We start from the raw sequence: 72089 nt of genomic DNA on the forward strand, positions 1-72089 counted from the left end.
AACACATCTGTTAAACTGTCACTTGAACAAACTTGTTGGTCATTTATTTCACCATTCTTTTGAAGATCATGAGTAAAAACGAATTTCGATGAAATATATTTTTTTCTATCTCCTTTGATGTATCCTCCCTTCAGTTGAGCTATAGATGCAGGATTGTCTTTATACAATATTGTTGGAATGTTTCTTTTCAAAGAAAGGCCACATGTTTTTTGAATGCGTTGAGTTATTGATCTTAACCAAGTGCATTCTCGACTTGCTTCATAAATGGCTATTATCTCTGCATGATTTGAAGAAGTGAAAATCATAGTTTATTTTGTTGAACGCCATGATATAATTGTACCACCACATGTAAATAAATAGCATGCCTGCAATCGACCTTTATGGGGATAAGACAAATATCCTGCATCTGCATAACCAATCAATTGTGATGTGGATTCATTTGAGTAAAAAAATCCCATATCAATGGTCCCTCGGAGGTATATGAATATATGTTTAATTCTATTCCAGTGTCTTTGCGTTGGAGAAGAACTAAATCTTGCTAACAAGCTTATAGAGAAAGCTATATATGGTCTAAAATTATTGGCAAGATACATTAATGTATCAATTGCACTAAGATATGATATTTCAACACCAACAAGCTCTTCATCATTTTCATGAGGTTGAAACGGATCTTTATTAATATCAAGAGATCTAACAATCATTGGAGTACTTAATGGATGTACTTTATTCATATAAAACCTCTTTAAAATATTTTCAGTATATATTGACTGATAGATAAATATCTCATTTGCAAAATGTTCAATTTGTTAACCAAGACAAAATTTTGTCTTTCTGAGGGCTTTCATTTTAAACTCCTTTTTCAGATATTTTATTGCCTTTGAAAGTTCTTTAGGGGTTCCAATAATATTCAAATCATCAACATATACTGCTATTATGACAAATTCAGATCCAGACCTTTTCATAAACACACAAGGGAAAATTGGATCATTTCTAAATCCTTCTTATAGCAAGTATTTTTCTAAGACGATTATACCACACTCTCCCTGATTGTTTCAACCCGTATAAGGATTTCTGAAGCTTCATTGAATAAGTTTCTCAAGAATCCTTGTATGCTTCAGGCATTTTGAATTCTTCAGTAATTTTCACAAAAATGTCGTGGTCCAATGAGCCATATAAATAGGTAGTGACCATGTCCATTAGGTGTATTTGAAGCTTTTCATGAACTGCCAACTTCATTAGATACCTGAAGTTAATTGCATCCACCACAAAAGAATATGTTTCAATATAGTCAATGTCAGGCCTTTGAGAAAATTCTTAGGCTACAAGTCGTGCTTTATATCTTACGACTTCACCTTTTTCATTTTGTTTAAGCACAAAAACCCATTTGTACCCTACTGGCTCGACACCTTCAGGTGTTCGGATTATTGATCTGAAAACTTCACATTTTTTAAGTGAAGTTAACTCTGCTTGAATTGCATCGTTTCATTTTGACCAATTATTTCTCTGTCTACATTGATCGACAGATTTTCATTCAAGATCCTCATCTTGTTGCAATATTTCAATGACAACATTATAAGCAAAAATATTAACGACCACAACATCATTTCGATTCCATATTTTTCCTGTCGAGACATAACTTATTGAGATTTCTTTATTTTCATTATTTTCAAGTACTTGGACTTCCTCGGTAGTATCACCATTTGTTATGTCTCTGAACTCTTCTTGAGCAATTTTCTCCAAATTATGATCAATTATTCCATTCCTTTTTCGATGATTTTTATCTTTGAAACCAATGGTCTTCCATATTTTAAGCGTGACCTACACTCATTTGCCTGAACAGGTTGTCCTATCGGGACATCAACTCGAACTTGAGCATTAGCAGCTAAGATATGTGATTTAGTAACCTATGGAAGGTTAGTAAATGCATTTGGCAGTCGATTTGTAATATTTTGCAAATAAATCAACTTTTGAACTTCGGGCTCACATTAATTTGTTCGAGAATCTAAATGAGATAATGAAAATGAATTCCAATCTATCTTATTTTCCAATTACTTGTGTTCTCCCCTTAATGTTGAGTATATTGATTCATCAAAATGACAATTAGCGAATCTTGCAGTAAATAAATCTCCAATTATAGGTTCCAAATATTTTATAATAGAAGGAGATTCATACCCAACATATATTACAACCTTCTTTGGAGACCCATCTTTAGGCAATGTGGTGGAGCAATTGGAACATAACAGCAAGAGAAAGAGAGAGTAGATAGAATCTATATGTGTTAAATTGCATAACAGCAATGACTATTTATAGCCACTGCAAAGGAAGAAAAATGAAAAAGTTGAGGACAAAATTGGGTGAAAAAGTTGGGTTGGGTGGAGGAAAATAAAGTAGACATAGACAGCCACCAACAATTGTTGTACAACACTTCCATAATTTTAATCCAATTATCATATGCCATAGTGTAACACCCCCTAAAACGTTGTATGTGGTGTTTTAATTCTCGATGAAAATGATACTGCTTTTGTATTTTGGGTATAACTTTTCAAAAATAGTCCAAATTAGGTGATTCAAATTTTTAAATAACCTCAACGGTATTACCTACAACTTTTATGAAGACTATATTTTAATATTCGAAGGATACGTAGGTCAAATAAATTAATTTTTATAAGATATGGTGTTGTGATAAAATAGAGTATTTGTAGAAGAAAAATCATATCTCATGGTAGGTTACTCCAAATCAGTTAATTCTTGAACGACATGAAAGTATACTTCTAGATCTACAATTCATACGAAGATATCAAATCCTAATTAGGAAGCTATCTTGTTCAAACGCAGCTCCGAAAATGGGTATTTCGTTAAAAGAAGGTTCATCTCACCAAACCATGAAAAGATCTAGATCCATTTGACATCACCCATGACATCAATAGTCCTTCATTTGACATCATCCATGAGATCACAATCCTCTATTGAATTTTTAAGATCATCTTTTGTAATTATTTTTATTTATTGTTATGTCCCTCCTCCACACCTATAAATACCACCTTATTTTCTCATTTTATTCATCAAGCTTTCAGGCAACTCTTCTCTCTATACACTTCTTTACTCATTCTCAAATATAGTTTTAATTTTTAGTAGTATAGAAATACTATTCTGATGATTCTTATACTCCAGATAGTACACAAAACGCTCCGGTGGGGTAAAAAGGCTAAGGGCTCAAGAGTGGTCATTGAGTTCTTCAATTTGGAGTAAAGCTTCGAATTCCAGGTATGTAAGGCTATTCTTTGCATTGAATTGAGTTCGTCCATGCACCCAATAATTAAATTTATCATAATTGAGTTATAGTTGAGTTTTACCATAATTCTTGAATTCTAAATAAGCTAATTCTTCTTCTATTAAGTTAGATATATTTATGCATTGAGATTATTATTATTTTTATCTCTCATATTATTGGAATTATTGTTCGTATCTACTTTCTCATGAACCCTAATTGATTTGATATTCATGAATATTTTTACACGTGTTTTGAGTAAAGATGTTGGCTTTTAATATTTATTGACAAAAAGAGTGATTTGAATTAATACTATATATGTATTTTATTGAGTTTTGAAAGAGCAAAAGAATTGAGTTTAAATGAATTTGAGTGAATGATGTTTTGAGCAAGATATTTTTATGAGATGTAAATAATGTTTTAAAGTGTAATGATTGATGAAGAGGTAATAAGATGAGTTTGATATTTTTCCAATAAGACTAGATGATGATGTTAATATGAGCACATATTTTGGGAGTAGTATTGAGCACCGAGTTGGGTAAGAGTTTAATTGACTCAAACCCCAGAACTACATAGCCAGCGTAGGATGGAGGTTATACCTTTTAAGTCCCAAAAAAGAGACTTTGATGATTGGATCCAAAATGGTGATGTCCTTTACCCTGGCAAGGTATTGGATGGATGTGGCAACGACATCGCTTTGTTATATCATCAGTAGCTCATAAGTGATGATTGTCGGTCAGAGAAACTCCCAACTAAGTAAGCATTGCTTATTATTATTATTTTTAAATTTGCATTACATATTGATGTTGAGATAATGTAGAGTTCTGAGCTGAGTCTTCCTGAGAGGAGTTTCTTGATATTTGTCATTACTTTCCTGTCATTTTACATACTCGTACATTCCATGTACTGACATCATTCGACCTGTATCATAAAATGATGCAGATACAGGTGTTAGAGATCCTCAACAGGCGCATCTTTGAAGATCATTACATTCCAGCTATTTGGTGAGTCCTTCTTGTATACGACCTTCTCTTCTCGAATCCAATAATCTTGAAAATGATGGACATTATATATATATATATATATATATATATATATATACATATATTTCTTCTAAAAAAATAGAAATATTTTAATATGAGATATTGGAGGTTGTATGATCTCTTTGATTAGATGTGAAGAGTAATGATATTTGTGTTGTGTATGATAGGTGAAGAAATCATTTGCTTATATATAGGTAAGAGTCAAGCGTGGACTCTTTTGGACACGTAAGGAAGTGTGTTATGTTACATGAGGAATGTGCATGTCTCAAAAATTCAATTTACATGTCATTAAAAGACTTTGAAAGAACAACTTTGGAGAAGAGGGTATATTTGTAATTTGATTGTTTTTATGTTTTATTCCAGAATAACTAATCACAGTACTAAATAAAAAATTCCAATCAAATAAAAAAAAAAATTACCTTATATTCCGAGATTATTATTTTTATTCCTGATATCAAAACAAATTTTAGTTAATGTGGAAAAGTGTGCATGGCACGTGGAAGTGTGTACTATCTATGTGGATGCTTAGTTGGCATGCCACCTAGACAATGTAACACTATTGGAGAACAAATATATTGACTATATACATATACCAAATATATAGTGATGTCGATATGTACTTTACATCTCATATATCCACATATATATTTCCTCTGTTCAGATATTTTATAACCACATAAATGATGTGACATATTTAAAATCATTATTTCACCTCTTAAAATTTTCATTTCTTAAATTATTTTGACGATTCAAACGATATCAAATAAATTTAAATGGGGAAAATATAAAACAAAAGGGCTGGGATTAGGGTGGAAGAGTGGTGATACAACTAAATTAGAAACAGATTAAGCACTCTAGTTTGATGGATTTGTTTTTAGGGAAAATTGTAGTCACATAGCACTCGTTTATCTAGTTTACAAAATATGTATATAGTGCATAGGTAAAGTATATTTTATATTAAATATACATATGCTATACATATAATATACATATCTATACTCAATATACACAACCAAAATGTATAGTTAATATATACTTTGACCATTTGATAATTTAACTAATTTACCGAAGGGTATTTTAAAGTAAGTTTTCATTATTTTTCATAAGGATTTTACTACTAAAATTATTAAGTTCGATTGAACCATAACTTGTTAACTTCATCTTCCACTATATATATAGTTTATGATTTTTTTGTAAGTTTGATTTCTAGTTTGAAATAAACTTTAAACTTGCATCTCTGTAGTTTCAATTAGGACTTCAAACATACAAGTATTAAGTTAGGTTACTTCAAAATCAACAAAATGAAAGTTAAATGACTATTTATGAAATCAGATATATCGAATATATAAATTTCAATTAGGACTTCAAACATACAAGTATTAAGTTAGGTTACTTCAAAATCAACAAAATGAAAGTTAAATGACTATTTATGAAATCAGATATATCAAATATACAAATCTATAATTATAATAATCTCGTGAGCAATTGTGAAATATGAATACGACTACATTATTAGTACTTGAGATTTTATATGACTCATGTTTGACTACCATCACATCACTAGTACTGTTCTGTCATGACTCAATTCCTCAACCTACTGATTGATAATGGAGGTGTAAGCCTCAGTACTTGTCAAATCTCTAACCTGCAAATGATTTCATCTAACATATAAACCTAAATATATTCTTATTAATATGATACCGATGCTTAACATATATCTTAGGGTCTTTAGGTACTTAGAACAACTATATATAGTAGTTAGGATTTTCTTACAAAGACGAAACATTTCTCTGATTAAGCAGCAGGAGCATAATCATAATCAGCATCAGCATCATCGTCATCATCATCTCCATCATCCTTCGACCATGTAGATGTAGCCGGAACATAGCCACACCCGATGACATGGCGGTCCTTCATAGACATAGACTCATAAACATGACCATCAATGTCATAGTGGCCCCTTTTAACATGGTAAGAAAAGAATGCCAAATTACAAATTAAGTTCATCAATATTGTTGAAATTTGAGACATATTGTTGGAACCTTTTTGTTTCAAGATTGAATCAAAAGATGATGATAGTTAATTAAGGGGAAATTGTAATTGAGATATAGAGTATAGTGACTAGTGAGTTAAGAAGAAAAGGTGATGTTCTAATGTATATTTATAGTAGAGAAATGGAAAGAAAAGGGGAATATGTAAGGATGCCTCGTGAGTCGTGACATAATTATGTGCTCAAAATGGCTCCACAAATGTGTAGTAATTAAGTGATAGAGCTAACCCTAGTCCAAAGGTTTCGGGCTCGAACTCTAAGTATGAAAAAAAATTATATTTGGAGCACCACCTTCGAATGGGCCCTGCAACACGCGATTTGAATTTAGTCGGAGTTTCGATGTAGGCTCCGAACACCGAGTGGAAAACTAAAAAATAAGAAGAGCTAACCCTAGTCTATATCATGGTAGGATACTATTCTATATCTATCATCAAATTATTGGTGTTTGTTGATTTATGACATTATATGTGATTTGAGGAGAATATAGTGTATCCAGATGTTACTCAAAGATTGTTTTCTGATAGAACCAAATATTCATCGAATAAACGATTCGAATATAGTTCAATACGTCCTTGACGATAAATGCAAGAAAATGTCGACATTCTTTTATGCATGAATTCTCAAGAACATTCTTAAGAGTTATTCAAATGCTGAGCTTTATGTGAAAAGTAAAAACAAACTATTTATTCTTATAATGTTAGTTAACTCTGTACACCGAAAACACATAATAGTACTAAGATGAAAAAGAAAAAGTAAACTATTTATTCTTATAATGTTAGTTAACTCTGTACATCGAAAACACGTAATAATACTAAGATGGCGATACATTTCAACATGAAAATCGATTGGTCACGAATTTTAATTTTATCACCCCCTTATTATTTAAAAGAATCTTACATTTTGTCCATACGAAGGGGGAAAAAACTTTGCATATGAGTGAATGCGTTGAAGATATAATTAAGCAATAAAATTGTCTTTTCTCAGCTAATATATTTAGTTTAAGTTTTTGGATAAAAGAGTTAATTTTTAAGATACATCTAAACAATCATTTTTTGCGAGTTTCATATCTCAACTATTCATTATTTCATTTACTAACTTGAACTAGTATAATCTCTTTGTATTAAAATACATCTCGGTATTGAATTGACCTGCACACATCTATTATCAATTGGGAACAAATACTTGGCATACTTATCATTAATGAGGTGTACATGTTTTAATACAAATGAGTTTAGGTAGATAAAGGGATTAATAATGGATAGTTAAAACATGAAACTCATGAAAAGATAATAGTTTAGGTGTGTTTTTCGCTATTAACTCTAGATTAAATGATTACACATTTTTAAATGTCTTCATGTCTTCTCTCTGCTGATTGCAGTAGTTTAACACTCATGTGCTCACTTTTGGTTCACCAATTTCATTGGGATACATCTATTGTCACTGCTTTCCCATATATATAAAAGTTCTTCAAATGTTATTTAAAAAAAAATACATGTAATAAGATAGTGATATTTCAAAGTCCCTAATCCCTTGATGTGACTTCAACCACAAATGGTTTCAGCTAAGATATATAAACCTAGATATTCCTAAATAAATAAAAAAGACTTAAGACTAAGTAAAACCAAGATTCTTAATTACTTCTTCATGAGTGAATTAGAGATAGTATGTTTATTGTGTCTATTCTAAATCCGCCATGATCAAGAATATCAAATGAATTAATTCATGCAGCTGGAGCGTAATCATAGTCTCCATCATCGTCATCACCATCCAAGGATGCAGCAGGAGCATAGTCATAATCTGCATCATTTTCATCATCGTCTCCTTCTAAGCATGTTGCTGGAGCATAATCATACCCTTCATCATCTTCATGTGAACACAACCTTCTCTTCTGGAATCCAATGATCTTGAAAATGCCTGACATTGTATGTATATTAATTCTTAAAAAATGATATTGTATATTTCTCTTTGATATAAGATATGAAGAATGGTTTTTGTGGTTTGAATAGGTGAAGAAACCATATGCTTATATAAGGGAAAGAGCCAAAGTGTGTACTCATTTGGGCACGTTTGGAAGTGTGTTATGTGACATGAAGAATGTGCGGAGCCATATGGTTGGTTGCATTGAGCTATATACTTTTGTGGCTGCCATGTACATTGGGAATTCACTTTACATGTCATATTATATGAGGATTCTCATGAAAATGTTAAAAATTGAGTGTCAGAATCGACGGATGATTTGAATATTTTGCGAAAATCTATTCAAAATCAATTTACTCGACTATGTAAGAAAGGGTGAGCCGGTACTGCATCGATTTTCTTAAATAAAAAATAGATATAATTTAAATAAATAAAAAATTGATGGATTGCGTAGGTTTTGTCTGTCGAGTTTTCATAAACATATACTATATAAAAATTGTAGCAGCTTGGAATTGAACCCATATATTTGATATGACATTGAATAATTCTACTTCTAGACCATACATACTATTTGATGAAATACTTTAATTGTTTTTAATTTATACGTCTCAATCGTAATTTACACTTAAAAAGTCGACAGAGTCCCTCAATTTTCGTTAAAAAAAATCTGAGAGACTCCTCAGTTTTCTATAAAAAGACCTTTTTATATAAAATATAATCGTTGATCGAATGATTTATAACCACACAAACATCTTTTTTCTTACTGTATATAACAATTTTCAAAAAAATCATTTTTCTTAAACTACGTATAAATTAAATTATATCGTATAAATTGACAGGGGGTTGGGCTTTTTTTTTGTTGTTGTTGGTTAAACCCCCTCACTCCCTTAAAAAGAGAAAAAGTTTCTCTCAGTTCAAACATCAAACACCTAATAGGCGCTAAAATGGAGAACCCAAATTCCTCTTCTTCTTCATCTTCATTGGAGAATTTGCTTCAAACCCTAAATACCAGAGGCTGGTGTTTCCGAGATATCAATCTTGTAAATTCACTCATTGTAGCTCAATTGCCGTCATCATACACCGTTGATTCAATCGAATCGGAGCTCTTAAACATGGACTTACGATCTATCGGCGGGAAATCGTTGCCGGACTTTTCTTTTCTCCGTAAATCCTCTCATCTACAAGGCCCTAAAGTCCTTCAAGTAATTTTCCTTTTTTTAATTTCTCTTATATGACTTTTTAATTTCTCTTATATGAAGACTATGTGTATATAGGTATTATTTTGCATCATTTTGTGTATAAAATGATAGCAGCTAAATGATTATTGCTATGAGTTAGATTCAGTATTTAGAGGAAGTCACTTCTAGAGGCGGAGCTGGTATTTATATACTGTTTCAGTAAAAACTATTGAGTTTTGTCGAACCTGTATCTGTGCTTCTAGCTCCACTCTGAGTGGGTTTGGGACGGACTATTATATATACACATTTTTAAATCTCTTATATATGCAATTACAAATGTTTGAGCTGAAAGACTGCCTTTACATATTTTTTTTGCATAAGGAATTTCTATGAAGAAATTATATGTATATATATGTAAAGGACAGCCCGATGCACTTAGCATCTCGAATTCTGACAAAGAAATTGACTTCAACCCCAAAAGTTAGCTCATGAGATGATGCTTTCTCAAGACCATATAACTCTATTAGGAGACCTAGAATCCATTCCACAAACGATGTGGAACTCCAACACCTCCGCACGCCCAGGACTAGACATCTAGAGCGTGGACAATATAAGATGTGGGGCCCAACATTGAAAGCAATGAATTGAGATGGGTTTGTGTCACGAACTGGCCCACCGTGATTGACACCCACTCTCTCCCTCTGGTGGGAGAATCATTACTACAACTCAACTAAGCACTATTAACAAGAGACATGCATTTAAAGATGTGGAAACAGATTTAAATAAAGATAAAGTGTTGAGTTCCCATAAATTCAAACAATGAAACTAAAACAGGCGGAAATACCCTAGAACCTGTAAGTCATTGTAACAAAACTTCTAACCAACAAGTCTAAGATGAGGGGATGCAACCCCGAAACCATAAATATGAACAAGAGTCTAAAAGTCTGAGTCCGAAAAAATGGACTGAGAAATAGGATAGATCCATGGCAGCATGAAGGTACTGGCTCACCCTTAAATCCGATGATCAATGATCTCTTATCCGATGTCTCTCATTAGCAGACTGAAGATGCCATGTACTCAATAAAAAAGAGCAATTGTAGTATCAGTGCACAAAACAACGGTGTACTGGTAGGATCACAGGACTATTCCAACCAGCGAAATATAAACAGGTAACCACAACACAGTAAACATACATTTATATAGACTACTTTTCCACTTATCATCTCATAAAACAGTATATATACATTTACATAGGGTTACAGTCTCAATTTCAATGCCACAGTCAAAGAATGGTTCTTTCATGGAACCCACACTAAAACTGTTAGTGTGTCGAAATGTGACACCCGATCCAATAATGTGTTGGAACGTGACACCTGGTCCAATGTTATGTCCGAATGTGACACCCGATTCAATTATGTGTCGGAACATGACACCTGATCCAATCAACCACAACACAATCACAATCACAACGAATAGTCTCATATAGTTACAACCATCAAGTAACAGGTTCATTGCATGCAATTGATCATAAACAATCATTCCATTTGGTTCATTTCATCTTTCCCTATTCACATACATGCATGCATACAATGGAGCAGTTAACAGGCATATATGATACAGACGGAAAAACAAACCATCACCTACCTCAAAACCAAGACTTGGAAACTCTACACAGCTAGAGCTTTCCCTTTCCAAAGTCTTTCCGCTTGTTCTTGGTCTAAAAACAATTACGCATATGCAAAGGATCAATAACATGACCTAATTTACCCTGATTACATCATAATACTAACCCTTAGCCAAGTTCATGATCCTAATGCCCAACTAGAGCTTTTCCCACCATTAATTTCAAGCCAAAACCCTTCTCCAAGGATAATTAATCACGATTCTAGGTTCTAAGAATCAAATTGCGGATTAGGGGAGTAATTAACTTACCTTTGGCGCGAGAATTCGTGGAAAAATGATGAGAAACTGCCCTAGGTCGCCCTTAGCCCTCAAGATCAAAGTTTCGCAGAAAATAACCTTTTGGGGACTTTTCCCATTTTTAATCCCGACTGGCCCGCCACAGCGGCCCCACCCTGGTGGGAATAATCTTGCTCTGGCGGGTTGCACGGAGGCAGAACATCGGGATTTGAGTCCCAAGCTCCCATTTTGCAACACACCCTCAACCCATGGCATTCTAAATTCAATACTTCACGCCAAGATCAATTACGGAAGTTCTACTCGCCTGAATTGATTGCGTAAAGACGTACACTTATCGTCTTGGCTATCAACTCAAAAGATCAAACTCATAATTCAATTCCCCATCCATTACCGGATTACCCTTTACCTCACCTGACTCAGATTTCGTCCAAGTCTGGCCTAGGCTCAAAATTCCCAAGTCACTATTCAGAAGTTTTCTGGCCCAATTTTCTTCCCCATTGGCTTATCCATAATGATGGGAATAGGTCGTTACAGTCTGATTCTAATATAGTGATAAAGAAATAGATTTTCGGTCTAACTCAAATCCAAAAGTTAGCTCATGAGAGGAAGGTTGTCCAAGACCACATAAGGAGACTTAGAACCCATCTAACAAACAATGTGCAACTCCCAACACATTCACGCAAGGTCTATGGAAGGATTGCACCCCTAAGGGGTGTGATGTAAGCATCCATAATTTTGTGTACTCCTTCGTCAGGAAATTACACTGTGCAAATAGAGTAAAAATGATCTTTTTTGGTTATATGTGAGTTGTTGAATCCCCTTGGCATGGAAAAAAAATTCAAGTATAGTGGTAAAAGGGGATTCAAAATTGTTTTAGTTCATATGATCTAATTACAACTATGACATTCTATTATTGTTTGGAATCCCCTTGTATAAATTTCTGGTTCCGCCACTACATCATGAATGTTAGTAGTCGTAGCCAAATGATTGTTGCTGTGAGGTAGATTCAGTATTTAGAGTAGGTGGGTTTGGATTTGGACGGGCTACTATATATATATATTCACATTTTTTAAATTTCTTAGATATGTAGAAATGTTCGAGCTGAAGGTAGTGAATTTGATTACACCTGCCTTTACTGCTTTACATATTTTTGTTGCATAAGGAAGTTGTATGAAGGAGTTATATGTAGAGTCAGTGAGTTTGGATTTGGACGGGTTATTATATATACACGCATTTTAAAAGTCTCTTATATATTTATGAATGTGTGAGCTGAAAGCAGTGAATTTGATTACACCTGCATTTAGTGGACTGCCTAAATCAGTGGAAATAATCGCTTATTGCTTAAAACAGTTTTACTTATCAATAATATCCAAGTGCAATGATAACTGAAATCAAATGGATGTGATTCCATGTGGACTAAAAGTTTTTGAAGCTTCCGCTAGAAAATTAGGCTCCATTAACTGTTGAGACCACTGAATTTCTTATTGCTATGGAGGTCACACAAAATTTAATTTTGACTTCTGTTTCTGTCAGAACATATAGTTGCACTTTTTGGGTAAGTTATGCCAAAGAACTCCTCAACTTTGATTGGAGAAATCCTTATCTTCCGTTTTGTGCTGTAAACTAATGGCTTAGTGGGGTTTTAGCTACTTCAACACTCTCTTGATATGAAGGCTTTGCCAGCTGCCTTGCTGGAGTTTTGTGAAGTTGTCCGTTATGTAACAATGAAAGGCATCAATGTTATCATGCCTGAAATTTTGTAGAGATAATGCATTTCATGGGGCTATATATGCATTTCAAAACAGGTTTTATTACAATCCGCACCCATTCTAGCAGAAGCGTGCTATTGTGAATGTGATATACTGCTCCCACTTTCTAAAGTTTGGATCTGCCTATGAGAGCTAGGTATGGGGACAAGTGTTGTTATTCAATTCTATTTGAAATATATTATAAGTTTTTGAATCTTTATTGTACACAATAGTCAAACTGATAGTCATATCATATGTCATCATAATTACCCACTAGTCATGTCTTATGAGATGCTCGTTAATTTACTTTAATAGTATCATATATTTAAGCATCTCTTCTTTTAACATCGTTCTCTCTCTCAGTTTCAATATATTTTTTTAGTTTTAGAAAACCAATTAACTAGCTTTAATGCATGTGACTTCGATGCTAACTAAAATTTGTCTGTCCAAACTTTTATATTGGTTTTGCCTTTATTCCCCCTTTAAGTAAACTTATTAAAATTGTGTTATGCACTGAACTTCTTTCCTTCTTATGTCTCCGTATTGCACATGGTCTTGAGCAGATATCTTCTGTCAGAGATATATCACAAAGTAATATGGCTGAGAGTTCTGGAAGTTCTAACAATCGGCGTCTACTTAGATTAAAGCTTACTGATGGGCACTCTGAAATAACTGCTATAGAGTACTCTCATATACCATCACTTCCTGATGATGTTGTTCCTGGCACTAAGGTATTCCCCTTCTCTATGACAATTTGATAGGAAAAATCATAGTAGATGGTTTACATTCTCATATACATCCTATGTGCTTGTGGTTTACCCGAGAATATGTATCTCTTTTTCTTTTGAGAAGTGTATCTCTTTTTATTTTTATTTCAATCATTTTTACTAGTAATTATTCCTAAATTGTGTAATTCTCGACTCCTGTGGGTGATCAATACAGCTTCGGACTTATGATATAGACATTTTAAAGCTTGCCAGAGGCGACCAGCTAATGGGTGTAATTTAGATCTAATTGCCAGTGATAAAAGTTCCAGCTCATGACTGTCTTGTTTGTTTGTAGTATAATATGATATGCTGCACAACTTAGCAATGATTCCTTGCCTGCATATTTCTTCTTTTCAGGTGCGCTTGGAAAACAAAGCTATAGTTCACAGTGGTATTGTGTGTTTGAATGCCAAAATGATTACTTTATTAGGAGGTGCTGTTAGTTCTCTTTTTGAGGAATGGCAGATGAACAAAAAATATTCAGGTTTCTCCCGTTCAACCTTGAAAGTAGCGCATGAGGATGGAACTGCTGGTCCACCACCATTTGAGAAGTTGCAGATTGGAGCTTTGCACAAACAACTTTCTCAGCATAAGAGATATTCTGGTCAGAGGCGTCACTTTTGATTTAACAATATATACTTGCCTTCCCGTTATCCTGAATTTAGATTTTTAAGTGGAGCTTGAGCATACTATATTTAAATGATACCTCATATTAGCTGATCCGTACAAGCAATGAATGTTTTTGTTCGTGGGGGAGGGTGGGTTTCATAATGTAACCTTGGCTTTCATAATGTATGGATGTTGCAGTTATTTAACTGGTATTCATTTTTCTCTCTCATTTGGTAAAAGAGCATGTCTTACTTATGCAGAAAAAGCTCAAAGTTCCACAGCTAGTCAAATGCATAGATTCCAGAACAATGATTCAAGGATAGAGAACATGGGTAATGAACTGAAGCCACCTGCTCATGTTGAAAGGAACGAAGAAAAGCCAAGCACCTCTGAATCAAGGCCAAAAGAAGGTGTAGCCTACTTGTCAAATTGTTGCCAAATGGAAATACATGCTGCATTCTCTTAATTCATCCTGAAATATCAGTGCCAGCCTGTCCTTTTGCGGAAACCAATGTTTTATGTTCACTGTTTATTGAAGTTTATTTCATCCTTAAAGCGTGTTCATCCTAGCATTCATATCTCTGTCTGACAGTGGCTGACGCTGTCCCGGTTCAAAACCAAGCAGCTGCGCAAAAACTACTGCAGAAAATGAGTCAGCCTCCTCCTCGTGGTGGCCATCGTTCTAGAGGAAGACACAGAGGAGGGGAACGGGGAAGAGAGGAAGAGGAGTCACACCTTCTTACCCTTGAGGAATGGGAAAGGAGAAAAACTGGTGCTAATCTTTCTGCAGCACATGATTTTCCTGATATTAGCCAAGATGAGGATCTTGCAAGAAAGCTGCAACAGCAATTAGATTTCGAAGACTTTCACGTAAGTAAATATGGTTTTCATTTTTCAATACCCAAATGATAGTGGTATCTAACCTATATTTTCACTCTTTCAAATTCATAATGTGGTCTCTATATATGCAACCTTAAGATTTGAAAGGAAGATAAAGACTTGGCCGAGAATTATCAATAATCCACTTAATAGAATAGGATGCAGACTTACAGCTTATATTTCTTTGATTATAATCAAATTTATAATTTCTGAGAATGAAGTGGACCAGTCGAAGTAAAGAATATGTTATAAAATTCCTCTTGCCTCTACGATTGGTTACAATGTCTCCAAAATCCATGTGAACATTAATCAGTCCAAAGCTCAGATAGAGTTAAAATGACGAATATTTCATCAGAGTTGCTGGGAAGTGCCATTTGATATGGTTCTTATACCATTTTTCAGGAACAACAAGATAGTACGACAACTGAGGCAGAGAATATTAGAATAAGCATGTTTACATTTGAAAGAGACGATAGTGGAGCTCATGGAACAACAGGATTTAGAGGAAGAGGAAGAGGAAGAGGGAGGGGAAGAGGAAGAGGTAGGGGAAGAAGAGGCTGACTTTCGTCTACCGTTCAGCCTTTCCCCCTTTTTTCTTTTTCTACATTAGATTTTTAGTTTTTGAGCTATCACATACCTTTCCAAAAGATATCGCGTGTCTTTTCTTTCATTTTCTTTGGCTATTTGGTATTTGTAACTGTTTTTTCAGAACCATTATCATGTGATATACTATGTCTATTTAGTATGCAATGCGATTTCACCTCTCCTCTCCCCGTCCTGCCTTATGTTATGCTTCTACCGAACTATATGTACAAGTAGTTACTTGCTCTACCTAATTGTAAGCGATTTTTATTCTTTCTCTTCCTCTCTTATTCTGAAATTCCTTTCATTTTTCTTCTTGATTCCCTCTTAACTTTTTCCTGGCTTTTCTTTATGTTGTTAATGTTGTGAGTGTGATGACTTCCCATTAGGTCACAGGTTCGAGCCATTGAATCACTCATTGATGTTCACGTCAGTATAGACTTACTATATTACACACTTCTGGAGTGTTGTACTCTCTCTAAACCTTGTATGAACGCAAGATGTGTCGTATACTGAGAACATTCCTGACTCTTCTACTGTGCTATTATTGTAGACGTCCATTGGCACGAGCTCTTATTTATGAATGCTCATTCGAGACTTTGGTTATCATATTATTTGTTGTTGCCTACTATTCTCTTCAATATTTTCAGTATGGATTTCACTATTGTATTTGTTTCACATATTTATTTTTTGATATGATTTACTTGAGCCAAGAGTCGATTGAAAATAACTTCCACACACCACTCAACTCAGATCTTGAATGCTCATTCATTATTTGGAGTTGTTGCTCACTTCATTGGTCAAAGAAAGGATGTGACAATGTATGTTTCCTCTTGGCTCTCTTATTTTTCAAATCTATCACTCTCCTAAGTTTGATTGACCATGTGAATCAGGGGTCCCATTTTTGCTGACCATGTGAATAAAAGACAAAGGAGAAAAAGGAGATGTCCGAGATGAACAAAGTTCTTTCTGAAGAACAAAAAGGGGAAGAGAACTCTTTAATAGAAACAAAAACAGATAATTACTCCCTCAGTCTGATTTCATGTGACACATTTGCCTTGATACAAAACTTAATAATTAGAGAATATGTACTCCAAATACATATAAAAAGTGGGTAATAAGAGTTATATTATACATATCTTTTGGTTTAATTAAGTTGTGGCGAGAGTTACTAAAAAAGATTGTGGTGGAATGAATAGAATATCTTCATTTTAAATTAGAAATATTAAATTTGAGCTCTAGATACACGAAAAACCTTATTAGGAAATGCTTTTCTTTTAAACAAGTCTTATATGGTGAGAATTTGGATTAGTTGGTATCCGACATCAAATAGAAAAGCAATAAAAAAGAAATGGTGGTGAGAGTCCCAACAAATCAAGTTTTTGGAGGCGAAAATGATTACTAAAATAGTTTTCAAATAGGAAATTTGTCATTTGCTCCAAATGAGATTTTTGAGAAAGCATAACCAAAAATGATCGGTTCTGTTTATAATGAAAATTGTACACAGAATTTGACTTACAAATATGAAAGAAAATTCACAATTTTATTCAAAGAAAAAGAAAGAAAGAGAGTAACAATATATTTGGTGTAATTTTATAACTGGAATTTGAGGAGACTGGTGTGTACATAGAATTTAACCCTATTTTGAGAAAATAGACATATTCCAGATAGACCTTCGGCTCAAGTTCAGCATTTCAAAGCAGGTTTGAAAAGAAAATACAATAGTGAAGACTAGATAGCATCCGATTACCTACTAATTTTCTATTCTAATCTTCTACTGACAATACGTGTAGTCTCGGCATGATCCACGCCACTTTCTTAGCATTTAAGGATCATTCAACAGTAATTAGATGATTTTTTCATTTTTCGTGTGTGTTAGCCCATGAATTTGTTGATGATATAACTTTCAGTCAATTTTTTTTACAAAAACCTCCATAACAACTTGGGAAATAGTATGTGTAGTCTCGCATGATCCACACTACTTTCTTAGCATTTAGGAGGCACTCAACAGGAATTAAGCGATTTTCTCAATTTTTCGTGTGTGTTAGCCCATGATTTTTTTGGTAATATGACTTTCGATTAATTTTTTTGTAAAACATTTACAAGACCCTTTGTAACAACCTATGGGACATGATCCACACAACTTTCTTAGCATTTATGGTCCATTCAATAGGAGTTAAAGCGATTTTCTTAGTTTTTCGTGTGTGTTAGCCCATGACTTTTTTGGTGATAGGGCTTTCAGTCAATTATCTTTACAAAACCTTTACAGGACCCACCATAATGACCTATGAGAAAAGTAAGTGTAGCGTTGACATGATCCACTCCACTTTTTTAGTATTTAAGGGTCACTCAATAGGAATTAGACGATTTTCTTAATTTTTCGTGTGTGTTAGGCTATGAATTTTATTGTGATATGAATTTTGGTTAATTTTTTGCAAAACCTTTACAGGACCCCTGTAACGACTTGGGGGAACAGTAAGTGTAGCCTCGGTATAATCGACGCCACTTTCTTGGTATTTAGGGGCCGCTCAACAGGAATTATATGATTTTCTTAATTTTTCGTATGTGTTACTCCATAAATTTTTGGTGATATCACTTTCGATTAATTTTTTTGCATTACGACCTGAGGAAACAGTACGTGTAGTCTTGGCATGATCCACACCACTTTCTTAGCATTTAGGGGTCACTCAACAGGAGTTAGGTGATATTCTCAATTTTTGTGTGTGTGTTGCCCATGAATTTTTTGGTGATATAATTTTTGGTCAATTTATTTGTAAAACCTTTATATAACCCTCCTTAACAATCTGGGAGAACAGTACATGTAGCATGGACATGATCCACACTACTTTCTTAGCATTTAGGGTCTACTCAATAGGAATTAAGCGATTTTCTCATTTTTCACGTGTGTTAGCCCATGATTTTTTGGTGATATCACTTTTGATCAATTTTTTGGCAGAACTTTTACAGAACCCTCTGTAACGACATAGGGGAACCATACGTGTAATCTCGGTATGATCCACGCTACTTTGTTAGCATTTTGGTACCGCTCAATAGTAATTAGGCAATTTTTTTAGTTTTTCGTATGTGTTAGCCCAAAAAATATTGATGATATGACTCTCGGTCAATTTTTTTTATGAAACTTCATGGGAGGCTCTGTAATGAACTTGGAAAACGGTACGTGTAGTCTTGGCATGATCCACACCACTTTCTAAATATTTAGGGGTCACTCAACATAAATTAGATGATTTTCTCGATTTTTCGTGTGTGTAAACCCATGCATTTTTTGGTGATATGTTTTTTTGTCAATTTTTTTGCAAAACCTTTACAGGGCCCTTCGTAACGACCTTGGGGAATAGTACATATAGATTTAGCATGATCCACGCCACTTTCTTAACATTTGTTGTCTACTCAATAGAAATTAGGTGATTTTCTCAGTTTTTCATGTGTGTTAGCCCATTAATATTTTGGTGATATGACTTTCGGTCATTTTTAGCAAAACATATACGAGACCCTCTATAATGACCTGGAGGAATAGTACGTGTAGGTTCGACATGATCCACGCCACTTTTTTAGCATTTAAGAGTCACTCAATAGGAATTAGGCGATTTTCTCAATTTTTCGTTTATGTTAGACTATGAACTTTATGATGATATGAATTTCGGTCAATTCTTTTTGTAAAACCTCTTCAGGACCCTCTATAACGACCTGGGAGAATAGTACGTGTAGTTAACATGATCCACACCACTTTCTTAGCATTTAGGGGGTATTCAATATGAATTATGTTTTCTCAATTTTTCGTGTGTTAGCCCATGAATTTTTTAGTGATATAGCTTTCGATCATTTTTTTTGGAAAACCTTTATGGGATCCTCTGTAAGTACTCAGAGGAGTAGTACGTGTAGTCTCGACATGATCCACAACATATTTATAGCATTTAGGGGCCAATCAAGCTAAATTAGGAAATTTTCTCATTTTTTCGTATGTGTTAGTTCATGAAATTGTAGGTGATTAGATTTCGATCAATATTTTGTGAAACCTTTATGGGGACCTCCATAAGTACTTGGAGGATCACTATGTATAGCCTCAATACAATCTATGACATAGTTATAGAATTTAGGGGCCACTCCAATCGAATGAGGCGATTTTTCATTTTCGCCTGTGTTAGCCCATGATCATTTTGGTGGTATGACTTTCGCTAAATATTTTTCTGAAACCTTTATGGGACTCTCTATATGTACCTGGGAAAGTAGTACGTGTAGACTCTACATGATCCACGACATATTTATAGCATTTAGGGGTCACTCAAATGGAATTAGATGATTTTCTCATTTTTCGTGTGTGTTATCCCATGAATATTTTTGTGGTATAACTTTCGATCAATTTTTTTCTGAAACCTCTACAGGACCCTTCGAAAATACTTAAGAGAGAAATACATATATCCTTGTCACGATTCATGATATACAACAACAACAACAAACTCAGTATAGTCTCACCATGTGAGGTCTGGGGAGGGTAGAGTGTACGATTCACGATATATTTATAGCATTTAGGGGATACTCAAGCGAAGTTAAGCGATTTTCTCATTTTTCATATGTGTTACCCCATGAATATTTTGGTGATATAATTTCTAGTTAATCTTTTTGTGAAACCTTTATGGGACCCTCCGTAAGTACTCAGAGAGCGGTACGTGTAGCGTCGACACAATTTAAGACATATTTATAGCATTTATGAGTCACTTAAGTGGAATTAAATGATTTTTTTATTTTTCATGTGTGTTAGCCTATTAATATATATGGCTTTCGGTTAATGTTTTTACCAAAATCATTACGGAACCCTCCGTAAGTATCCTGGAGAGCAGGATGTGTAGCCTCGACACGATCAATGACATATTTAATGGTTAAGGAGTCATTTAAGCGAAATTAGAAAATTTTCTCATTTTTATCGTGTGTTATCCCATGAATAATTTGGTGGTATGGCTTCCGGTCAAATTTCTTTTGAAACCTTTACGGTATCCTCCGTAAGTACCCCGGGAAGAAGTACATGTAGCCTCATCCATGATTCACGGCACATTTGTAGCATTTAGGGACCACTCAAGAGAAATTAGGCGATTTTCCAATTTTTGTTATGTATTAGCCCATGAATATTTTGATGGTATGGCTTCCGATCAATTTTTTTCAGAAAAGTTTTTGATACCCTCAGTAAATATTCGGGGGAGAAGTACGTCTAGACTCGGCACAAAAATGACATACTTATAACATTAGGGTCCACTCAAGCAGAATTAAATAATTTTTTTATTTTTTGTATGTGTTAGAGCTCTTGAATATTTTGGTGTTATGGCTTCCGAATAATTTTTTTCTTAAACCTGTAAGGGACCCTCCCGAAGTAGCCAGAGGAGCAGTATGTATAGCCTCGACATGATGCATAACATATTTATAGCGTTTAGGGGCTACTAAAGCATAATTAAGCGATTTTCTCATTTTTCGTGTGTATTAGCCCATTAATATTTTGGTGGTATGACTTTCAATTAAATTTTTTTTGAAACCTTTACGGTATCCATTGTAAGTACTTGAGGGTGCAGTATGTGTAGCCTCGGCACGATCCATAGCATATCGATAGCATTTAATGGTCACTCAAGTGGATTACGTGATTTTCTCATTTTTCATTTTTTTAGCCCATGAATATTTTGGTAGTATTGCTTCCGGTTAATTTTTTCTGAAATCTATACAGGACCCTCCATAAGTACCCGGAAGATCAGTATAAGTAGCTTCGACACGATCCACAACATAGTTAGAGTATTTAGGGGTCACTCAAGCGGAATTAGAAGATTTTCTCATTTTTAGTGTGTATTAGCTCATGAATATTTTTGTGATATCACTTCCGGTCAATTTTTTCCGAAACCTTTAAGGGACCCTCCTTAAATACCCGGAGAAGCCGTACGTGTTGCTTCGGCACCATCCATGACATATTTATAGCATTTAGGGGCTACTCAAGCTAAATTAGGCGATTTTCTCATTTTTCATATGAGTTAGCCTATTAATATTTTGGTCGTATGGATTCCTGTAAATTTTTTCTGAAACCTTTACGGGACCCCTCATAAGTACTCGGGGGAGCATTACATGTAGCTTCGACACAATCCACGATATTTTTATAGCATTTAGGGGTCACTCAAGCGACACTAGGCAATTTTCTCAATTTGTTGTTGGTGTTGGCTCATTATTATTTTGGTGGGATGGTTTCCGATTAATTTATTTCAGAAACCTTTACGGAACCCTCCTTAAGTATTCGGGCGAGTAGTACATGCAACATCGACATGGTCCACGATATATTTATAATATTTAGGCTCCTTAAATATGGCTTCCGGTCATTTTTTTTCGAAACAATTACACGAACCCTCTGTAAGTATCCGGTGGAGCATTACGTGTAGCTTCAGCCTGATCCACGATAAGCAATTTTTTTATTTTTCATGTGTGTTAGTAAGTGAATATTTTGGTGGTAGAGATTTTGGTCAATTTTTTTCTGAAATCTTTATGGAAACATTTGTAAGTATTCGTGCGAGTAGTACATTTAGGCCCGATATGATTCCCGACATATTTATTGCATTTATGGGCCATTAATGAGGAATTAGATAAAAAAAAATATTTTTCATTTGTGTTAGTCCATTAATATTTTGATGGTATGACTTATGGTCAATTTTTTCCCAAACCTTTTCGGGATCTTCCATAAGTACTCGGGAAAGTAGTACGTATAGCCTCAGCACGATCCACGGTATATTTATAGCATTTAGGAGCCGCTGAGACAGAATTAAGCAATTTTGAAATATTTACGGGACCCTCCGTAGGTACCTAGAGGAGCACTACATGTAGCTTCGGTATGATCCATGACATATTAGTAGCATTTAGAGGCCACTTAGGGAAAATTAAGCGATTTTCTCCTTTTTTGTGTATGTTAGCCAATTAATATTTTGGTGGTATGACTTTCAATTAATTTTTTCCAAAACCTTTACGGAACCCTCCTTTAGTATTCGAAAGAGCATTACTGTAGTCTCGGTACGATCCATATTATATTTATAATATTTAGGGTCTACTATGGAAGAATTATGCAATTTTCTCATTTTTCGTTTGTTTTAGCCATTAAGTATTTTGGTGGTATGACTTTCGGTCATTTTCTTTTTCTGAAACCATTACACAATCCTTCGTAAGTACCCAGTGGAGCAGTACTTATAGCATCGACATGATCCACGCCATATTTATCTCATTTATGTGTCACTCAAGCAGAATTAGATAATTTTTTTAATTTTCGTATGTGTTATCCAATTAATTTTTGGTGGTATAATTTTCGATCAATTTTTTTCTGAAATATTTACGGGACCATCTGTAAGTACTCGGGGGAATAGTACATGTAGGATCGACACGATTTCCGACATATTTATTGCATTTATAGGCCACTAATGAGGAATTAGGTGAATTTCTCATTTTTTGTTTGTGTTAGTCCATGAAAATATTTTGGTGGTATGGCTTATGATCAATGTTTTTTCGAAACATTTATAGGATCTTTCATAAATACCCGAAAAAGTAGTATTTATAGACTCGGCACGATCCACGGTATATTTATAGCATTTAGGGGCCACTCAAGCAGAATTAGGCTGTTTTCTCATTTTTCGTATGTTAACGCCTATGAATCTTTTGGTGGTATGTCTTAATTCTCCGAAACCTTTACGAGATCCTCCGTAGGTACCTAAAGGAGCAGTACATGTAGCATCGGCTTGATCAACGACATATTAGTAGCATTTAGAGGCTACTCAAGGAGAATTAAGCAATTGTTTTTGTGTATGTTAGCCTATTAATATTTTGGTGGTATGACTTCTAATCAAATTTTCTTCAAAACCTTTATGGAATCTTCCTTAAGTATTCGGGAGAGTAGTACGTGTAGTCTCAACACGATCCACCTTATATTTATAATATTTAGGGACCACTAAGGCAGAATTAGGTCATTTTCTCATTTTTCGTTTGTGTTAGCCATTAAATATTTTGGTGGTATGACTTCCGCTTAATTTTTTTCTGAAACCTTTACGGGATCCTCCGTAAGTTATCGGGGGAGCAGTACGTGTAGCCTCGGCACGATCCATGCCATATTTATATCATTTATGTGTCACTCAAGTAGAATTAGACAATTTTCTCACTTTTCGTGTATTTTATTCAATGAATATTTTAGTGGTATAGCTTTCGGTCAATTTTTAAAAAATCCTTTACGAGACCCTCTATAAGTACCCCGGAAAGAAGTATGTGTAGTCTCGTCAAGATTCACGATATGTTTATAGTATTTAAGGAACACCCAAACAAAATTATGCGATTTTCTAATTTTTCGTGTGTGTTAGCCATGAATATTTGTATGGTATCACTTCCGGTTAATTTTTTTCCTAAACCTTTATGGGACACTCCGTAAGTATCTGAAGAAGTAGTACTTGTAGCCTCGAAACGATCTATGACATATTTATTGCATTTAGGGGTCACTCAATCGAAATTTAATGATTTTCTCATTTTCGTGTGTGTTGGCCCATGAATATTTTGGTGTTATGTCTTCCGGTCAATTTTTCCTGAAATCTTTACGGGACTCTCGGTAATTATTCGGGAGAGTAGTACGTGTTGCCTTGACACGATTTACAATATATTTATTATATTTAAGGGTCACTCAACAGAAATTAAGCGAATTTCTCAATTTTTCATATATGTTAGCTCATGAATTTTTCGGTGATATGCCTTTTGATCAATTATTTTTTACAAAATCTTTAAAGGAACCTCTATAATGATTTGGGGAATAGTACGTGTAGTCTCGACATGATTCATGTTATTTTTTTAGTATTTAGGGGTCATTCAATCGGAATTAGGCGATTTCAATTTTTCGTGTGTGTTAGCTCATAAATTTTTTGGTGATATGAATTTTGATTAATATTTTTGCAAAACCTTTGCACGATCCTCCATAAAATTTTGAAAAAATTACGTGTCGCCTCGACATGATCCGTGATACTTTCTTAGTATTTTGGGGTCACGCAATAAAAATTAGATGATTTTCTTAGTTTTTTGTGTTTTAGCCCATGAATTTTTTTATTACAGGGCTCTTAGTTTTTTTTCGCAAAACCTTCACAAGATCCTCCGTTACGACATGAGAAGAATACGTATATTCTTGGCATGATCCTCACCACTTTCTTAGCATTTAGAGGCCACTCAACAGAAATCAGACGATTTTCTTAGTTTTTTCGTGTGTGTTAACCCATGAATTTTTTGGTGATATGATTTTTGGGCAATGATTTTGCAAAATCTTTAAAGAACCCTCTGTAACAACATGAGGAACAGTCTGTATAGCTTCGACATGATCCACGCCATTTTCTTAACAATTAGTGGCCACTAAACAGAAGTTAGACGATTTTTTTTAGTTTTTTCATACGATTTTTCCAGTTTTTTCATGTATTTAGCCAATGAATTCTTTGGTGATATGACTTTCGTCAATTTTTGTTGCAAAACATTTACAGGACCCTCTGTAACGACCTGGGAAAGCAGTATGTGTAGCCTCGACATGATCTACATTATTTTATTACTCCATCCGTTTCAAAAATAATGACATACTTTCCTTTTTAGTCTGCTTCAAAAAGAATGACCCATTTTGTTTTTGGCAACACTTTAATTTTAACTTTCTACATGGCATATTTAAGACCATTTGATTAAAGGATATTTATGTACATTTGACATAGCTTTAATTTAGAACCATAAGATTGAAAGGTCTTTTTTATTTTCTTAAACTCCGTGTCAAGTCAAATCAGACCATTCTTTTTGAAACAGAAGGAGTAGTATTTAGGGGTCACTTAACAGGAATTAAGAAATTTTGTCAGTTTTTCGTATATGTTAGCCTATGAATATTTTAGTGATATGACTTTCGATCAAATCTTTTTATAAACCTTTACAGGATCCTCTATAACAGCATGAGAAAACAGTATATATAGCCTCAACATAATTTACGACATTTTCTTAGTATTTAGAAGAACAATACACATAATCTCGACATGGTCCGCGTCACTTTTTTAAAAAACAAGGAGAAGGTGGATGGATACTATGAAGTAGACGATTTTTTTTCCAGAAAATAATGTGTCATCCCATATTCAAAACGTGTTTTCACACATATATTTATTTATTATAAACTGACACAAGTGGCTTTTAGGTCATCTTGTAACATAAGAACAAATTAGGAAATTTCTTTTCTTTGGTGGAAGCTATTGGCAAATTATTAGGACATTTCTTTCTTTCCGTGTATCAAATAGTTTAAATTTTATAACTGAGAAATTAAGGGCATGTTTGAAAAGTCACTCTTATAATTGGATTTAGTCTATTTGAATGTAATTATACTGTCTGACATATTTGGTTGGCTATGTAATTACATGATCAGCAGGTAATTCGGTGTAATTGACAGAGGGTAATTACACTCTTCAATTCTCAGGGGAGGCTGTGAATTGGTGTAATTACAAGATTACTTTTAATTTTTTTCCTTTTATTTCTATTTTTATTTTTTTGTTTTAATTTATTTTTTATTACTATTTTAAATTCTTATTATTTTTATTATTCTAATATTTTCTAAAAATATATTTTTTATTTTTTGTTATTTATATATCATTTCGTTCTCATTCTCAACCTTACTATATGTGATTCCATGCAATTTTTCGTATTACCTTTTTTAATTCTATGTTTATTTTTTTATTAACATAATTTTGCTAGTGTTCTAATTTTTAAATTAAAGTAGAAGTCATTGTTGAACAAAATTATAGACTTATGTTTTTTGTTCTTTTTTAAAAAAAAATCATATTTATGTACGTCATGTTGAAATTTGACATAAGAGTAGTATTATGTTAAAAAATTATTTTGAATTTAGAACTTATGTTATATTTTCAATTTCATTTATTTAGTAGTATTGATTTGATATTTCACATTGCAAGTCATTTATTTTTTAGTTAGATTTGATAGACTATCTTTTTGTCAAATGTTTTAATAATTTATGACGTATATTTATAATATAATAATATTTTTGTGAAGCATGCATTTCATGATACTCAAAGAAATCTTGTATTTTTTGTTTTTATGATTAATTTAATAAAAATATACTAATTTTAAAAAATAAATCAATTATTTTTTATAATATTAGTAAGAACATATGTTTATTAATTAATGTATTTTCAAAAGACAATATCTTAAATATTTAATTTAATATCATTTATAAAAGCCCTTATTTGTGTAATATGAATTTTAAGTTTAGATGATTAGCTTTTATTTTTAAAATTTAATATAACCTTGTAATTACACTTGTGCAACCAAACAGTACACTTGTAATTACACTGTAATTACATTGTGACAAACAAACAGATCATCGTAATTAATAAGTTGTGTAATTACTAGGCTGATAATTACTATCCTAGTAATTATACTAATTTCGATTACCAGGAGGCTTTCCAAACAAACCTAAAGAATTCTTTTAATATAATCAAATAAATAAGATATAATCTTTTATGATTTTTTCCCTAACACTTTTCATGCATCACGAAGATACTATATTAGAAATTGGTAACGAAAGAAGAGGAGATAATAATAATAATAATAAAAAAAGGACATATCTGCTAAAATTTTGCATACGTTTAAAAATATTTTTGACAATTAATTATTAGCGGAAGAAGAGGAGAAAAAAAATAAAACTTTTGGAGGAATTCAAACGTTACAAGTAGGGCCATCTTTAAATTTGTGGATAAAGAAAATTATATTGCGTAAAAAAAGCTAAATGTGATCCAAAATTTACTTTAGGTCAAACGTGCAAAACTTACGTGAAATATTTTTACTTTTTTTTTCTTGGAATCTTTTTATATTATTGAATTCTTTTAACGTAATAAAAATTTATCGTTTAGTAGCAAATACAGTTCAATGTATAGTAATTATGTGTCTTATTTTTCTTTGTATTTTGTTTTACAAAATGATGCTATCTTAATTAGCATATTCTCTAATATTAATATCTCATGATATATTTAAAATTATAAAATTTAAAAAATATTTGATAATACATTGTAACTTTTACTTAAGATAAAATATCCAAAAAAAAATACAATTTATTTTTGAAGTATTTACAGTAAATATTTATAGTTAAAAAAAAGATTCGTGAAATCATGAATTTGGTGCGTGCTTTTACTCGTCAGAAAGTCAGAACAAGGAACGAAAGAGCACCGATTTATTTCTAATCAAACTACTGTCTTGCGCTAATTGAGATTCCTCCACCTTAATCAAATATCTCGTGTTTGAGTCTCTAAAAAATTGGTGGGGGAGGGGGGAGGGGTTGAGCATCACTCCTAAAATTAGTTTTACAATGCACAAATTCAAATTTTATTATACTTTGATACGTATATGGAATAGCAGGTGAAAAATAAAAAATAAAAAGTCAAACCACATTAAAATTAGGAAAATAACGACTTTAGTCTGTATATTAGAGTTCTATTATAATTTTAATCCTTATATAATTTGACTAAACATATTTAATCTTCAATTAATATAGACGTGTAATTTTAATCCCTCGAACTAAAGAAAGTTGAAAATTTAACAAACTTAATATGTAAAACAAATAAGAAAAGAGGAATTAAAAGAGCTTTGGAGCTATAACGCAATAGTAAATGCTCAAAAGTGGGGCTTAGAGAGTAAATTGGAGTACCTTTTTTCCTTCATAATAATAAATTTTAACTTGATTTTTGAGTTTTTTGTTCAAATTAATCAGACTTCAATAAAAATATCAAACGTCAGATAAAAAATTAAAAACAAAATAAATAGTAAATGCTCAAAGGATCATTTGGCTCTATCTCCTCCTCCTCCTCATTCTTCTCGGTAACAATCACACATTTATATTAATTAAAGGTTAAATATACAACAACAACAATAACAGATTCAGTGAAACAGCAGTTACCTCTCTTAGGTGAAGAGGTTTTCCAAAAGACTCTCGTATCAAGCAAATCAAAGCAGTAAAGAGGTTTTCCAAAAGTCTCTCGAATCAAACAAATCAAAACAGTAATTAAAAAAAAACATAACAATTAATAACAAAATAGTAGGGAGCATATATATAAGGAATCATAACAATAACAACAAAGTGCAGTCATCTAAACACAATAAATCATAGATGATAATCAAAAAATCAAAATCAAAGATTACATGCATATGCTAATACTACAATCAATACGGATCTCTAAACTCTCACCCAACCAAAAATATAAATAGACTAGTAATAAGAACAACTCTCAACTAGCTACTAGCCTTTCATCGTTAATTAAACTACGAGGATCAAGATTGAAATAAAGCTATAATACAAGGATTCCCTTCAAAATTTAGGCAGTATGTCCATTTGAGCGTATATTACTCCGCCACGTCATCGTCCACCTCAACAAGTCCCTAATTTTCTATATAAATACTCCTTTACCCCCTATAAATTTAGAGTCTTTTCATTCTCATCAAAGAGTCAAGAAGCAGCTTCGCAACTTAGCTGCAGCCTTTTCAGAGCTCTTCAAAAAACACTAGGGTTTCCGAAAAATTCTTCTTCAGATTGGAGTTTTTTCGATAGCTGTGGTTCAGATCGGTTTCATTAAACTTCTGGTAACTCGTTTTAATGAAGGTTAAGCTAGTTGTGTTAATCGATAATTTGTGTTATTTGATCTGCTTATTTTACTTGTTTTGTACCTTAAACTGCTTTTGATTGTATCTTGGGTTGTTTAAAACGTGATCTTTGATGTGGGTTTTGGTTGATTTAGTGTTTTTTTCGCAAAATTTGATTTGGGTTATGGGGTTTGACGTCAAAATTAGGCCTTTTTGAATCGGAGAACTGGAGAGGTGCCTGTTTTTAGATGTGGGGTTCGGTCCTTTTAGTGTTTGTTCAAAAAAATTGATTTGGGTTTTGTGTTTGTAGTCAAAATTAGGCATTTTTAATGGGAGAACTGGACAAGTGCTTGATTTTTAGCGGTGGGTTTCGGTAGGTTTATTAGCAAAATTTGATTTGGTTTGTGTTTGACGTCATTGGAGAACTGGAGAAGTGCTTGATTTTAGATGTGGGTTTCAGTTGGTTTATTCGCAAAATTTGATTAGGGTTGTGTTGGATGTCAAAATTAAGCTTTTTTAATAGGAGAAATGGAGAAATTCTTGATTTTAGATGTGAGGTTTGGTTATTTTTAGGAGGTAATTGTATTTGTGTTTTGAATTAGAAGTCAAATTTAGGGCTTTTAAATCGGATGAGTGTTTGAGTTTATTCATTAAATTGGAACTGGGTTTGGTGTCTGAAGTCAAATTAGGGATTGTTTAATTGAAGGATTGTTTGAGCTCATGTTTTGAGCCATTTTTTTTTATAGTTTATTCATATTGAGATTGGGTTGCATTTTGAAGTTGAAGTAGGGATTTTGTTTCAGAAGAAGTGCTTGAGCTAATGTTTCAAGCTGAAATCATTTGAGAAATCCCGAGCTTGTTGGAGTTGGGAAGTGAGAAGTACTAATACATTGTTGATTGTGTTTCTTTTGATCTGATATTTGCTTATAGTCTCTGGGTATTAAGTTGATGAAGGGACACATGATATTATTGAAATGCTTAAAGATAAGAACTTCATGTTTAATGATTGGTTCTGATCTGCGAATGTCGGTTGGTATGGGGTTGTTTCCTGGTGGATAAATATTGTTGGTCTGATTTGTGTTTTCTTTATCATGTGTGTAACTGTTGCTGGATTAGTGAGTTGGTACAGGAGAGTGGTTTGAGAACAGTAATTTGGCAACTTCAGGTTATATTTGACAGAAATAACATAACAGGTTTTGAACTTTTGATTTGGATGTTTTGAGGAAGAAGAAATGAACTTCTAGAGTGCAAATGAATAATATTAGATAAAAAATTTCGCAAATGGATCAGTATCAGTATTGAAAAGATCAAGGTTGATTTAGAATTTTCAATTGGGTTTTGCAGCCTCAATAGTGTGTAGAGCTTTGGGTTTTGCTTATGGCAAGTCACATGTGAGGATGGATGCTCCCTTTTGTTTGGGCTGATGCTTGCGAAAATATAGCAGTGTTTTCCATCAGCTCCAAGTGACATGATTGTATTATGCCAAAGATTTGGGTGGAAAACCAAATTTCTGTTTTAGTTACGTGGATGAGAGGACTTGATATCTACTGAAGATGCTTGCAGATGCTACTATGATGTGAAATTTTTGGTCAGGGTATGTGGGTCATCATCCTAATTAATCCTATTCATTACTTGAAGTGAATATGTATCTATTGGGTGTTACAATGTCTGATGGGTATTGTAATTGAAGTACCAACCAGTTTATTTGGATTCAGTGCAGCTTGTTGTTCATGGATTTGGATTAATTCGGAAGGAGATGAATTTATTTGGCTAATAAAGTGTTTTCATCTTAACAGTGCTGGCTTCTCTTGTTCTCTTTGTTTTCCATGTTTTGCAAGCTTAAGAGTTTGATTTATGATCTCCATTGCAATGTACATAATGATGATATTTAGATATTCATGTAGTGTTGAATACTAAAGATGTGCAGTCCAGTGGTTTCTGCGAATTCATCATGGGAACTGCAGTCGGTTCACTTCCTTTATTGAATTTTTCGCTAAATACTTTACAGGTATATGATCGAACAAAAATTAACAGGATTAGGAATGATCACATCAGATTGAGATGCAAGTAGCACATATGGAGGATAAACGAGAGAGGATTGTGTAGAATGGTTTGTCCAGGTCCTATGTAGACAAGATGTGCACTGGTACATGTGTATTGCTGCGATGATTGGGGATGCTATAGAAAGAGACCTGACAGATTGAAAGATGCATGATCACTGAATGCAGACTTAGTTAAGAATGGAACACGTCCTAAGGAAATGATATGCACTACCTACTAGTTGTGTCTTAGGCTTAGTTGCTGTTGTACTTGCATTAGATCTGGTGCTTTTTAGTTCACTGAATGAAGTTTTTTCTTATGTGTCTGGTTGGAGATTGTCTCAGAGTTGGGGTAACAATCTGATTTTTTTTTTTTACTAGTAGTGGGGTGAAATGGACCTGAAAAAGGAGGACCTTAAACATAGAATTCACTAGTTGCCATCCAATTTTGGATTTCATGCTTAGCTTATTATACTCTTTTAGCCTTTTACGGGAAGTTTTGTTTCTGAATTAGTTTATGTTTTTGTCATACTTTAGTTGTTCAGTATTCTATCTGAACTGACGCTCAGTTTTACAAAAGAGCTGGCAGTTATGTGTCGTTAATTCCTGATTTATTTGTGATGTATCAGATGATGTAGCCTAAAATAATAAATGTTACTGAACATGCATTTTAACCATTTGGCTGGGGCATGTGATGTTGACCCATGTATGCCTTTTTATTTAAATTATTTTTTAGACTTGTAGCTTGCATACGCATGGTAATTTATATATTGGTCTTTTGGGGAAGCTTCTGCGTGTATTTTTATTTCAGCACTGCTTACATCATTTTTTGTCATTTTACAGTTAGTTCTATATTCTTATAGAAACTAAACATGCCTAAGGAGAGAAGAGATAGGTCTGTTTCTTTTGATAGGAGCAGAGCTTCTCCTTACTCTTGTAGCTCGAGTCACTCAAGGCAATCGTTGTCCAAAAACCCTTTGGAAAACGAGGAAAATGTGAAGGACTGGGAAGATGCCCGCTGCCCAGTGTGTATGGAACATCCTCATAATGCTATTCTCCTTTTGTGTGCCTCTCATGAGAAGGGCTGTCGTCCTTTTATGTGTGACACAAGTTATAGGCATTCAAATTGTTTTGATCAGTTCAAAAAATCATTTGAAGAAGCTTCAGCATCAACAACACAGCAATTGGAGATCCCAGCTGCTATTACGGAATCTACTACAGCGATATCAGAAGTTCTGTCTGAACTGCCAGGTGAAAGAACTGAAGGTGGTTCTATATCCCTAGGTGCCTTGTCTTGTGAGAACCATGAAATTAAGATGATGCTATGCCCTCTCTGCCGTGGTCAGATAAATGATTGGATTGTTGTTGACTCTGCCCGTCGTCACATGAATGCTAAATTAAGAAGCTGCTCTAGCGAGACATGCGAGTTCAGTGGCACATATACAGATCTGCGTAAGCATGCTAGGCAGGAGCATCCTCTTGTTCGCCCTACAGAAGCTGATCCAGAGAGGCAGCGCAGTTGGAGGAGGCTGGAACGTCAGAGAGATTTAGGAGATTTGCTCAGTACATTGCAGTCATCTGTTTCAGAAGAGGGTAGTGAAAGCACCAGTTTAACTTTTGACGAGGGTGGTCTGCTGACTGTTTTTCTCTTTGTTCGTATTCTCCAACCTAGGAGTAATTCTCGGAGTAGTAGCTGGTCAGGTTCCTCAAGAACCCGGGCCCAGGCAACTGGGAGGAGACGGCCTTCAAGAAGACTTTGGGGTGAGACCTATGAAGGGGAAATTGATACTAGAGATGACGAGAATGAACAGTCTGATGGAGGGTCAGGTCCCCGGAGACGCTTGCGTCGACAACCAACACCAGAAAATTAATTCTGTCTGCAAACATGTGTTTGCTTGCTATTCCTTTTGAATGTTTACCGCTGTAGGTACTTGTAGCATTTACTACTACAGTTATGATTCATTTCTCTTCGTGTATACCATTTTATTTGGGAAATTTCAACAACCTGAGAGTGGTGTCTGTGATCACTTTCAGGTGGAGGGAACCTCGTGGTCCAAAATATGTCGAGCTGAAGCTGGGCAATTGATTCTTGGATGCAAGATTCGGAAGGAGTGGAAATGGAGGATTGTGTTTGGTTAGTAGTATAAATTGTATACATGTCTTTCTTGATGAATCTCATCTCAGCCTCTGTGCTGTGCAAATGCTTAAAACCTATTTATACTTGAATGATAAAGTTGGAAAGCAATTTGCTAGTTCTGCTTTTAGTCTTATGAATAAACCCAATACTGCAATTAAAATATTGTGTTTCATTATTCACCTTTGACTGCAACAGCATGAAAGGAATATTCACTTTGTTTTTAGCTATTCATTTCCCTTCTCTTCGAATATACGTCCCTGGTTATCGGTTCTCACTCAAATCTCAGTGTTATTCAACTGAAAGGGAACCATATCTTTGTCCATCAGTAAGTTCACACTGCAGATTTTTGCGCGAGTGAGTTAGTAGGCCTCTTATTACCATTGTTTTCCCCATTTATGGTACATCTCCTTGTACCATCAACGTTTTGCTTGCATAGATAGGACTTTGTAGTATGCTCTTAAAGAGCTTATGCTTGGACTACTCATGGTCACAGTTCTAGGCTTGTGCCGTACAGAGTAGCTTCATGATGTTAATTCGCGATAAGCCAAGACCTAGCAAAATATTGCATTATGTAATGGATTGTTGTATGATAAACTCATTAGGTACTGAATTTGCAATGAGACCAGTAAGACGCTTTAGAAGATCTTGCTATCACAGAATTCAAAAGAATATTTTGGAGCAATGGTAAGTTATATTATCTCGAAATGTTTTGGAGCAACAGTAAGTTATATTTGATTGTGTAAATATTCGTTGTGGATGAACACAAGTCAAATTCTTCAAAAAATAATATATGTATGGTTATCCCTCTTATCAACAAATCTTGGTGTGTGTGGGGGGGGGGGGGGGGGTGTCGCCCCTAGAAATAGGCCCGCAATATGCAAATCTGGATTAATCAAACTCTAATATGGGTATCGGACTTCAGGTTGGTGAAGTTGGGAGCTACCCTAGATTGGGTTCTCTTGGGTTAATGTGTCATCCTTTGCTTAGAAAGCCCATAGCCCATCCCTTTTCTCTAACTGGGCATGTGGGCATCTTAATTTTGGGTCTTCTTACCACCAATTTTGTCTTCAAATTTATTATTTTTGCATTCTTTGGCCAATAGTTCATGTTACATAAGTAGAAATCTAAAACAACTTTGTCACACCACGAAAGGCAGGGAAAAAGAAGATATTTATGTCATTTTAGGGGTGATGTAAAATTACATTTTAGATATCTCATTGATGCATAAATCATTTTAATTAATTGCTACTATCACAAGTACTAATCTAGACTTGGCTAAAAATAGAGCATAAATAGAAGGTGATTATACCCAAAAGAATGTAGTGGGTCTACATTACCACGGGCAGGTGTAAATTTATACACATACAATTAGGAACATAAAATCTAAATTCATTATCACGAAAGAGTTTTACGTGAAGTTATATTTCATATTCCTTCACTTCAAATTTTGAATATGTGTCGATTATCTCCAACTTTGCCTGTGCTTGTGTGAGCTCATTCACATTATTGGTCCAAAATCCTGGTAAAGGGGGGTTGTCGAGGGCGAATCAGAAATCACCTCTATACCCCATAGATATAGGAGTAAGGCTGCGTACATTTTATCTTCTCTAATTCCTAGTGAGATTACACCGCATTGTATCTTTCTTGAGCCCTACATTTTATCAACAATTCCTACTTATAGTTGATAATAAGTACGGAATCATAATAAAATCTTTCTTTTGTCTATCTTAAATGATTGAAATAAAACAAAATAAGAAGTAAATATATTCAAATAATATTTAATTAATTATCATAAGAAACCTACTTTATGGTCAACATAATACGAACATTATCTAATTTCATCAGACTTGAAATCTGATATGGTCTCAAAGAATAGGCCATTTTTGAACAATTTTAATAAAGTCACACTCTTAAACACAATTTTTTTTTTAATTAATTATCATAAGAAACCTACTTTATGGTCAACATAATACTAGAACATTATCTAATTTAAGAATATATTTTTCTCCTTAAAGCATATATTCTGTCGTCCTCAATAAGACATAAAATTAATTTAAGCTCCACATTTTCAGCATAAATAGAAGATAAAAAATTCACAAAAATAAACTTTATGATTTGTAAAATTGTACCACGTGCAGACCATTAAGAAATATAAACTATATTTTAGAAAAATTAGGCTCTTATACTAAAGTGACAAAATAGGACAAATTAGTGTCTGAGACCCCATGAGTTCGTAGCTGCCCATAATAATCTGTCCCCAGACAAAAGCTAAGATGTTTTGCAGAAAGAAAGACACAAGCAGTTTCCTAAGTATATACCTCCATGTCCCCTTTTTAAGTGTTTTAATTTCCACTTCCACTATGCTTATCTTTTAATTAATTTTTAAATTATCAACGACGATAATAACATATTTAGTATAACTTCATAAATAGAGCGTGGAAAAAATAGGCATTAATAAAGCTAGAATTTTTATTAAGAAATGCCAACATATAACATATAAAGCTAAAGTTTTAACCTAGCTAAACAGTGTAATTTTCTGACGAAGAAACTTTAGCATAAGGTGGTTCCGCCAATAAAAATAGTGTGTATGGAGATGTTACCCCTACTTTTATAGAATAGAGGGGTTATTTTTAATAGATACTCCGCTCAAGAAATTTCTAATTTTTTATAAAGTTTTAATGTAGTATGGTTGTAATGGAGACAGGTTATAATATAAAGACTATACAACAACATATCTAATGAAATTTCACAAGTGAGGTAGACCTTATCACTACCTCGTGGAGATAGAGATGTTGTTTCCGAAGGACCCTCCACTCAAGTGCAACAAATTCCGACATAAAGATGGAGACAATGGAGAGAATTTAGCAAATAACAAGGAACAGTGCGAAAGTAGCCAAAACAACAATTAAATCATCTAATAATCGAAACACCATAAACAACAACGATACAGATAGAATAATATAACTAGTACCATCGCAGAGCTCAATCACCCTAAGCAAGACAATACTACACCACCTGCTATTCTTCTATTCTAATGTGAGTCCTCCACACGTTCCTATCTTGGGTCATGTCCCCGGTAACCTGAAGTTCCGTCATGACTTATCTTATTACCTCCCCCAATACTTATTCAGCTAGCCTACCTCTATCTCTCATCGAGCCCTTATAACCATCCTCTCACACCTTTAATATATGGACTATAATCAGAGGCAATTTTACAGTATAATGTATGCAGGGACGGATATACCTTACCCAAAATAGTGTCACGGAATATCACTTCGTTTTTTTTTAAAAAAAAAACCATAGTTAGATATTAATTAAGTAAAATGAAAATATTGGTTATAAATATCAAAGTAACATTGTTTGTGGTTATAGTAATTTATTTATTTGTTCACTTCTTTAAATATTAATATTGCTTATGAAAAATCATGAATTCATGAATTTACGTGAATTCGATAGATTTTGTCTAAACATTATATATATATATTAAAAAAATTAAAATATCTATAAATATTCAATTTTAATATATATTAATTTGAGGCCAATATAAGAATTCATAAACTTCAAATATTAAATTTGCTTATGACTATAAGATATATAGATTATAATGCAGAGGTTAATTATATTCTTGTTAGATACTTATTTTTGAAGAAAATGAAGAAAAAAAATTATGAGGGGATTTTTTGTCATATTTTCAATTTTTAATATGTATATTTCTAATACTAATTATATTCTCTTATATCACATTTTTCAGCATAAACTATTACATAAATAAGTCTCTGGGTTTTTCCATTTTATTGCATGGTTCAACTCTGTATTACATAAATAATACATCTATTTTTTCTGATTTCTTATCCTCCTTCCATTGCTTTCTAGCTTTATATATCTTTCTGGTTTTTATCCAAGATTCTTGATAAGGTTTTCTTTTCCTTCTTTAATTTTTTTTATATTTTAAAAAAAACTCTATATCTATTGTTCAAAACTGCATACACACATATATTGAAGATTTAATATACCCCACGTACACATATATATATATATACATACATAAGCGGTAATATAATTTATCAACAAAGGGTGTTCATATATATATATATATATATATATATATATTGGATGGAGAAAATTGACTATAACCTTGATGTTCGGGTCAACTTTCTCGCATCTCTACTAATTTAACGACAGGTAGCAATTAAGTGGTAATTTCGACTTTTTGTCCACCAAGGTGAACCTGAAACCTCATAATTCTCAACCCACTTCATTAGCAATACGCCACACCCCAAACACTTTCCATTTGATCACAAACACCCAAAGAACTATTCAAACCAAAAAAATAAATAAAATGAACACTACAAAAGAATTGGATCTGTGGTAAAGATATGATATTTGGGTCAAATTAAAAGATTTTGTCATAAGAAAAGATTTTTGGTAGGTGTTGTGGGATTTTAGTAGGCAAGGGAGAAGAATGTATGGGGCAAGTTATGGAGATTTGATTTTTTCAATATATTTGTTACCTCTCTTACATACTAACATATATATGTCTACCAAAATTGCAACCAAAAGTGAAAATGATAAGATCATGCAGGCACAAAGGGGGATATGAAACAAAATAATTAAATGAAACTGGGGGATATGAAACAAAATAATTAAATGAAACTTTGTTATGCTGTTTATTTTTTGTAAATTAAGTACAAAAGAAAAACTTTTTGGCTTTTGAAAAAGATCCATATATCAAATAATTAGGAGTCAAAACATATATATATTTTGCAATCTTTGTCTTTGTAAATATATGATCTTGTCTATGAAATATTACAATATTAATAATGTTTTGGTGTGTGATTGGTTATTGCTATAGATGAATATTGTTTTTCAAAGAAAACCAAAATTTTAAATCAGTAAGTTTGAAGTATTAATGTACTGATCAACATTGTGGATTAGCTAAATATAACTAACTACTATTAGGGAAGGTTGTCTGATGCATGAATCATCTCGAGTTTATGCAGAGTTTGAAGTGATACTCCTCCATCTTTATCAAGAAATCTCAAGTTCGAGCTCGATCCAAATATAAAATCACTTTTAGTGGAAAATATTTTAGTACTCTCCATCCTAGTGAAGGGATTTGGGGATAGAGGACTTTCTGGGGTTGAGAGTTTTTTAAATTGGATTTTACAACTACTCAATTCCTCGCCTCAGTAAAGCTCAGAAGTCAAGCATAGATCAACTTCACTCACTAAGAAAGAAGTTTCTGATATAATAGTGCAACATTTTTTATGCAGTCATCGATTCTTTCTCGAGATCAATTACCAAACCCGGCAATATAGGAAGAATAATATCACGAAACAATGCGTGGACAATACCTTTCTTCATTTCTTTTCAAACAAATTAAGAGCCCGTTTGGATGGGCTTAAAAAAAGTAACTTTTATGTATGAAGTGCTTTTAAAACTTTAAAGTGCTGAAAGTTATTTTTATAAATAAGCAGTTGAGTGTTTGGATAAAAGTGCTTAAATGAAGAAAATTATGTGAATTTTAAGGTTAAAAGAATAAAAAGGATAGTTTGGGAATTTAGTTAAAATATAAGGGATATAAAAGTAATTTTCATGGTCAAAGAAAATGACTTTAAGCACTTAGAAAAAAAAAGTTAGGAATCCTAACTTTTCATTTTTGACTGACTTTAAGAACTTTTTGGCTTAAAGTTAGCATTAGACAAACACGTTCAAAAGCTGAAAAGGGACTTTAAGTTGATTTTGACCAACTTAAAGCCAATCCAAACAGGCTCTAAATCTATTTCCAATATCCCTCATCCCTTATCTTCTCGACTATCTTATATTATATATCCATCGATTAGTCCTGAAATTTTTTCCATTACGAATCTAAACTAATCGAAATTCAAAACAAATACCGTATACCAAATGAAAAAAAACAAAAAAATAAGCACTCACCCTCCTCTAGACAAGAAGACAATGAGTTATAGCGGTAATAATACTTCCAAACAAACAAATCTTTTGTAATAACAATATCTTGATTAACCTTTAACTACCAAAACTGCAAACCTAGAAGAGTAGGTGAAAAATCTAGGTACTTGTAGCCAATGGATTTCAATTAGATCTTTGATAAATACTTTTTTCTTTTACAGTACATCATAAAATTCAGTGCATGTAAAAAATGGTAAAATTTATAGGTCAAAGTTCAGATTCACTTTCCAAAATTGAACTTCCAAAATAAAATACTCTTAAAATTAAACATTTTCTGGTAAAATTCTGTATCAACATAATTTTTTTAATCGCACGAGTCTTATCTTTTGGTCAGAAATAAATTACTAACTTTTAATTTTGTTGAACAATTACTTTGATAGTGCGATCTAGTTAATTAATTGGCAATATTATAGTTCTCTTTTTTTTTTTACTAAAAAGGGAATGTTTTTAGATCAATTACTAAAATAAATTAATCATAAATACAAAAAGGTTAAAAGCTGCATTAATTAGTAGTACAATGCATCTGAAAAAAATTAAAATATTTGTGTAAAAGGTAATCTACAGTATATATATTTTCCCATATTTATAGTGCTCCGACTAGTTTACATGTTTATAAGGCTCTCCCGTCCTGTCTCGTTTCATGTAAATTAGAAAAATCTTGTTTATATGTTTTGAATTAGAAATTAATACAAATTAAAAATAAAATTCCACTAAGGCCCTTCTAGCAATGATGCATTAATTTATCTTTGTTTGTAATAATTTGTTATTTAAAATTTACTATTCTGAATAATTATATTCACATTGCGCTCCTTATCATGTGTTAATTTCTTTATTTTAGGGTTAGAGTACGAGTGCTAGCTTTAGTTAAGAGTAGAGATATCATATCGATCTACTCCCATCACATAGACGGATTTATGATTTGAATTTTTTGATTCTATATTTCAGGACAATAATCACAATTGGAATTAAAAATAAAGATTCCAAATTTGTTTTTGAAATATATATATGGGAGAAAAGAAAATAAATTCTGAAACTTCTCATGAATTAAATTCTGGTCGATATTTTGGAGAGGTAAAGTCAAAACTTAAAAAGAGGTTGGGTATGTATGTTCACATGTATTGACAAGTAAACAATAAATACAAAAATATATTATTTTAAAAAAATAAAACTCAAATAGATTCGAGCTTAAATTTTATGTACGTAGTACTATACCGTAAAAACATATTTACAGAATTATGTTAGTATAAGATAATTCTAAGTACTTTTTTAAAAAACATAAACATAATTTTGTAAGTTGTTAATCTATATATATATATATATATATATATATATATATATATATATATATATATATATAGGTAATCCATATTCACAAGGAGGTTATGTGTACGTAGTTTCAACTTTCGGCAGTGAAGTCAAAAAATTTATCGAGGTTCAAAAATATAAAGCAAGAAAATATATTAAAAATAAAAAATCAATGATATTCAATAGCCACTATATATATACATAAAACTAAATTTAATTTTATATATACGACGTAATTTTCTGCTGAATAAAAGAGAGTCGGATAACCCCCCTTTTTCTTACCTGAATCCGACCCTGCATAATTTCATCCTTATCCTATAAAAGAAGAGAAATCGTTTTTAATATATCCTAATCGGTCTACATAAAATATATTAAAAATCAAGTAAACAACTTTCAATCTACTATTACATGTTATATTATATTAATAATGTAAATATATTATAAACGATCGATATATATAATTTAAATTAAATAAAATTTACCATCATATTTTTACATTGTGATTCCATATTTGATTACGTGTATAAGTCTATAAAGCTAGTGGACAATGAATAGGGCACGGGTATTTTCATGTACTCTCTCTGCTTTATTACTGCATTTATATCAAATGAATTGTAATTATTATTTTTTCTGTCAAAGTTTTTTTTTCCCTTCATACTAATAGAAAATTTTTGAACTTTTTGACCGTCAAAAGTAGAAAAAAGCGTATTTTGCATATATATATACTCATCATGAATATTGTTGTTATTGGAGTTGGAATTATTAGTTAGCTTTAGTGTAATATATTTATATACTTCAAACATAATAATAGTACTAGTAATTATAATAATACTTTCTATTAGTTTTAAAATTTCAAATTATCCATCTTGATTCTAATTAATGAGCAGAGTAGATGTACATAGATCTTATTAGAGAGTTAAAATTTTAAAGTCCACAATAAAATTAATTATTTTTTATATTTCATCGCTAGTATTCTATTTGTTTATTTTATTGGTACACTATATATTACGAATAGATATCCTCTTTTACTTATTTGATTTGAAAATTAAGAGATAATTTATCATTTTATACTTATTTATCAAGTACTAATCATTTTCATGAATTCAATTTTCAATATTTAGATGATTTATAATAATTAGAAGTGAATTCTTGAGGGTGTGCTAAGTCAAATATTGAAGGAGGAAATAGTAATTATCTTGAATACTGCTACCATCTCAATAGAGTTTTTATTTAGTGAAAAGAGATTATAATTTAAGACATAAATGAAGATAAAACAATCAAAACTCTCTTAATTAATAAGTACTTCTTTAATAAATGTGTAAAAGAGAAATATAGCGAATAATTTGACATATAAAAAGTAATAATGATAATATTGATGTTGATGTTGATTTCTTAAGATAAACAAAGTCATTTTCGACTTTAAAATAGTCATTACAATATAATTTGACACCCAATTATATCAAAAAACTTTTTAGTTGTAATTAATTTTCCATGATTTATGGCATAGATTTTATTATCTAAAGAGTAATAAGTAGCTTTTGCCCGAGAAATATGCAAAGCATTGTCAAAAACACATGATCTGTAATTATATCATTAATGATGACATGCAGTGAACATTTTTTTCCGTAATACTTATTTGATATTTGAAATTTATTAAAATATTTAATAATTATAAAATAAATTGAAATCACCTATATGATTATCAATTTTTTATTTTAGCTCATTTTATATTCTCATCATATAAAATAAATATAAGTTATATATACATCCTCGACTAGTAGATACCATATGTAGGTCTATTGACTAAAAAATAAAATAGAAGTGCTCTAATAAGTTTAAAATTTATCCTCAATTAACAAATATTATTTGTAGGTCCTTCGAAATAATTTTCTTCCATGTGATTTTAATGTATTTTGTCTTCTTGTAATACCTATATCATAGTTTCACACTTTTACTTAACTTTGCAGATGTGAATTCATTCATATTATGACTACTCTCAAGCTTTGATAAAGAAAGAAAGATTACGATGTAATAACCCGTTTGGTCATTTTAAAAATGAGTCATCTCTCTTCCATAAAATATTCTCTCCAAAAAAAATATATTATAAATTTGGACTATTCGATAACTAAGGTTATTTAGTTGAGGGGTAACTTTAGATAATTAATTTAATTGGTGGGCTAAAATGATAATTTAGTTAACATATTATACCACTTGTTCCATAACTATTAAAATAAGTTAATAGGGTTATCAATTTTGATTCTTAATTTATTAAGAAACGGAAGAGAAGGGAGCACAGACGAGACCAACGAAGTCGACGGAGAGGATGCGCAATTAGGTGAGTAAATGCTACCTACAATTATTATAATGGTAGCAGAATGTCAAACCTATTCTACCATTGTTACTAACTAAATTTTCTTATGGTTTTCAAAATTGTTTTTAGCCATTAACCAAATTATTTTCTAATTATGGCTTAAGGACAAATACTTCATATTCTGGAACTTCAAAGGTTGTTAAAAACCAATATTTAATTGGGTAGTCACTGGAAGAATTTCCATAGGATTTATAGACAAAATGTAATTGGGCTAATGTTCTTTTCTTTGTGGTTGACGTTAGTGATCCATAATTAAATAATTTTAATCTTGAATTATTCTTCTTAGTTATCATATTATGTTCTAGGTTCTTGCTAGATGGATATAGAAAATTAAATATTAGGTGTATTTTATTGTATGAATACCATTAGAATTATGTTTTTGGAGGAAGTAAGACTTAACTCTAGTCTTAAATTCAATACTACGAGACTTGATATACTAATTGACATCAAAATTAGAAATTTGAGTATAGATTTGGGTCTAGGCTAGACATATAATAATATGGGTGTTGTTAGTTTCGAAATCTTATTGTAATTATTTATTTGATTAGATTATACTTATTTGGAGGCCCAACGAAAAGGGAAGGCTCAAGTACTGGAGTAATTGCTCGATTAATTAAGGCAAGTGAATTTCTAAACCTCAGTTTAAGCTTATAGATGCTTGTATTTTCGTGTCATATATACTAGGGAGTAATGAGAATTGGACTGGGTTATTGACTGTATGATTGACCTTAAAAATGGAGATGAGGGATATAAAATGGTGATCTAATGACATGTATTGGTGGAATTGATATGTTGTGATTTTGGACATGTAAAATGACTATGTTGATGTGAGATAGGAAAAATTATTGTTGTTGTCATATTATTATCGTGAATTATATGAACATAAATTAATTGCATTGGTTTTGACATATTGTGTTAAGATTGAAAATGCTATGAAACAAAAGGGGTCGGGCCACACGCTCCGTGGCAGGTATTATGAAACAAAGGGGTCGGGCCACACGCTCCGTGACAGGTATTATGAAATAAAAGGGGTTGGGCCACACGCTCCGTGGCAAGATATATATGTTGAGGGGACGGGCCACACGCTCCGTGGCAGGTTACATGGACAGAAATGTCCCCCATGGGTTCCGGACTGTGATTCAGCGGATGTGTACCGATAGGACAGACATGCATCATTTCATTGCATTGCATTGCACCTTTCTGATTATTTGTGAATTTGTGTTTACCCCTATATTGCGATGTATATGTTGACTTGACTTGATATGATTCATTGATGAGATTATTGATGAGTATTCGTGGACTATATTGTTGTTGTTATTGTACAAGTGTAGAGTTGGGCTGATTTTATGCAGGTTGTAGTTAAGGAGGTTCGGTTGGGAGGACAGGAGTACTTGTATCTATTAAGCTTTGCTTAGTTTTAGTTATCCACTTGCTGAGTACCGTGTTTTTTGGTACTCACCCCTTGCTTCCACACTTGTGTAGGTTGTGAGCCCGGACCTGCTTGATCTTCTAGCATTTTCTACTACATCCGAGGCTATCATTCCGAGTGTCGAGGTAGCTGTTACATCTATCTAGCGGATACCTCTTGCTCGTTTCTTATGTTTTAGTCCTATTCTAGAGACAAAGACATTACGACTATATTTCTTTTCGTACTTCGATAATAAATTAGTGGCTTATACACGTGACAACCAATCTTAGGGGATGTTGAGTTTCTTTTACGTGTTTTCGCTTAAGTTAAATTTTAATTCTTTTCTTTTTCTTCCGCATCTACTTTTCGTTGGGTATTAGGCTGACTTATCTCGGTGGATTGAGATGAGTGCCATCACACCCGAATTCGGGTCGTGACATACGATAAACGATAGCCAGCATAAAATTCATTAATTTATGATATATCTAGCTCATAACAGAGAAATTCAAAATTTATCATGATAGTATTCTCTTTTTTTAACAGAGTTGGCTAGAATTCTACTTTATAAATTTAGCTGTGGACCATAATAATAATAAATAAATAAATAAAAATTAAAAAATAGGCTCAATTAACTAAAATACATCTTTGAACTTAGCAAAACCAAACAATTAAGTTAAGTAAAAATAAATAAAATGTGCCACAAATGTGGTACCGTGTTAAAAGGAATACATGTTACATCCATTTCAAAATTCTCTCGCCTTTTCATCAATGTTTTTTTTCTTCTAAAAATTAATTCTTCCATTACTATAAATAGGATTTGTGACATAGATCCACATTATTATTATTTTTTAAAAAAAATATGTTAAAGAAAAACCAATATTTTTATGTACTTATGTTGTTAATTTTTTCTTCTCCTATATTATAGAATTTTTAAATTTCCTTTAAAATAAAATTTACATAATAAAAACAACATGTAAAGTACAATAATTGATAATTCAAAAAAATAAATTTATAAAATAAAATATGTTTAAAAACTATTTTAATTTCCTTGAAATAGTAATAGTCGCATAAAAAATAAATATAAAAAGCATATGATTAAAATATATTAATGTATGACGCCGTGACAAGGAATCAAAGAGAAGGAAAGGAGCTTTGACATCCTTCTAGACTAATAAAATTTTAGAATAAGGCATATGATATTTTTGATAAGATTTCATATTGAAATGACAGAAGATCGATGGTGAAATTTTTTATAAGGCATATAATTGTTATAAAATAAATTAAACTTAACAAATTAAGGTGGAGAGAAGGGAGTATCAAAAGGGGGAAAGCCAACAAATTAAGGCGGAGAGAAGAAAATATCAGAAGGGAGAAAGCCAAAGCCGTGTATGTATATTTTTTTTTTTTATCATTCATTGTTCAAGATTTTGCCCATTATATAGGCACAAATGATGACCAAGTTGAGTGTAACAGCAAGCGGGCAATTTGTCCACTTGAAAAAGAAAAATGAAAATGACATCCATTATTATAATATTATAATACTCCCCATTGGATGTCCAACAAAAAAAATATTTTAGTTAAAGAATAAATATATATATAGTTATTATTAACACCCATAGATGTTGTGCCTCGTTAAAATCTTACTAGGAAAAATTCAGTGGAAAAAAACCTAGTGAAGAAAAAAGAGTACACACATCTGGTAATACGCCTTGAGTACTGCTTCATTAAAAATCTTGCTAGGAAAACCCAGTGGGTTAAAACCTAGACTAAGGTTAAAAGAGTGCAGCGCGTATCATACTCCCCTGATGAAGACATCATTTAACATCTCGAAGATGACGCATTTCAATCTTGTATCTCAATTTCTCAAAGGTTGAAGTTGGCAATGCCTTGGTGAACATGTCTGCTAAATTATCACTTGAGCGAACTTGTTGAACATCTATTTCACCTTTCTTTTGAAGATCATGGGTAAAGAAGAATTTTAGTGAAATATGTTTAGTTCTGTCTCCTTTGATGTATCCTCCATTTAATTGAGTTATACATGCAACATCGTCTTCATACAATATTGTTGGAGCGTTTTTTGTCAAAGAAAGGATACATGGTTCTTGAATGTGTTTAGTTATTGATCTTAACCAAACACATTCTCGACTTGCTTCATGAATGACTTATCTCTGCATGATTTGAAGAAGTGGCAATCATAGTTTGCCTTGTTGAATGTCATGATATAGCTGTACCCCCATATGTAAATAAGTAGCCCGTCTGTGATCGACCTTTATGGGGATCAGAGAAATATCCTGCATCTGCATAACCAATCAATTCTGACATGAATTCATTTGAGTAAAACAATCCCATATCTGTGGTCCGTCGGAAGTATCTGAATATATGCTTAATTTCATTTCAGTGTCTATACGTTGGGAAGAACTAAATCTTGCTAACAAGTTTACTGAAAAAGTTATATCTGGTTTAGAATTGTTGGAAAAATACATTAATGCACCAATTGCACTAAGGTATGGTATTTCAGCACCAACAAGCTCTTCATCATTTTCATGAGGTCGAAATGAATCTTTATTAATATCAAGAGATCTCACAATCATTGGGATACTCAGTGGGTGTGCTTTATCCATGTAAAATCGCCTTAAAATATTTTCTGTATATGTTGATTGATGGACAAATATCTCATTTGCAAAATGTTCAATCTGCAGACTAAGATAAAAAACAAATTTCGAGGTCTTTCATTTTGAATTCCTTTTTAGACATTTTACTGTCTTTGAAAGTTTTTCAGGAGTTCTGATAATATTCAAAGCATCAACATATACTACTATTATGACAAATTCAAATCCAGACCTTTTCATAAAAATACAAGGACAAATTGGATCATTTTTATATCCTTTTTAGCAAATATTCGCTAAGACGATTGTACCACATTCACCTTGATTTTTTCAGCCCATATAAAGATTTTTAAAGTTTTATTGAACAAATTTTCTGGGAATCTTTATATATTTCAGGCATTTTAAATCCTTCAGGAATTTTCATAAAAATATCGTTATCTAGAGAACCATATAAATAGGCTGTAACGACATCCATTAGATGCATGCCAAGTTTTTCATGAACTGCCAGATTTATAAGATACCTAAAAGTGATTGCATCCACCACAGGAGAATATGTTTTCATATAATCAATGCCGGGTCTTTGCAAAAATTCTTGTGCCACAAGTCGTACTTTATATCTTACGACTTTATTTTTCTCATTTCTTTTTCGCACAAAGACCCATTTGTACCCCATTGGTTTTATACCTTCAGGTGTTCAAACTATCGATCTGAAAACTTCGCGTTTTTCAAGCGAAGCTAATTCAACTTGAATTGCATCTTTCCATTTTGGCCAATCATTCCTCTGTCTACATTCATTGATAGATTTTGGTTCAAGATCCCTATTTTGTTGCATTATTTCAATAGCAACATTATAAGCAAAATTATTGCAGATAATTACATTATTTCGGTTTCATATTTTTCCTAATGAGATATAATTTATTGAAATTTTTTTATTATTTTCAGGCACCTTAACCTCTTCCAAAATCTTATCAATTGTTATATCTTCTCGCTCTTCTTGAGCAGGTTTTTCATATCATGACCATCTTAATTGTTTTCTCTTTTTCTTTTTCGAGAATTTTTATTTTTGGAACCGATCGGTCTACCATGTTTTAAATGTGGTTTAGACTCATTTGCATTAATTAATTGTCCTACTGGGATATCAACTCGAATTAGAGCATTAGCAGCTAGAATATGAGATTTAGTAACTCTTGATAGGTCAGTGAATGCATCTAGCAGTTGATTTGCAATATTTTGCAAAGGAATTATCTTTTGAACTTTCAATTCACATTTACTTGTACGAGGATCTAAATGAGATAGTGATAATGCATTACAATCTATTTTCCTTTTTAGCTGCTTATTTTCTCCCCCTAATGCTGGGTATACTGCTTCATCAAAATGACAATCAACAATCTTGCAGTAAATAAATCTCCAGTCATAGGTTCGAAATGTTTTATGATAGAAGGAGATTCATACCAAACATATATCCCAATCTTCTTTGGGGTCCCATTTTTGTGCGTTGTAGTGGAGCAATTAAAATATATACTGCACATCCAAATATTCTAAGATGGAAAATGTTTGGCTCATGACCAAAAGTCAATTGTAATGGAGAGACTTTATGATAACTTGTGGGTTTGATCCGCACAAGACTTGCTGCATGCAAAATAGCATAATCCCATAATGAAATGAGAAGTTTTATTTTCATAAGCATTGGTCTAGCAATTAATTGAAGACGTTTAATCAATGATTCCGCTAGACCATTTTGAGTATGAACATTAGCAACCGGATGCTCAACTATTATCCAGTGGACAAACAATAATCATTAAATGCCTGAGATGTGAACTCACCAGTATTATCAAGACGAATTGTCATTATTGCATAACCTGAAAATTGTGTTCTTAACTTAATTATTTGAGCAAGTAATCTCGTAAATGCCATATTAGAGTTGATAATAAGCATACATGTGACCATCTTGTAGATGCATCTATTAAAACCATATAATATTTGAATGGTCCACATGATGGGTGAATGAGCCCACATATATCACCCTGTATACCTTCTAGAAATGTTGGGGATTCAATGTCCACTTTAATTACTGATGGTCTAGTAATCAATTTGCCTTGAGAACATGCATCACAAGAGAATTCTTTAAATTGAAGAATCTTTTGGTTTTTCAAGGAGTATCCATGTGAACTCTCAATTATTTTGCGCATCATATTAAAACCGGGATGACTCAACCGGTCATGCCAAATAATAAAATTATTTGAGTTAGTAAACCTTTGGTTTACTATGACATGTGTTTCAATCATGCTAATACTTGTGAAGTATAAGCCAGATGAAAGAGTGGGTAACTTTTCAAGTATAAACTCGACATCATTCATTTCATTATTTGTAGTCTCAATATGATAACCATTTTGACGAATGTCTTTGAAACTTAATAAATTTTTTTGAGACTTACTACAATATAATGCTTCATTAATTGTTAAATTTGTTCCTCCGATAAGTACAAATTTAATTGTTAAATTTGATCCTTCAATTAATCTTGTACTATCAGATATTGTATTAATATTAGCTTTTTTCATACTCACACAAGAGAAATATTTCTTATCTCTTAAAATAGTGTGTGTTGTGACACTATTAATAAGACACATATCATCATAATTTATTTTAGATTCAACTGATGACTGAGGAATTTCCATATTCTTAATAAACAAAAAGATACATTATCAGAACGTGAAAAACTAAAAATATAAAAACTTTAAGAAATTGCACTGCCTTAAAAAATATTTTTACGAAGGACAATATAATATCAAACATAATAAGAAAATAATACCTATTTTTATAATATTTATCCTCAATTAGATGATCAATTCCTCAGTCAATATTCATAAACTCTTCAGCTTCCAAATGAATAATATTTGGTAGATCTCCAAAATCATCATTTTTATAAGCAAGATTTGCCTTAATATCTTCATATTTATTTGAGGGAGTTTCTTCATTATTATCATTTCAAAAATTCAAGTGCGCCTCCACATTATTATCTCTTCTTTTGAGAGAGCCTTGATAAATTTTCACAAAATAATTGGGCGTACGACATTCACGTGCCCAATGACCCTTCATACCACACCGATGGTAAATATTGAATTTACCTTTGCAAGGATTATTTTGAAGAACTTTATTGTTCTCATGTTTATTTTCATCATAATGACGATAATTGTTTCGTCCTCGCCCATGTCCATGAGCATGTCCACGACCACAGCCACGGCCGCGGCCGCAATAATTATTTTGTCTTGATTTAGACTGATTATGTGTTGCTACAATATTCGCTTCGGGGAATGGAGCAGACCTAGTGGGACGAGCTTCATGATTTTTCATTAGCAAAGTATTATTCTTCTCGGCCACAAGTAGGCATGTAATTAATTCAGAATATTTCTTCAACCCCTTTTCACGATATTGTTGTTGTAGCATAGCAACACATTTGAAGCGTGAAAAGTGAAAAGAGTTTTCTCAAGTAAGTCATCATCAGTGATAGTATCTCCACATAATTTTAACATGAAACTTACCTTGTTGATAGCAGAATTATACTCTGTCACAGTTTTAAAATCTTGAAATCGAAGGTGTATCCAGTCATATAGGGCTTTTGGTAACACTGTAAGTTTTAGGTGGTGATATCGATCCTTCAAATTTATCCATAACTCAAGGGGGGTTTTCACAGTTAAATATTCAGTTGTTAATCCTTTATGAATATAATGAAGGAGAAAAATCATGGCCTTTGCTTTATCTTGGCTTGATGCTTTATTTTCTTGTTTAATAGTATCACCAAGACCTTTTGCGTCAAGGTAAATTTCAGCATCAAGGATCCATGATAAATAATTTTTTCTAGAAATGTGAAGTGCCACAAACTCAAATTTTGATAAATTTGACATGATAAAACTGAGATAGAAATTAATTTAGAAAGAATAAAGATAACTAAAATTTAAAATTTTGAGTAGATATACCTGATATAGGAGTTAATATATCTAGAGAAAATTAGAACTTCATGCTGATAACGTGTTATAAAATAAATTAAACTTAAAAAATTAAGGCAGAGAGAAAAAAATATCAGAATGGAGAAAGCCAACAAACTCAGGCGGAGAGAAGAAAATATCAGAAGGGAGAAAGTCAAAGCCGTGTATGTATATCTTTTTTTTTACCATTCATTGTTCAAGATTTTGCCCATTATATAGGCATAACTGATGACCAAGTTGAGTGTAACAACAAGTGGGCAATTTGTCCACTTGAAAAAGGAAAATGAAAATGACATCCATTATTATAATGTTATAATAATAATAAATTTATTTTATAATATGCATATTTTTAAGTTCGATGATAGTGTAACTTAAGAAATAAATCTATAAGGTCTAGTTGATTAAAATAATATTATGTACCATAATATTGAGTTGTGACATTCCGTGCAATTACTTATAACTAGTTAAACTCACATACGGGGGCAGAGCTACATACTATCTAGGGGGTTTATCCTCTTGGTACTATCGAGTGTAAAATTTCTTACTATAGTGATATCAGTTGCTCCTCTTCGTCCGTGATTTTTTCCTTATTTAAAAGGGTTTCCACGTAAAATTTTTGGTGTCATTATTTTTCTATTTTATTTCTACTATTTTGACTATATATATTTTTGTGTTAGTCCATTTTTTCCAACAAACTGGTATCAGAGTAAGATTTTATCTGAGTATGTTCTGTGGTTGCAGGATAGTCTGAACTTCCACATCAGAAAAGATTTACTTTGATTTGCTATAGTTATTTTTTTTTTTGGGGGGGGGGGAATGATGGAAGCCAACACTAGTATAATGGTTACTTTGAATGGTGTTAATTATGCCATTTGAAAGGGGAAAATGGAAGACTTGCTTTATGTCAAGAATTTTTATTAACCAGTCTTTACCACTGTAAATCTAGATAATAAAATAGATGAAGAGTGAAATCTATTGCATAGACAAGTGTGTGGAATTGTTAGGCAATATGTTGATGATAATGTGTTGAACCATATTTTTGGGGTGACACACGCTCGTACCCTATGAGAGCATCTTGAAAGCTTATATGCTCGGAAGACTGGAAATAATAAAATGTTCTTAATAAAGCAAATGTTAAGTTTAAAATATCATGATAGTTCTCCGATGACAAATCACCTGAATAATTTTTAGGAAATCATGAATCAGTTATCTGCTATGGGTATTAAATTTGATGAAGAAATTCAAGGCATACTTCTACTTGGTTCCCTACCAGGCTCTTGGAAAATATTTAGAATTTCATTGTCAAATTTTGCTCTGGATGGTGTGATCTCTATGGATTCCGCCAAGAGTAGTGTCTTGAACAAAGAAATGAGAAGAAAATCTCAAGGTTCTTCTTTTTATTCATCGGATATCCGGGTAACTGGCCCTAGGGGGAGAAATAAAAATCGTGGTTCTCAAAATAGAGAACATAGCAGAAGCAAATTCAGAGGCAGACTTAGAGATATTGAGTGTTATTATTATGGCATAAAAAGGCACACATAGTGGTTCTGCCGAAAATTAAAGAGGGAGAACAAGGAAAAAAATAAAAATAAAGAAGATGATAATGAAAATTGCCTAGCCACTGTCTCTACCTAAGATCTTGTTACAATTTTTGATGCAGATCTGATAAATATTACTTATGATGAGTCAAGCTGAGTTGTGGACACTGGTGCTGCATCTCATGTGACATCAAGGAAGGAATTTTTCTCTTCCTTTACTCCTGGTGACTTTGGAACCTTGAGTATGAGTAATGAGACTGTATCAGGGTGGTTGGTATTGGTACAATCTGTTTGGAAACTAGTATTGAAACTAAACTAGTTTTGAACAATGTAAAACATGCACCTGATGTTCGTCTGTACCTAATTTCTGTTGGCATTCTAGATGATGAAGGATATGTTACTACCAATAGTGGTGGAAAATGGAAACTTATTAAGGGTTCCTTGGCTATGGCTCGTGGTAACAAATATCGTGGTCTATACTGGACTACGACTTCTACTTGTGCCAATAGGGTGAATGCAGTTGAGAGCGATAACTCCTCAATGTTGTGGCATAAGAGGCTTAGCCACATCAGTGAGAAAGGAATCAATGTTTTGGCTATGAAGAAATTGTTGTCTGATTTCCAAAGTGCTAAATTAGAAAAGTGTAAGCATTGCTTGGCGGGAAAACTAAACAGGGTCTCCTTTAAGTCTAACCCTCCTTCAAGAAAGACAGAGTTGCTTGAGTTGATGCACTCTGATTTATGCTGTCCAATGAAGACAAAGACTCAGGGTGGTGCACTCTACTTTGTCACTTTCATTGATGACTGCTCAAGAAAGCTTTGGGTCTATGTCTTGAAGACTAAAGACCAAGTGTGGGGTGTCTTTAAGCAGTTTTAAGGTTTAGTTGAAAGAGAAACTGGAAAAAAATTGAAATGTATTCGTACTGATAATGGTGGTGAATATCGTGGACCATTTGACGAATACTACAAGCATCAAGGTATTAGACACCAAAAGACTCCTCATAAGACTCTTCAACTTAATGAGTTGGCTGAGAGGATGAACACGATCTTGATGGAAAGAGTTAGATGTTTGCTTTCTGAAGCAAAGTTGCCGAACTCTTTTTGGGTGAGGCCTTATTGACCGCTGCACATGTTATTAACTTATCTCCTGTTTTTAATTTGCAAAGTGATATTTCAAATAGAGTTTGGTGTGGAAAAGATGTTTTCTATGACCATTTGAAAGTATTTGGCTGCAAAGCCTTTGTATATGTGCCGAAAGATGAGAGGTCAAAGTAAGATGCCAAGACAAGGCAGTGCATCTTTGTTGAATATGGCCTTGATGAATTTGGTTACAGGCTATATGATCCAATTGAGAAGAAGTTGGTGAAAAGTCGGGATGTCGTCTCATGAAAAATCAAATAATTGAAGATATTGACAAAGCGGAGAAGCTAAAATCTTCAAGTTTAGATGGAGTAGTCCATCTTGATCAAGTTCCTCAAACAAGTGTGAATGACGTTGGTGGGCTTGATGATCATGGTGATGCTCAGAATCAAGTCCCAGATCAATATGTTGATGTTGATGATAACAATGATGTTGTTATTGATGATGCTCCTGCTCATTAAGTTATTGACGAATCAAATATTTCTCTTAGAAGGTCCACAAGACAGCGTATTCCTTCCTCTCGCTATTGACTTAATGAGTATGTGCTACTCACTGATGAGGGTGAACCAGAGTGTTATAAGGAGGCCATGGAAGATAAACATAAGGATCAGTGGATTGAAGCCATGCAAGATAAGATGAAATCTTTGCACGAGAATCACACTTATGAGTTGATGAAATTGCCTAGGGGCATGCGAGCTTTAAAGAACAAGTGGGTATTCAAAGTCAAAGTTGAATAACACATCTTGAAGCCCAGATACAAAGCTAGATTGGTTGTTAAAGGATTTGGTCAAAGAAAGAATATTGACTTTCACAAAATATTTTCTCTTGTTGTGAAAATGTCCTCAATTCGTACAGTTCTTGGTTTAGCTGCTAGTCTTAATTTAGAGATTGAGCAGATGGATGTGAAGATAATTTTTCTTCATGGTGACCTAGAAGAGGAGATTTATATGGAATAACCTAAGGGCTTCAAAGTAAATGGTAGAGAAAATTTTATGTGCAAACTCAAAAAGAATCTCTATGGGTTAAAGCAAGCTCTTAGACAGTGATACAAAAAGTTTAAATATATTATGGGGGAGCAAGGCTACAAGAAGACTTCTTCAAATCATTGTGTATTTGTACAAAAATTTTCTAATGATGATTTTATCATCCTCCTGTTATATGTGGATGATATGTTAATTGTGGGCAGGAATACTTCTAAGATTGACGAGCTGAAGAAAGAGTTGTGTAAGTCTTTTGCTATGAAAGACTTGGGTCATGCCAAAAAAAATTTGGGCATGAGAATTACTCCTCTTAGGGATGAAAGAAAGATTTATCTCTCATAAGAGAAGTACATTGAATGTGTACTGAAGCACTTCAACATGAAGAATGCTAAGCCTGTTAACACACATTTTGCTGGTCATATGAAGTTGAGCAAGAAGATGTGTCATACAGCTCGGGAGAAAAAAGTGAACATGGCCAAAGTTCCATATTCATCCATCGTCGGAAGTCTAATGTATGCACTAGACCTGATATTGCTCATGCTGTTGGTGTTGTTAGTAGGTTTCTCGATAATCCAGAAAAATTACATTGGGAAGCCGTAAAGTGGATACTCAAGTATCTGAGAGGAAGGTCAGATAAATGTTTGTGTTTTGGAGGATCAAATCCAATCTTGAAGGGCTATACAGATGCTGATATGACAGGTGGACTTGATAACAGAAAATCCACTACTGGATATTTGTTCACTTTTTCAGGGGGAGCTATATCATGACAGTCAAAGTTGCAGAAGTGTGTTGCACTGACTACAACTGAAGCTGAGTATATTGCAGCTACTGAAGCTGGCAAGGAGATGATATGGCTCAAGCAATTTCTTCAAGAGATTGGTTTGCATCATAAGGAGTATGTCGTTTATTGTGACAGTCAAAGTGCAATAGACTTGAGCAAGAATTCACTGTACCATGCAAGGACTAAACTTATAGACGTGAGATATCACTGGATTCGAGAAAAGATAGAAAACGAATCTATGTAGGTTGAAAAGATCTCTACAAATGAGAATGCTGCAGATATGTTGACCAAAGTGGTAACAAGGGACAAGTTCGAACTGTGCAAAGAACTTGTTGGCATGAGCTCTCTCTGAGAAGATGAAAATACCTCATTCTAGTGTATGGGACTGGAGGGGGAGATTTGTGGGGTCCAGTTCCCGTTTCAAATTCATAGAAGGAGTCAAATATGGTTGCAATTGTTTAACAATTGCTCCATGTTTTTTGTCAAATATTGTTGCCAATTGGTTCAGCAATTTGCTCCGTGTTTTTTTGTCAAACATGGTAGGCAAGGTTGGTGGGAAGAGTTCCTATAAAAGGATCTCTTCAGCTCCTCATTCAATACACCAATTAACAGAGAGACAATATTTAGAGAGCTATGAGGTTTTGATAGACTATATATAATAAAATAGTATGTGATATTTTTAGTAAGGTGAGAGATCAAAAGAGTGATATTCCTTTTGAGTGTGTGGTAGTCATTTTTGAGTATTTTACTTGGTACTACCCAATGTAAAATTCCTTACTATAGTGATATCTATTGTTCCTCTTGGCCTATGGTTTTTCCCTTATTTAAAAGAGTTTTCACGTAAAATTCTTGATGTCATTATTTTTCTATTTTATTTATACTATTTTGACTATATATATTTTTGTGTTAGTTCATTTTTTCCAACACATCTGAACCCCCTTCGTCTTAAAAAATTACACTGTATATATATGATTAATTTTTGATTTATACATATATGTACTTAGTGATGAACCCCCTCATCATAAGCTTAGTGATGTACCCCCGCATCATAAGCTAAGGGCTTGGTTCAGTGGTAAAGGAGATTCATGATGTGCATGGTGCCGTAGGTTCAAATCCGAGTAACAACAACCTTATTTTACAGTTGATTTTACTAGATACTACAATATTGAACAATAAATTTCTTTTCTATTTTTGTAAATTAAGTAAAACTTATAACTTTTTTTAAGTTTTCATAATTAAAATTAAAAGAAATACATTTTCTCATACCTGTTTTAAGTCAGACGTTTAATTTATATTTGATTAAGGAATATGATTGGATTTGGAAGGCCAGGATCCTTCTACTAAAGAAAAAAATGTGGCTTTAAGGTGCAAATCAAGAATTAAAAAAATCCTTATCATTAAAGGTTTTTAAAATTATTTATCTTATGTCAGTAGTTTTTTTTTGATAATATAATCTTCTATATTTTTTATTTAGTTTCAAAAATTGAATAGCGTGTATATACAACAATGACGCAGATAAAATCCAAAATTAAAATTAAAAAAAAATACATTCTCTCATACTCATTTAATATTATGTCAAACACTTACTTTTTTGATTTTATTGTTCGTGTTAAAGTAGAGTTGAATTTTATTTAATTGCTTATATCAAAACCTACCCGTTTATATTTGATCCGATCCAACCCGCTTATTTGTAAATACTATCAGTATTTGCTTACTTATTTTCTTGAACCCCTCGATAAGAATTTTACCTCCGCCACTAAACACATACTTCACCAATATAATGTATTTTTCACCAAATATAAATGTAAGACACATGTTTATTCATACATATTTTCATTGCAAAATAACAACGATTAAATAACATATATTTTCACATTAAATTTAACCATTGACGTGATATTATTTGATTTTATGTAAATATGGCGTATTTGTTTTAGAGACCGTTTTGATGGATTTACGAGCTATTTTAATTATTTTTTTAGTGTTTGACAGAATTTAGAGGATTGACTTTTTGCTTATTTTTATTATGTTTAACTTAAAAATAAATGCTTATAAGTATTGTATTTTATTTTATTCAAACGTTACAAAATTATTTTTAACTTAAAAACACCTAAAATAAGTCAATTCAAACGGGCTCTTAACTTTGAAATAAAGTGTTTTTACAATAAAAGCAATAAATTTAATAATTTCAACCAGACTCTTAGTTACTATTTAAATATTTTCTTTGATCATAACTTTTTCAAATACTCTCTAAATATTCTGTATGATTAACTATTATTTATAGTATTTTTTTTATAGTTTCTAAATATATACAATATTTTGAAAATTTCCCTCTTAATTCAAATGAACCCAAACATATTAAAACAAAAAGATAAAGTATTTACAATATATATACTTTCTTCGTCTCAAAATATGTGTCATCTTAGCAAAAAAAATATAAGAGAAGTATCGTAAACACCCCTAAATTTAGTGCAAATTATTAGTTTCGTCTTCGAATTATTGACAACCTTAGAAACACTCCTTTATTTGACTAACTAAACTTTGATACACATCCAAATTTATCACATGATATAACAAGTGGTTTCAAACTTTTGTAGAAGCATGATGCTCTTAATAACAATCCAAAAGAATTGTTGAAACACCCAAAACTTGACGAGTATTCAGGAGTGCATTTCACTTATGTTATAAAATCAAGAGTATATTTAAATTTAGTTAGTGAAGTAAAATGATGCTTTTAAAATTGTTAATAATTCAAGGATAAGAGTAATAATTTACACTTTTGAATAATTATTTCAAAAAAATTAAAACAGATAACGTGGACAAGTAATACTATACAAAGTGAATAGTAAAAAAATCTTTATATATATATAAAGCCTGAGAAAGCTGAAAGGAAACTCAAAAACGTGCTCTTCCCTCTACCATAATGGCCACCACAAATCGAGACGAATCCGATAAAGACAGTACGGCTTCTTCTTCAATAACAATGCCGGAATCCAGTCGCCGGAGTTGGATGAGTAGTACTAATCTCAGTAGTTTCAGTAGTCGCCGGAGCTCAATTTCAATTTGCAATGAAAACCCCTATTTTTCCAACTCACACAAACCACACAAATCAAATCAAATCCCTTGGGAACTCATTCGACGGATCCGGGTCGAATCGGGTCAAATCAAACTCGAGCATTTCCGATTACTCCGCCGTGTCGGCGGCGGCGATATCGGTAGTGTTTACTTGTGTGAAATTAGAAATCCGGTTGTTGGTTTACCGCAGTGTTTTTACGCTATGAAGGTTGTGGATAGAGAAGCTGTTGAGATAAGGAAGAAATTGCAGAGAGCGGAAATGGAGAAGGAGATTTTGGGGATTATTGATCATCCATTTTTGCCTACTTTGTATGCACAATTTGAAGCTTCACATTATTCGTGTTTGGTTATGGAGTATTGTCCCGGCGGAGATTTGCATGCCGTCCGCCAACGGCAGACCGGAAAACGTTTCACCATTTCCTCTGCTAAGTAAGTTATTTATTTTCAAGTTTTAAGTTATATACGCGGACAACATAAAACTATTTAAAGATAATTGCATTTATTTTGATGGTATTAAACAATTATTATACCGATAGTTTATATAAATTAAACTCTTAATTATATTGATCGGTTATCTAGAAAAAAACATTAAGGTCACTCCTATAACTAGTTAAACTACTTTGGTAATATAAACATATATTTACACTATCAATATATTTAACTTAAATTATTCATAATTACTCTTGATCCATCGATCCGTTATAGAACATTTTTATTGTTTAGTTCTTGTTATTTTTTACTAACACATTTAATTATTTATCAATTAACCAATTTTTTTAAAACTATATATGATATAGAGTCTGTTTGAATTAGCTTATAAGTTGTTTATAACCTATTTTTAGTTTTTTTTTTGAATGTTTGACTGACCAACTTAAATTTATTGTGTGTTTAAAATAAGCCCAAAAAAATAATTGCTTAGCTTACCTAAAATAACTTATAAGCCAAAAAAAATTGAGTTACCAAGCTTATAAACTTCTTTAAAAAAAAAAAAAAGCTTATCCAAACATGCTGATAGTCTTTTTACCTCTATGCTTTTATGCCAAGCTTTTAATAATAGCCACTTTATCTTGTGACATCTTTAGTATTTCCATGACTTCTTCACTTTCATTATAATTTTTTTTTCGAACTACTTTGAAATGTTTTTTCTTGAGTCGAGAGTCTATCTAAAACAATCCATCTACTTCCCAAGACAGGAATAAGGTCTGTATACATGCTATCCCTCTCCAGACCTCACTTGTGGGGTTATACTACCCTAAGTATGTTGTTATTTTATCTTATGTGATTTTGTTTTTTTTATTTATAGGTTTTATGCTGCAGAAATACTATTGGCATTAGAATATCTCCATATGATGGGAATTGTATACAGAGATTTAAAGCCAGAAAATGTGCTTGTAAGATCAGATGGTCACATTATGCTTTCAGATTTTGATCTTTCTTTTAAATGTGATGAAGTTGTTCCAACACTGATAAAGTCGAAAACAACAAAATCCATTGTCAAAACCCCAAGAAATTCTTATTGTGCTATGCCAATTCAACCAGTCTTATCCTGTTTCTTATCACAAAAAACAGAACAAAAACATGAAATCCAAGAACAGAATCAAGAGATTGTTGCTGAACCTATAAATGCTCGATCGAAATCATTCGTTGGAACACATGAATATTTAGCCCCTGAGGTGATTTCAGGGCAGGGTCATGGAAGTGCAGTAGATTGGTGGACACTAGGGGTGTTTCTGTATGAACTTATTTTCGGTACCACCCCTTTTAAAGGAGAGAATAATGAGAAAACGCTCGTCAACATACTGAAGAAACCATTGACATTCCCAAGAATCGCGATAAGTAGCAGCAGAGAGTATGAAGAAATGGTGAAAGTTCAAGATTTGATTTGTAGATTACTTGTGAAGAATCCCAAGAAGAGAATTGGGAGTTTACAAGGTTCTGTTGAAATCAAGAAACATGACTTCTTTAAAGGTGTAAATTGGGCTTTGATTAGGTCAATTAAGCCACCAGAAGTACCAAATGATTTGGTGAAAATGAGGGGTGTTAGAGGTGCTGCTGTTGTTCCAAAATTGAGCAAGAAACAAAGGGAAGAACCTTATCAAATCCCTCAGTATTTTGATTACTTTTAAACATTGTAAATAGTTTAGGGTAATTAATTAACAAGATAGCAAGTTGTAATCATGTATCACATGAAGAAAATAGCTAGTTGTTTTCATATACATGTTTCTCTTTTAACATTATCTGCTTTTAGATAAAGTTCGGACGATTTTTCTCCGAAAGGTCTCACACTATTTTGGAGTATACTTACATCTCAACGATCAATCACACATCCATCAATATCCTTCTATCGAACTAAGCTTCACATGATTCTCATAAACCTCCTGAACTAAGTTCCACATGGTCGATCATTTCATGTGCTTATATGAAGATACATTGTGTGTCATCCATATCGTATGACTATTTATCGCCTTGAAGCCCAATAGTTAGCTTGTTCGTGGGTGTGTTCTCCAAAAACTCTAGTAAAGGTAGTAAATCGAGTCTCACGTCATCACTTGACAATCTTCATACTTGTCTCCCAACACTATAGATTTTGAATCAAGTTTTAGGCTAATTCACTCCAAAGATATACTTTAAACAATAAAAACTTATTCGATCTAGATATTTATATCAAATCAAATGAATGCATTACATGCATAAAAATATTTGCATCTATCACTCAACCATCATTAACTAATATTTTCACTTCATTAAATTACTTATTTATAGACTAAATCAGTGTAAACACCTTCTAATATACTGTGATATTATTCACTTTGATCGAACCATGCTCAATTTTTTTTAGTAGAATTAAAGATTAGGAACATTCCTTTAATCTATGCACCGAAATGTTACATGTAAGAAGTGGGGGCAAAACATAATTGTCACCATGTTTTCATGTGATAGCCATTATTACAATCTGAATTTATCATGGAAATATTAAAAAGGTTACCATAAATTCAATAAATTTGTTCTCTTTTTGTTAATATCTTTTTTTACCTTTTCTTCTCAAGGTACTTCAATATCTAAGGTCTAGGATTCATCCTTGTCATTTAATAATTTTTCTTTCATTATTATAACAGCACCAACAATCTAAGTAGCCCATCATGTTCCTTCCCTTTTTTCCACTTATGCATAAAATTAATTGGCAATTATTGTACCATTTTTTATTTTTTTATTTTTACAAATATTAGTTTTTTGGATTGCTAATTAAGTTTTAGTTAGTATTTTAAAATTAAAAGCTTGATTCAAGGCGTCTGCAAAATACTGCCATCTATTTCAAAATATAAAAGCCCTTAGCACTCCGAGACGAGTGGTGGACGACCCTACAGCTCTACAAAGTCAGAATCAAATCTTTCTATTGGCTTTCTCAATTTATTCGTTAATAATAATTAAAGGATGTGAAACGAATACTTCTAGTTGCTTCATCATTGGCGGCTATATGTATTTTCGTGGAAAAAATGAATGAAAAGCTATATGAGCGTGCTATTTTCAAGTTAATTAATAGATGACCTGATTTGTTCTGATAGATTGAAAGAGAGTCAGAATTTAGTTATTTTCTCATGTAAAAATAATGTTTTGATACTAGTTAAAACGCCAAAAAAATTGGAAATTTTTTGTTGGAGTTTGAACATTTATCATTTGAATTTCACGAATCATTCTTGAAATTCAAATTGATAAGATTTAAATTTCATGAATCGTTTATAAAATTTGAAACTCAAGCAAAATATTTTACGTTTCGACCGTAAAAAATTAAGCTTTCGTGACTCGTTCTTAAAATTAAGCGGATCAAATATTTAAACTTCATCTATCGTTCATGAAATTTAAAATTTCACTAAATTTTCGAACTCTTTATGTGCTAAAATAGTCTAGCTAAATAGCTTAATAAATTAAAAGGTTACCATGAATTCAATATTTGTTCTCTTTTTTGTTAACATCCCCCCCCCCCCCCCCCTTTTTTTTTTTTTTTTACCTTTTCTCCTCAAGGTACTTCAATATCTAAGGCCTAGGATTCATCCTTGTCACTTAATCATTTTTCTTTTATTATTATAACAGCACCAACAATCTAAGTAGCCCATCATGTTCCTTCCTTGTTTCCACTTATGCATAAAGCAAATTGCCAAATACTATCAATTGTTTGGATCATTAATTAAGTTTTAGCCGTGGGTCGGAAATAATCTCTCTACTTTTTAAGATAGTCAAATAGGAATCAAATTTTACTTATGGAATTATATCGAATATGTTATTATTGTTACTGTTAATTAAGTTTTAATCAACATTTTAAAATTATTCAGGATTCATTCAGTTTTAGTATGAAATTTCTATTAATAAAAATAGAAAAAATTACCTAATTACACTCTCTTATTTACCATATTTTTCATTATTTCCACTAATTTTCAAAAATTTCAAAAATCCATTCTTTCCATTCGAATACATTAATTCAGTAATTCGAGATTAATTCTGATTCTTAAATTATCTCTAAGTTTAGTGTATCATGCTTTAAATGTTACCTGCTCTATACTTAAAAAACCCTAATTTGTTAGTAATTTTTGTATCCGGAAATGAATTAATGTATCAGAATTACTGAGTTAATGTACTCGAATTGCCATGTTTTTAAGGAATTTCTGTAAATTGAAAAAAGATAGAAAAAATTGATAATTAACTCTTTACACTATGTGATTAGTAAAAAAATTACATAAAAATATTCATAGTTAAAATACGAAAAAACTTCAAAAAGATTTTACTATTTTGATTCATGAAGTTTTAATCAAGTGAGATGTTTAAAAGAGAAGTAATTTAAACAAATAAACTTATAATTAAAGTTATTAAATATTCCTTAAAGAATAATTATTTATTCATAATCTGTGTGAACTTGTACATAATACATGATTTGTAATGATTAGTTCAAAATAAACTGAAATTTAAAAATAAAGAAACCAGTACACTTATTTTGACCAGAATTATATTATCATAACCTAAACTTTGACCTTTATTGAATTCTACGTAAATTGTATGATATCTTTATACATCATTAGATTGTATATAGAAGATCAGAAAGATTTAGCTTTAAAATGTAATTAATTAGTACTGTTAATTTTGTTCTGTTGGTCAAGTTGGTCGGGTGATTGAGAAGTTCCAATATTATTATTTTTTTAAAAAATACATAAAATTAAGAATTTAAGTTATATATATTGATAACATGAATAATTTTTTTGTACCATCAATATAATTTAGTTTACTATAAGTTGCTTATAATTTATTGCTAGGTTATCAATCAATGTCACCCTCTTCGATTCAATTTTTGTGAAGTTATTTGACAGAGCATGAAGTTTATGACTAAAGGAGAATTTTTTGGAACTTGTAGTTCAAAATAAATTATAACTAGTTATATGGCTATAAGTAATTTTATTAAAAATAAATAAAAATTTAAATTAAATTGTTACTAGAATAGAAAGATGTAATTCTTTTGTAACTAACTAAAAAGAAACATCACATAATTAGGACAGGAAGTATATTAAATAGAGCTACCTATCGTTACCTTTTAGATAACATGATTGTATAAATAATTCAATTATCATCGATGCATAAAACTTAAAACGTGTTAGGCCATGAAAATTATACATTTTTTACCGGCTAATATATCATTTTATTTAAAAGTCAGTGTTTGTCTATGAAAATTTCAAATTCAACTTAAAGTTGTATTTCATATTTAGAAATCAACTTATAACTTGTTCTCCAACTATTCACTTTTCCCTTTTGAAGTTCTATTAATTAAGTATATTCAGACATGGATGTTCTTTAAGATATTTTTTGTACAAAACATAACTAAACACTACTTTATCTTCGACTCCAACTCCACAAATTCAAAACAAAGTAAAAAATATTTGAAATATATGACCAAATGCCTACATAAACTCAATATATCCCACCTGACGAGAGTAAACTATAAATTAATTATTTATCACTAAAAGGGTTCAAAATAGGAGCGAATTCAAAATTTAAAGTTAATCATGGATTTAGAATAAGTGCAATCTTAGTACACGTGCGTTTATATTTATTTATTTTCAAATTGAGAATCTATCGAAAATAATTTCTCTATTCTACAAATAAGAATAAATTTTGCATACAATACCTCATTCTTTCCGGAATTCACTTTGTGAATAACACTATATGTTATATTCCCAAAAATATTTTTCTTTAAAAAGAGATATTTTTCAACTATGGTGGTAGTAATCATAAGTATTGTATTGCGCATTATACATCAAAGAGGAAAATCATTGCTGTTATGTTTTTATTAGGTAGATGCCACTTGATTATTATTATTTTTCATTTTCGAGAAATATGTAATTCTACTTTTGAATTTATTTAAAAAGCTAAAGGAAAAAAATTGAATAATTCCTATCTGAAAGTGTCAGTTCCATTTTGCATGCGTAGGAAAAGTTCTTTTCAACTTAGATAGCAACAACTAACAAAGCATAAAGTGCCAATGACTCAAAGACAAGTTTTTTGAATATTCTCCCTAAGTTTTTAATTATTTTTTTTATATATAATTTAGTGTTTGATATTTTGTTTCAATGTGACTTATAGGTCATGAGCTTGAATTGTACAAATCGCTACTAATACTTGTATTAGAATAAATTATCTTTATCATACTCTTTATGGTGCGGTCCTTCCTCAAAACCTATGTGAACGCGAGATGCATGTGCTTTGTGCACCGGACCACCTTTTAATGTCTGGTATTTAATTTATTTCTATGTGATCTATATGTTTCGGGTTTGCGTTATAAAAGCAAACCACTAATTGGGATAGACTATACAGATCATACCCCTTAGGGTGCAACCCTTTCCTAGAACTTGTGTGAATGCAAGCGAGATGCTTTTGTGCACAAAGCTACCTTTTAATTTCAATATTTGCAGTATCCTGGTTAATTTGAATTTATATTAGGTAAGTTCTATTAAAGTTAAAACTGTTGTCTATAAAAAAAAATTCATCCCCAAAACTCAAATCCAAGGCCTCTAATTAATTCTATCTCACTAAGACCCTTGATATTTGGTTAAGCTTATTAATTCCTTCATTTCTTCTTTCCTTTTTGATCTCTTTCTTTATTTGTTGATATTATAAATTGAATCAATTAATACAAACTAGGTTTTTAATTCATTGGTATACTCTAACCGACACATTATTGTGAATATTCTGAATAATTTTTTTTAAGCATTTCCTATCCATGGAGAGTTTTTGACGTGCTAGATCACTGACATATCCTTTTTATCTTTATTTGACTCTAAAATAGATTGGGTCAAAACAACTTTCTTGTTAAAATCCTTTGATTTGTATTAATTTTTGACTGCACAAAATCTCTTATAGTCATTTATGTATGTCCGTGATAGGAAAGAGGGAAATTAAACTCATAGTAACAATAAAAAAATAAAATAGAAGTAGTTATAACTCCGCCTTGTGTAAAATTGCTCATATTATCAGTGAAAATCAATGTAAAACTAGTCAATTTACGAAAATCTGAACAGGGCATTAGTTCATTCTCGAGTTCTTGAATCAAGTGTAGGGGAGAATCATCACAATGTGATAAATGAAGGATTCATACAATCTAAAGGTAGTTATGATGAACTACATTATGTGCTAAACAAATTATTTCAAACCAAAAGATATTGTGGGGGTTTGGAGGGTTTTTGCCAATTTCATCAAAGAATTTGTTTTGGGCCACTTTGACATTATTGATCCACAAAACCCAATAGATAACTAGCCCACTTAACAAAAATCATATTCTGTCTTGTTGATTTTGGACCAGACAAAAGAGCCAGAAATCACAGACTTATCCATTTTGTGGTCCAGGTACTTCGTCACCAGTTACCACCACCACCAACGACATATTCAATGAATTCGCATAAGTGGAGTTTGAAAAAAATAGTGCATAGGTAGTTTTATTTTTGCCTTATAAAAATAAAAGAGTTTATTTTTGATCACTATTAAAAAGAGTCCAAAAAGAGACAGAAAAAATAGCGGCGGACAACGTCGCAAATAAAATGTGATGGATAAAACGACGTTGTTCGTCTTTTTTTTTTTTTATTAGGAGCGACGGACAGTGACGCCTAGTCCGTCTCTTATTTTGGCGATTTTTTCAGCTAAAAATAAATATTATTTTTATATAAATATTTTATATATTTTATTAAAAAATAATTATTTATAAATTAAATATCACGACTCCGTCCGTCGCAAGTATTTATTTTTTATTTATTAATATTTTTTTAACATAGAGACGGACAGGGTCTCTAAGTCCGTCGCTATTGGTCAAAAGATTTGATCAAAAAATTTAAAATAGCGACGGACTAGGTCGCTGTGTTTGTCTCTTTTTGATCAAAAGGGCGGTCAAATATTTTTAAAAAAGAGACGGACTTAGAGACGCCGTCCGTCGCTTTTATTAAAATATATCTGAAACAAAATTTATTTTTCTGTTTCTCGTATCTCTAAATTCTCTCTTCTCTCTCCCTTCTCCCTACAAATCCACAACTTTCCGTCGCCGCCCCGTCTCCCACCGCCATCCCCCAACCCCCGTCGCTGCCCCCCGCTTCCGTCGCTGCGCCTCCGCCTCCGCCGCTGCTGCTTTAGGAGTATTATTCATCTTAGAGGTTAGGGCTTATAAAAAAATTCAATTTATTTTTATTTGTCATTTGTTAGTTAGTTAATTAGTTGATTACATTTAGTTTGTTGTAGTTCAATTGTATGTTGGATTGTGAAATTAGTGAATGTAGTTATAGTTTTGATTTTAGGGCTTAAGTTAGATTTGGGTTGTTGAATTAGATTGTAAATATTTTAGTAATTTGTGATGTTAGTTAGTTAATTAGTTTATGCCATTTAGTTTGTTGTAGTTTATTTGTATATTGGATTGTAAAATTAGTGAATCTAATTATAGTTTTGATTTTAAGCTTTAAGTTAAATTTGGGAATTTTGTATTAGATTGTAAATTGGATATTAATTTGTGATTTAGTACTTACTTAATTAGTTTATTCCATGTAGTTTGTTGTAAATTATTTGTATATTGGATTGTAACTTAGGAAGTTTTGAAGTTTGAAACTTAGAGAAAAATATTGGAACTTAATTAGAGGCTTGAGTTTTAGGACTTTAGAACTTATAATTAGAATAATTTAGATACTTGAATTTTAGGATACTTAAATTTAGAAGTTGAACTTAATTAGAACTTTGAAGTTGATTTTTTTTTTAACTTTAGAAATCTTGTTGAAGTTAAGCTTCCTTTTGAACTAATTAAGCTAATGTTGAACTTTAGAATAACTTAGATACTTGAATACATGAAATTTTGAAGTTTGAAACTTAGAAAAATATTGAAAATTGGATACTTGAATTATAGGACTTTAATTTAGAACTTATAATTAGAATAACTTAGATACTAATTTTGAACTTTAGGCTTGTATAATTTTTGAAATCTTTTGACTTTAGAATTAATTAAGCTAAGTAGAGTTAGATATTTAAAGTCATGAAGTTGAACTTTAGGACTTTTGAAGTTAAACTTAGAAATTTTTTAGGTTTGTATAAATTTTGAACTCTTTAGACTTTATAGCTAATTTGAATAACTTAGATACTTGAATTTTAGGATATTTTAATTTAGAACTTCAACTTGAATGTCATGAGGTTTGAAATTTAATTTTTACTTGAATTAATTATAACTTGAATTAATTAGAATATGAACTTAATTATAAGTTGAATTAATTAGAAATTAAAATTAATTATAATTTGAATTAATTAGAACATGAAATTAATGATAACTTGAATTAATTAGAATATGAACTTAATTAGAACTTGAATTAATTAGAACTTGAATTAATTAAGACTTGAACTTAATTATAACTTGAATTAATTAGAACTTGAACTTAATTAGAACTTGAATTAATTAAGACTTGAACTTAATTATAACTTGAATTAATTAGAACTTGAACTTAATTATAACTTGAATTAATTATTATATGAATTAATTAATTATAACTTGAATTAATCATAATTTGAATTAAGTAGAACTTGAACTTAATTATTATATGAATTAATTAATTATACCTTAAATTAATTATAACTTGAACTTAATTATTATATGAATTAATTAATTATAACTTGAATTAATGACAATTGTAATCTCGATGAATTGTAGTCTTTATGAACTAATTAAGCTTGAATATATATAATTTTGTAGATGGATCATCGTTTGTGGATGTATAACATGCATTATGAAGTTGGTGGTGGTTTGAAACCTGAATTTATTAACAGTGTAAGAAGTTTTATCGATCATAAAATGACACTTGATATTTTTAAGAGAAATGAATTGGTTAGGTGTCCTTGTCGTGAATGTAGATGCTTGAAATTTTTTAATCTAGATATAGTTATGGTTCATTTGTATGGTATGGATTTAACCCTAGATATTTTGTATGGATTGATCATGCAAAAATAGATGGATTGAATAATATATTTTATAATTTGTTGCATGTGGATGAATATAATATGTTTGCACCACATGATCAAATTAGGGTTGAACATGATAGGGTTTTACATGATAGAATTCAACATGATACATTTTAACATGATAGAGTTCATGAAATGGTCAATGATGCTTTCGGGGTTCAAGGTGGGATGGAACTCGAACAATATTTTTATAAAACTCCTAATAAGAAGCAAGATGCTTCTATCAACAATTAGAAGAGGCTAGTCGTCCACTATGTGAAGGGAGCCCGCAATTTGCTTTGTCAGTTGTAGTTAGGTTAATGAATATTAAATCAGATTGGAGTGTTCATCATGCGTCTATGGACTCAATGGTTGATCTTTTGGGCGATCTAGTTAATTCTGAGTTTAACATACCTAAGAACTTCTATCAGGCAAAGAGATTGGTTTCCAAGTTAGGATTGTCGTATGATAGAATTCACTGTTGTGTTAATGGTTGCATGTTGTTCTACAAGATTGATAGTGAATTAGAAAATTGTAAGTTTTGTGGATAGGCTCGTTATAAGAGAAATCCTACTGGAAAGATGGTCTCAATTAAGGCGATGCATTATTTACCTCTTATTCCTAGATTAAAGAGGTTGTATGCATCGATGAGGTCTGCCCCACATATAAGATGGCATCGTGAATATAGAAGGCCGCCGGGTGTCTTGTCTCATCCATCTGACGGAGAAGCATGGAAATATTTTAATAACATGTATCCTAATTTTTCTAGTGAACCAAGAAATGTAAGATTGGGGTTGTGTGTAGATGGCTTCACACCATTCTCTATTGCTGTCTCACCTTATTCTTGCTGGCCTGTATTTCTTACCCCGTACAGCCTTCCTCCTGAAATGTGCATGACAAGTCCGTACATCTTTCTAAGCTGTGTTATTTTAAGTCCTCGTAATCCTAAAAGTTTGATTGATGCCTATCTACAGCCATTGATAGATGAGTTTAAACAATTGTGGTTTGAAGGCGTAGTGACTTATGATATATAAACGGACGAACTCCTTCTTTTAAATATCAACTCAAGGCCTCCTATCAGAACCGCTTCCACCTCTGGGACTTTGGAGAGCCGCTAAATAATGAAACTAAGCAGAATTTTGTTATACATGCTGCTTTAATGTGGACTCTTAATGATTTTCCTGCATACGGGATGTTGTCTGGTTGGATGACTACTGGAAAGCTTGCTTGTCCTCATTGCATGAAAAATAGTAAGACATTCACCTTAAAGCATGGCAGAAAAAATTCATGGTTTGATTGTCATCGTCTGTTCTTGCCAATGAACCATGAGTTTAGAAAGATGAAACATGCATTAAAAAATAGAGTTAAAAATTACCCTCCACCTCCATCACTGATAGGACATCAAATTTGGGAGAGAGTTTTTCAATTGCCTAAAGTTACAGAAACTTCACCATCTAGACTTCCTGGATATGGTGTTGAACATAATTGAAACAAACAGAGCATATTCTAGGAGTTGCCGTATTGGAAGGATAATTTCCTACGACATAATCTTGATGCGATGCACATTGAGAAAAATTATTTTGACAATTTGTTTAACACAGTGATGGATGTTAAGGGCAAGACAAAAGACAACACAAGAGCTAGAATGAACTTAAAGGAATATTGTAGGAGAAAAAAATTGTGGTTGCAAGAACTATAAAATGGTAAAATTGTCAAGCCTAAAGCCAGTTATTCATTCACATCGGATGAAAAACGTTATATATGTGAGTGGGTTAAAAATTTGAGAATGCCAGAGGGATATGCTTCGAATTTGAGTAAGCGAGAAGATCTGAATAAAGAAAAGTTGATAAGTATGAAAAGTCATGATTGTCATGTATTCATGAAAACTTTGATTCCTACGCTTTTAGCCATCTACCTGACAGGATATGGAAGCCAATCATAGATGTAAGTCTTTTCTTTAGAGATTTATATTCTGAAAAGTTGTTGGAAAGTACTTTAGACAGGATGAAGAAAAATATTTCTGTTATTACTACGAAGCTGGAGAAGATTTTTTCATGTTTTTTTTTTGATGTGATGGAGTATCTTTCAATTCATCTTATAAAAGAAGCCCGCCTTGGAGGTCCAGTTCAAACAAGATGGATGTATCCATTTAAGAAGTAATGTTTTTCTTATATAAGTAATTAAGTTATATATGCTATAATTATTATTTAACATATATTGATATATACATTCAAAAAAATTAAAAGTTGCAAACAAACAATTAAATAGAGAGGAAAGATTAAAGGATCAATTGTTCAAGATCATATTGCGAGAGAAACTGATGACTTTTATTCCTATTAAATTATATCATCAAATTATATAGTAATAAGTGATTACTAACTATCAAAATTATACATATCAATATCAGCTCGTTCGTAAGCACATGGAGCAATGAAGCCATATATACGAGGTTTTCCAAATGGCTAAAGGATTATGTAAATGTGAAAGCTTATATTGAATCAATAGGTATAGTGTTTTTATTTTATAGTAAATTGTATTATTTTGAAATCAATTTGTAGGTTTATGATGAATACTCAAATGTCGAACATTCGCCATTTGTGAGAGAGATCGCACTCGAGCCTGAATCTCATATTCACACAATGAATAAATATT

At 32.1% G+C, this 72089-nt stretch overlaps 3 protein-coding genes across 10 annotated transcripts; all 3 read left to right on the forward strand.

The window, feature by feature from the left end:
• Nucleotides 1-9132: 9132 nt before the first annotated feature.
• Nucleotides 9133-16129, forward strand: LOC129870824 (uncharacterized). Its single transcript, XM_055945698.1, has 6 exons — nucleotides 9133-9480; nucleotides 13688-13855; nucleotides 14249-14495; nucleotides 14761-14910; nucleotides 15093-15370; nucleotides 15782-16129. The coding sequence occupies exons 1-6, from the start codon at nucleotides 9223-9225 to the stop codon at nucleotides 15938-15940; spliced, it is 1260 nt and encodes a 419-aa protein (XP_055801673.1). The 5' UTR covers nucleotides 9133-9222; the 3' UTR covers nucleotides 15941-16129.
• Nucleotides 16130-29456: 13327 nt separating this feature from the next.
• On the forward strand, nucleotides 29457-33917 carry LOC129904954 (uncharacterized). 8 transcript variants are annotated; one of them, XR_008770540.1, is made up of 4 exons: nucleotides 29457-29614; nucleotides 30959-31208; nucleotides 32497-33580; nucleotides 33688-33917. XR_008770540.1 is itself a non-coding variant. In XM_055980362.1 (2 exons), the coding sequence occupies exon 2, from the start codon at nucleotides 32526-32528 to the stop codon at nucleotides 33522-33524; it is 999 nt and encodes a 332-aa protein (XP_055836337.1). In that variant the 5' UTR covers nucleotides 29469-29614; nucleotides 30959-32525; the 3' UTR covers nucleotides 33525-33619. The 8 variants fall into 8 exon arrangements, 1 of the variants encoding a protein (XP_055836337.1); XR_008770537.1 differs by having other exon boundaries at nucleotides 29469-29614; nucleotides 31623-33580; XR_008770536.1 differs by lacking the exon at nucleotides 30959-31208 and having other exon boundaries at nucleotides 29459-29614.
• Nucleotides 33918-58756: 24839 nt separating this feature from the next.
• LOC129870401 (protein kinase PINOID 2) lies at nucleotides 58757-61176 on the forward strand. The gene is made up of 2 exons (XM_055945176.1): nucleotides 58757-59375; nucleotides 60250-61176. Exons 1-2 carry the CDS (start codon nucleotides 58795-58797, stop codon nucleotides 61070-61072), a joined length of 1404 nt encoding a protein of 467 aa, XP_055801151.1. The 5' UTR covers nucleotides 58757-58794; the 3' UTR covers nucleotides 61073-61176.
• The last annotated feature ends 10913 nt before the right edge of the window (nucleotides 61177-72089 follow it).

Source organism: Solanum dulcamara, chromosome 10 (assembly GCF_947179165.1).
Source record: "Solanum dulcamara chromosome 10, daSolDulc1.2, whole genome shotgun sequence".
Taxonomy (NCBI): Eukaryota; Viridiplantae; Streptophyta; class Magnoliopsida; order Solanales; family Solanaceae; genus Solanum; species Solanum dulcamara.

What these genes read in the sequence shown, in the direction of transcription:
- LOC129870824 (XM_055945698.1), top strand. Translation starts at nt 9,223, where the DNA reads ATGGAGAACCCAAATTCCTCTTCTTCTTCATCTTCATTGGAGAATTTG. An exon ending in TGAATCAAGGCCAAAAGAAG is followed by an intron (nt 14,911 to 15,092) that starts GTGTAGCCTACT and finishes TCTGTCTGACAG; the next exon opens with TGGCTGACGCTGTCCCGGTT. An exon ending in TAGATTTCGAAGACTTTCAC is followed by an intron (nt 15,371 to 15,781) that starts GTAAGTAAATAT and finishes ACCATTTTTCAG; the next exon opens with GAACAACAAGATAGTACGAC.
- LOC129904954 (XM_055980362.1), top strand. Translation starts at nt 32,526, where the DNA reads ATGCCTAAGGAGAGAAGAGATAGGTCTGTTTCTTTTGATAGGAGCAGA.
- LOC129870401 (XM_055945176.1), top strand. Translation starts at nt 58,795, where the DNA reads ATGGCCACCACAAATCGAGACGAATCCGATAAAGACAGTACGGCTTCT. An exon ending in TTCACCATTTCCTCTGCTAA is followed by an intron (nt 59,376 to 60,249) that starts GTAAGTTATTTA and finishes TTTTATTTATAG; the next exon opens with GTTTTATGCTGCAGAAATAC.